Source organism: Eleutherodactylus coqui, chromosome 1, assembly GCF_035609145.1.
Source record: "Eleutherodactylus coqui strain aEleCoq1 chromosome 1, aEleCoq1.hap1, whole genome shotgun sequence".
NCBI lineage: Eukaryota > Metazoa > Chordata > Amphibia > Anura > Eleutherodactylidae > Eleutherodactylus > Eleutherodactylus coqui.
In genome coordinates, this window is record NC_089837.1 from 328,594,826 (window position 1) to 328,666,914 (window position 72,089).

Here is a 72,089-nt window from a genome sequence, read left to right on the forward strand (position 1 = left end):
TGATTATAAAGTTCCCCAAATTTGGAGGATACCTGTAACACAGAAGAAGAGGTTCCGGGAATATGGTTTTCAGACGGTCATCCTTGTGTAGGGAATGGTGGAGTTTCTTTGCAGTTTTCCTTAGTACCCCTAGCTGTGAATTGTAGGTCACTACTAGAGGCACATGATTGTTTCTTTCCTTCTCTCTGTATCGGAGTAGTTGATTCCTGGGTATCCTGCTGGCTCTGGTGATTTGGTCATCCATTGAGGTGGGATGGTAGCCCTAATATAAAAATGTCCTTTTAAGATGGTATAGATGTTCCTCTTTGTCTGTTGGGTTGGAGCAGATCCGGTTGTATCTGATGGTCTGGCTGAAGACAATGGACTTTTTGATGTGTTTAGGCAACCCCCCAACAGTAATTCAAGGACCATAAAACTCTCACTCCCTTATCAGTGTCTAGTTGAAAAAGTTTATGTTTCTGTCGCAGTATTCCTTGAAGTGCAAACCAATCACATCCATGTCTGCCTTGTAAAAAGTATGTGCGTCATAAGTGTGTATAAATAAGCATGCCTCTTTGGATCTATTTCATTTAAGTCTGAAGAAGAACCCTCGTTGGTTCGGAAGCTCACTATAACATCATGTCTTTTTTAGTCATTAAACGGTATCAAATCTGCAAGAATACGTGCTTTCTCTTGCTGGGAACAATCACATTTTGGTTGTAAAATGTCACTGCTCTGGCTAGTGTTTGGCTACAGCAGTTACATGTCCAGGTCAGCAACAACCAGGAAAGACAGAGTCTTTCTATTGATGACCAATAGGTCATTAATAGATGATCAATGGTGATCCAGCACTCAATATCCCTGATGATCAGCTGATTTCTGAGCCGCTGTTACTGCTGTCAGTGCAGGATGCAGAAAGCACTATCCATAGCGCAGCAGCCTGGGTTGGTGTTGCAGGCGCAGCTTCCGTTGAATTCAGTGGGAATTTTTATTGTATTTGTATTTATTGTATTATTACCTCATTGTCCAGTCTTGTGTGTGTATTCATATGTCTTTTTATTTTGTCCCCTTTTTATCCTTTGTAAGCATTACATCTTTTTGTATTAAAGCTTAAATCTTTAATAAGCTTAGGCTGGGTTCCCACGGGGTGGAATTTCCGTGTGGACTTTCTGCGCGGAAATTCCGCTATATTTGCAGCTCACGGTGCCCTTAGCATTAAGGGGATATATGCCGGTATTATTGTATCTTGACGCCACCGGAAGTACTGGTGAAGCCAAGATACAGGGTGGTTGATGCCCCCTGTTGATCATTGGCTGGCTGCCTGTCTCCCTGTCCTCGGGCTCACAGGTCCTGTAGGCGGCGGCCTCCCTGCAGCGCAGAACCTGATAGCCTCTGCTCCCTTGCAGCGGTCCCGCGATCACTGTCCCTGGCAGTGGCATTGTGGGTAGTAATCACATACCTGGAGAAAGTAATAAAATGCTAAATTTAGTGACCACAGGTAATGTCTTCAGATTGGAGATGTTTTCTTTCTTCACTTTCTCCATCTGGTTTTGACTGCCATAATGACTTCTTCCTGCCACATCTCATCTCCGCAAAATTTGCAACACAGAAATCTATGGCTCCATCATTTCCCAGTACATCCCCAGCATCCTCACAAATCTCCCATCCTGCTATTACTCCTAATTATTAATCTCACACAAGCTGCTACCCCAAATGCCTCTCTTCCAAACCACTGTTCATGCCCCCTATGTCTTAAAACCGGCTTTCCTTGCCTCCCTCTCTCACACAAACTGCTCCACATCGATCACAATAAATTCACATAAATTGTTCCTCATGGTTCTCCCCCCACCATTCACACGGAATGCCGCTCATGGTTATCCACTACCATCACATATACAGCTCATCATTGTTTTCTCCTCCATCTATATATATAAAGACGAAAGCCGTCACTAACTCGCCAAAAGTTGCCCAACTTCCCGATGTCGTAAAAACATGAAATTTGGCACGAGCATAGATTATCTCCAAAATAGGAAAAGTAATTGGGTCCCAACTAGAGATGAGTGAACGTACTCGTCCGAGCTTGATATTCGTGCGAATATTAGGGTGTTCGGGATGCTCGTTACTCGTAACGAGCACCACGCGGTGTTCTGGTTACTTTCAGTTTCCTCTCTGAGACGTTAGCGCGCTTTTCTGGCCAATTGAAAGACAGGGAAGGCATTACAACTTCCCCCTGTGACGTTCAAGCCCTATACCAACCCCCTGCTGTGAGTGGCTGGGGCGATCAGATGTCACCCGAGTATAAAAGTCGGCCCCTCCCGCGGCTCGCCACACATGCCTTGTGAGTTAGCTGAGGGAAAGTACTATCGTGCTGGTGCTGCTGTAGGGAGAGCGTTAGGAGTCAGTGTAGGCTTCAAGAACCCCAACGGTCCTTCTCAGGGCCACATCTACCTGTGTGCAGGCTGCTGCTAGCAGTGTTGTTTTTTTGTTTTTTTTTCTCAAAATCGGCAGTGCAGAGCATTGCACCCGGCATTAGGGACAGAAGTGGTGTATAGGCAGGGAGAGTGTTAGGAGTGAGTGTAGCCTTCAAGAACCTCAACGGTCCTTTCTAGGGCCAAAGTTAACCGTGTGCAGTACTGTGCTGGCTGCTGTTAGCAGTGTTGCATTTTTTTTTCTTTCTAAAAATCGTCTGTGCAGAGCATTGCACCCTCCATTGATACTACAGGGACAGAATTGTGTAGGCAGGGCCACAACACAGTTATTGTTCATTGAATATACGCAGTGGGTCCTTCCCTTTGCTAAAAAGGACAAAAAATTATATTTGGCCAGCCTGTGTCAGTCCTAAGGTCTCCGTGTACGTGTGTGCTGCGTGGACAACGTACAAAAATCAGACGCAACCAGCTACGGTTTACTGCAGGCTTGCGCCATTGTCTTTCCTGACTGGCAAATACCTGCTCTGCTAGAGTTAATAACTCTGCTACACTAAAGTTGTGTGTCACTTTTTCAGGGCCACACTACAGTTCTAAAAGTTATTGTTCATTGAATATACGCAGTGGGTCCTTCCCTTTGCTAAAAAGGACAAAAAATTATATTTGGCCAGCCTGTGTCAGTCCTAAGGTCTCCGTGTACGTGTGTGCTGCGTGGAGAACGTACAAAAATCAGACGCAACCAGCTATGGTTTACTGCAGGTTTTCGCCATTGTCTTTCCTGACTGGCAAATACCTGCTCTGCTAGAGTTAATAACTCTGCTACACTATAGTTGTGTGACACTTTTTGAGGGCCACACCACAGATATTAAACTTCTTGTTCATTGAATATACGCAGTGGGGTCTTCCCTTTGCTAAAAAGGACAAAAAATTATATTTGGCCAGCCTGTGTCAGTCCTAAGGTCTCCGTGTACGTGTGTGCTGCGTGGACAACGTACAAAAATCAGACGCAACCAGCTACGGTTGAGTGCAGCCTTGCGCCATTGTCTTTCCTGACTGGCAAATACCTGCTCTGCTAGAGTTAATAACTCTGCTACACTATAGTTGTGTGACACTTTTTGAGGGCCACACCACAGATATTAAACTTCTTGTTCATTGAATATACGCAGTGGGGTCTTCCCTTTGCTAAAAAGGACAAAAAATTATATTTGGCCAGCCTGTGTCAGTCCTAAGGTCTCCGTGTACGTGTGTGCTGCGTGGACAACGTACAAAAATCAGACGCAACCAGCTACGGTTTACTGCAGGCTTGCGCCATTGTCTTTCCTGACTGGCAAATACCTGCTCTGCTAGAGTTAATAACTCTGCTACACTATAGTTGTGTGACACTTTTTGAGGGCCACACCACAGATATTAAACTTCTTGTTCATTGAATATACGCAGTGGGGTCTTCCCTTTGCAAAAAAGGAAAAGAAATTATATTTGGCCTGCCTGTGCCAGTCCTAAGGTCTCCGTGTACGTGTGTGCTGCGTGGACAACGTACAAAAATCAGACGCAACCAGCTACGGTTGAGTGCAGCCTTGCGCCATTGTCTTTCCTGACTGGCAAATACCTGCTCTGCTAGAGTTAATAACTCTGCTACACTATAGTTGTGTGACACTTTTTGAGGGCCACACCACAGATATTAAACTTCTTGTTCATTGAATATACGCAGTGGGGTCTTCCCTTTGCTAAAAAGGACAAAAAATTATATTTGGCCTGCAGGCTTGCGCCAATTTATTTCCTGCCTGGGAAATCAAATCACTGGTAATACAGCATGCTGAGGGGTAGGGGTAAGCCTAGAGGACGTGGACGTGGCCGAGGACGCGTAGGCCCAAGTGAGGGTGTGGGTACAGGCCGAGCTCCTGATCCAGGTGTGTCGCAGCCGCCTGCTGCGCGATTAGGAGAGAGGCACGTTTCTGGCGTCCCCACATTCATCGCCCAATTAATGGGTCCACGCGGGAGACCTTTATTAGAAAATGAGCAGTGTGAGCAGGTCCTGTCCTGGATGGCAGAAAGTGCTTCGAGCAACCTATCGTCCAGCCACAGTTCTGCGCCGTCCACTGCTGCAAATCTGAATCCTCTGGCTGCTGCTCCTCCTTCCTCCCAGCCTCCTCACTCCACTACAATGACACCTGCTCAGGAGCGGGAACACTCCCAGGAACTGTTCTCGGGCCCCTGCTTAGATTGGGCAGGAGTGGTTCCTCTCCCACCAGAGGAGTTTATCGTCACTGATGCCCAACCATTCGAAAGTTCCCGGGGTCCGGGGGAAGAGGCTGGGGACTTCCGCCAACGGTCTCAAGAACTTTCTGTGGGTGAGGAGGACGATGACGATGAGACACAGTTGTCTTGCAGTGAGGTAGTAGTAAGGGCAGTAAGTCCAAGGGAGCAGCGCACAGAGGATTCGGAGGAAGAGCAGCAGGACGATGAGGTGACTGACCCCACCTGGTGTGCAACGCCTACTCAGGACAGGTCTTCAGAGGGGGAGGCAAGGGCATCAGCAGGGCAGGTTGCAAGAGGCAGTGCGGTGGCCAGGGGTAGAGGCAGGGCCAGACCGAATAATCCACCAAGTGTTTCCCAAAGCACACCCTCGCGCCATGCCACCCTGCAGAGGCCGAGGTGCTCTAAGGTCTGGCAGTTTTTCACAGAGACGCCTGACGACCGACGAACAGTGGTGTGCAACCTTTGTCGCGCCAAGATCAGCCGGGGAGCCACCACCAACAGCCTCACCACCACCAGCATGCGCAGACATATGATGGCCAAGCACCCCACAAGGTGGGACGAAGGCCGTTCACCGCCTCCGGTTTGCACCGCTGCCTCTCCCCCTGTGCCCCAACCTGCCACTGAGATCCAACCTCCCTCTCAGGACACAGGCACAACCGTCTCATGGCCTGCACCCACACCCTCACCTCCGCTGTCCTCGGCCCCATCCAGCAATGTCTCGCACCGCACAGTCCAGCCGTCGCTAGCGCAAGTGTTGGAGCGCAAGCGCAAGTACGCCACCACGCACCCGCACGCTCAATCGTTAACCGTCCACATAGCCAAATTTATCAGCCTTGAGATGCTGCCGTATAGGGTTGTGGAAACGGGGTCCTTCAAAGCTATGATGGCGGCGGCCCCGCGCTACTCAGTTCCCAGTCGCCACTACTTTTCCCGATGTGCCATCCCAGCCCTGCACGACCACGTCTCCCGCAACATTGTACGCGCCCTCACCAATGCGGTTAGTGGCAAGGTCCACTTAACTACGGACACGTGGACAAGCACAGGCGGGCAGGGCCACTATATCTCCCTGACGGCACATTGGGTGAATTTAGTGGAGGCTGGGACAGAGTCAGAGCCTGGGACCGCTCACGTCCTACCCACCCCCAGAATTGCGGGCCACAGCTCGGTGGTGGTATCTGCGGCGGTGTATGCTTCTTCCACTAAAGCACCCTCCTCCTCCTCCTCAACCTCTGTCTCGCAATCTAGATGTGTCAGCAGCAGCAGGACGTCGCCAGCAGTCGGTGTCGCGCGGCGTGGCAGCACAGCTGTGGGCAAGCGTCAGCAGGCCGTGCTGAAACTACTCAGCTTAGGAGATAGGAGGCACACGGCCCACGAATTGCTGCAGGGTCTGACAGAGCAGACGGACCGCTGGCTTGCGCCGCTGAGCCTCCAACCGGGCATGGTCGTGTGTGACAACGGCCGTAACCTGGTGGCGGCTCTGCAGCTCGGCAGCCTCACGCACGTGCCATGCCTGGCCCACGTCTTTAATTTGGTGGTTCAGCGCTTTCTGAAAAGCTACCCACGCTTGTCAGACCTGCTCGTAAAGGTGCGCCGGCTCTGCGCACATTTCCGCAAGTCCCACACGGACGCTGCCACCCTGCGCACCCTGCAACATCGCTTTAATCTGCCAGTGCACCGACTGCTGTGCGACGTGCCCACACGGTGGAACTCTACGCTCCACATGTTGGCTAGGCTCTATGAGCAGCGTAGAGCTATAGTGGAATACCAACTCCAACATGGGCGGCGCAGTGGGAGTCAGCCTCCTCAATTCTTTTCAGAAGAGTGGCCCTGGTTGGCAGACATCTGCCAGGTCCTTCGAAACTTTGATCAGTCTACCCAGGTGGTGAGCGGCGATGCTGCAATCATTAGCGTCACCATTCCTCTGCTATGCATCTTGAGAAGTTCCCTGCAAACCATAAAGGCAGCCGCTTTGCGCTCGGAAACAGAGCCGGGGGAAGACAGTATGTCGCTGGATAGTCAGAGCACCCTCCTGTCTATATCTCAGCGCGTTCAGGAGGAGGAGGAGGAGGATGAGGAGGATGAGGAGGAGGGGGAAGAGACAGCTTGGCCCACTGCTGACGGTACCCATGCTGCTTGCCTGTCATCATTTCAGCGTGTATGGCCTGAGGAGGAGGAGGAGGAGGAGGATCCTGAAAGTGATCTTCCTAGTGTGGACAGCCATGTGTTGCGTACAGGTACCCTGGCACACATGGCTGACTTCATGTTAGGATGCCTTTCTCGTGACCCTCGCATTCAACGCATTCTGGCCACTACGGATTACTGGGTGTACACACTGCTCGACCCACGCTATAAGGAGAACCTTCCCAGTCTCATTCCCGAAGAGGAAAGGGGTTCGAGAGTGTTGCTATACCACAGGACCCTGGTGGACAAGCTGATGGTAAAATTCCCATCCGACAGCGCTAGTGGCAGAAGGCACAGTTCCGAGGGCCAGGTAGCAGGGGAGGTGCGTAGATCGAGCAGCATGTACAGCCCAGACAGTGCAACAGTCTTTAAGGGCCTGGCCAGCTTTCTGGCTCCCCAGCAAGACTGTGTCACCGCTCCCCAGTCAAGGCTGAGTCGGCGGGAGCACTGTAAAAGGATGGTGAGGGAGTACGTAGCCGATCGCACGACCATCCTCGGTGACGCCTCTGCCCCCTACAACTACTGGGTGTCGAAGCTGGACAAGTGGCCTGAACTAGCGCTGTATGCCCTGGAGGTGCTTGCTTGTCCTGCGGCTAGCGTCTTGTCGGAGAGGGTGTTTAGTGCGGCTGGGGGAATCATCACAGATAAGCGTACCCGCCTGTCAACCGACAGTGCCGACAGGCTAACACTCATCAAGATGAACAAAGCCTGGATTTCCCCAGACTTCTCTTCTCCACCAGCGGACAGCAGCGATACGTAAGCAATACGTATTATGCACCCGCGGATGGAAGCTACGTTCTCTCTCACCATCCAAAACGGGGACATTTCTGCTTCATCAATCTGTGTCTAATATTCCTCCTCCTGCTCCTCCTCCTGAAACCTCAGGTAATCACGCTGAACGGGCAATTTTTCTTAGGGCCACAAGGCTCACTCATCTAATTTTTCGAAACAATTTTTATATGTTTCAATGCTCTTAAAAGCGTTGAAACTTTAACTTGAACCAATTTTTCGTTAAACTGGGCTGCCTCCAGGCCTAGTTACCACTTAAGCCACATTAACCAAAGCGATTAATGGGTTTCACCTGCCATCTTGGTTGGGCATGGCCAATTTTTACTGAGGTACATTAGTACTGTTGGTACACCAATTTTTTGGGGCCCTCACCTACAGTGTAATCATAGCAATTTGTATGTTCTTCACCTGCACTCATGGTACAGAAGTGTGTGTGGGGTTGGCCTACACTTTAGCTACATAAATGTAACTTGGGCCTTGGCTATACTGCAGCTACTGAAATGGAACGAAGACTGCGCTCCCACTATACTGCTGCTTCGGAATTGTTACTGGGGCCTGTCTTGAGTGCTACTATTGCTGACATGGAACGAAGACTGCGCTCCCGCTATAATGCTGCTAGTGATATGTTAGTGGGGCCTGTCTTGAGTGCTACTATTGCTGACATGGAACGAAGACTGCGCTCCCGCTATAATGCTGCTAGTGATATGTTAGTGGGGCCTGTCTTGAGTGCTACTATTGCTGACATGGAACGAAGACTGCGCTCCCGCTATAATGCTGCTAGTGATATGTTAGTGGGGCCTGTCCTAATGCTACGGCTGAAATGTTACGAATTCTGGGCTCTGCCTATACCGCTGCTAATGGTATGTCTCTGGGGTGTGGAAACAGAGGCTTCCCAAAGACATGATGGCGGCGAGGCCATTTCCCACCAACGCGGTTACTGTAAAGGTGCATATAACCACGGACACGTGTAGAGGACACGTAGTGCCTCAAAAACATCCCCCTCCTCCTCCAACAGGGAAAACAAACATTCTTGGCAAATGCCTTTGCATTGGTTTGTCTGGTGGCAGTCCAAGAATTTCACCTTTACCGACACTACAAGAGAGACCCCCCACCATCCCCCCGCCACGGCCCACTTAATCCTGGCCACATTCTGAAAACCAACAAAATAAAACCGCGCTACTAGGTCCGCAGTCACCACCACATTACCACCAACGCGGTTACTGTTAAGGTGCATATAACCACGGACACGTGTAGAGGACACGTAGTGCCTCAAAAACATCCCCCTCCTCCTCCAACAGGGAAAACAAACATTCTTGGCAAATGCCTTTGCATTGGTTCGTCTGGTGGCAGTCCAAGAATTTCACCTTTACCGACACTACAAGAGAGACCCCCCACCATCCCCCCGCCACGGCCCACTTAATCCTGGCCACATTCCGAAAACCAACAAAATAAAACCGCGCTACTAGGTCCGCAGTCACCACCACATTACCACCAACGCGGTTACTGTTAAGGTACATATTACCAGTCTGACTGGGGCATGCAGAGACACCTTGACAGAATGAAAAGTGTGTGACACATAGGTTCCCCATTGCTATGCCCACGTGTGCAGCTCCTGATGACGGTGGCACAGGATTCTATTTCTCATTGCTTCTGTACAGCATTGTGGGCTATCGCCCCGCCACTTTTAAAGAGGGTCGCTGCCTAGCCGTGCCAACCTCTGCAGTGTGTGCCTGCGGTTCCTCCTCATGGCAGACGCACTTCTAAATAGACATGAGGGTGGTGAGGCATTAGGGCAGCTGAAGGCTGTGCAGGGACACTTTGGTGTGCGCTGTGGGGGGGGGAGGGGGGGGCGGTTGGGCAGCATGTAACCCAGGAGAAGTGGCAGTGGAGTGTCATGCAGGCAGTGATTGTGCTTTGTTGGAGGTAGTGTGGTGCTTAGCTAAGGTATGCCATGCTAATGAGGGCTTTTCAGAAGTAAAAGTTTTTGGGAGGGGGGGGGGCCCCACTCTTGCCGCTATTGTGGCTTAATAGTGGGACCTGTGAACTTGAGATGCAGCCCAACATGTAGCCCCTCGCCTGCCCTATCCGTTGCTGTGTCGTTCCCATCACTTTCTTGAATTGCCCAGATTTTCACACAAGGAAACCTTAGCGAGCATCAGCGAAATACAAAAATGCTCGGGTCGCCCATTGACTTCAATGGGGTTCGTTACTCGAAACGAACCCTCGAGCATCGCGAAAAGTTCGTCCCGAATAACGAGCACCCGAGCATTTTGGTGCTCGCTCATCTCTAGTCCCAACTCAACTTCAATTCTAGCGCAAAAGAATTGGTATCGAAATTTTACGTACATAATCTAAATCTCTCACTTCCCAATGTCGTAGAAACTTAAAATTTGGCACGAGCATTGAATATGTCATAAATAGGAAAAGTTAATAGGCCCCAACTCGATTATTCAATCTATGCGCAAAAGAATTAGCGTCCAAATTTTACGTACGGAATCTAATTCTCTCACTTCCCGGTGTCATAGAAACTCGAAATTTGGCAGGTGCATTGATTATGTCATAAATAGGAAAAGCTAATGGGTCCCAACTCGATTATTCAATTCTATGCACAAAAGAATTAGCGTCCAAATTTTACGTACGGAAAGTAATTCTCTCACTTTCCGGTGTCATAGAAACGTGAAATTTGGCAGGAGCATTGATTATGTTATAAATAGGAAAAGCTAATGGGTCCCAACTCGATTATTCAATTCTATGCGCAAAAGAATTAGCGTCCAAATTTTACGTACGGAATGTAATTTTCTCACTTTCCGGTGTCATAGAAACATGAAATTTGACACGAGCATTAATTATGTCATAAATAGGAAAAGCGAATAAGTCCCAACTCAATTGTTCAATTCTATGCGCAAAAGAATTAGCGTCCAAATTTTACGTACGGAATGTAATTTTCTCACTTCCCAATGTCATAGAAACGTGAAATTTGGCAGGAGCATTGATTATGTCATATATAGGAAAAGCTAATGGGTCCCAACTCAATTATTCAATTCTATGCGCAAAAGAATTAGCATCCAAATTTTACGTACGGAATGTAATTTTCTCACTTTCCGGTGTCATAGAAACGTGAAATTTGGCATGAGCATTGATTATGTCATAAATAAGAAAAGCTAATGGGTCCCAACTCGATTATTCAATTCTATGCGCAAAAGAATTAGCGTCCAAATTTTACGTTCGGAATGTAATTTTCTCACTTTCCGGTGTCATAGAAACGTGAAATTTGGCACGAGCATTGATTATGTCATAAATAGGAAAAGCTAATGGGTCTCAACTTGATTATTCAATTTTATGTGCAAAAGAATTAGCGTCCAATTTTACGTACGGAATGTTTATTTTCTCACTTTCCGGTGTCATAGAAACGTGAAATTTGGCACGAGCATTGATTGTTATAAATAGGAAAAGCTAATGGGTCCCAACTCCATTATTCAATTTTATGCGCAAAAGAATTAGCGTCCAAATTTTACGTACGGAATGTAATTTTCTCACTTTCCGGTGTCATAGAAACGTGAAATTTGGCACGAGCATTAATTGTTATAAATAGGAAAAGCTAATGGGTCCCAACTCCATTATTCAATTCTATGCGCAAAAGAATTAGCATCCAAATTTTACGTACGGAATGTAATTTTCTCACTTTCCGGTGTCATAGAAACGTGAAATTTCGCACGAGCATTGATTATGCCATAAATAGGAAAAACTAATGGGTCCCAACTCGATTATTCAATTCTATGCGCAAAAGAATTAGCGTCCAAATTTTACATACGGAATGTAATTTTCTCACTTTCCGGTGTCATAGAAACGGGAAATTTGGCACAAGCATTGATATTGTCATAAATAGGAAAAGCTAATGGGTCTCAACTCGATTATTCAATTTTATGTGCAAAAGAATTAGCGTGCAATTTTACGTACGGAATGTTTATTTTCTCACTTTCCGGTGTCGTAGAAACGTGAAATTTGGCACGAGCATTGATTGTTATAAATAGGAAAAGTTAATAGGCCCCAACTCGATTATTCAATTCTATGCGCAAAAGAATTAGCGTCCAAATTTTACGTACGGAATGTAATTTTCTCACTTTCCGGTGTCATAGAAACGTGAAATTTGGCACGAGCATTGATTATGTCATAAATAGGAAAAGCTAATGGGTCCCAAGTCGATTATTCAATTCTATGCGCAAAAGAATTAGCGTCCAAATTTTATGTACAGAATCTAATTCTCTCACTTCCCGATGCAACAAATAATTACAGAAATTTTTACCGCACAAATGTGAAATTTGCCATGACTATTCTTTGCGTACTAAATATTGGAAATTTAAAGGGTTGCAACTTGATTATTTAATCCTATGCATAAAAGTAAGTGACCCCCTTTGTAATGTAACTAATAACACACATCTGTACTGCACAAACTTGAAATTTGGCATGACTATTCCTATGTTATGTAACTAATAACATATCTGTACCCCGCAATGTATGAGACAGTTATCTTCTCAGAAAAACAAAACGCATTTAGAAATATGAGTATATACTGACAGGAATAAAACTCACTGTTGTATGTATTGCAAGGCTGTAAAGTACAAAAGGAAGTGGACATTGACTGCTGGGATGGAGTATGCCTTTAAGTATTACAAGGGGCTGCAACCTTCAGTCTGTGTAAAAAATTTGAATAAAAAGGGGTGTTACCTTTCAGGGTAAAAACGAGGAGAGTGTGTGAGGTGCCACATTCTGTGGGGTGACATTCTATGTAGTGGCATTTTTACATACAATCTGAGGAAAATCTGTCTCCTATCTGCCTATACACTGAGAGGAATCTGATCTGTGTATAATAAGCAGCGTGTGAGAGGTTGACATTCTATGTGGTGGCATTTTTACATACAGTCTGAGGAAAATCTCTCTCTTTTCTGCCTATACACTGAGAAAAATCTAACTGACATGTGTGTAATAAACAGCGTGTGAGGTGTGGACATTTTGTGGAGGGAAATTTTTACATACAGTCTAAGATAAATCTCTCTTCTATCTGCCTATACACTGAAAGGAATCTAACTGGCCTGTATGTAATGAAAAAATCTCTCTTCTATCTGCCTATGTGCTGAAAATCAGCAAGAAATACAATTTATGAGAGAGGGTTTTTTTTCAAAAATATATAAAGCCTAGGAAAGTTCTTTTTGGCACACACACTACCTTTAGGCCTTTAACTTTAGGTAATAGGCAGGCATTTTTGAGAAATTCATTGCCCATCCGTGATAATAATTTAGTATAAAATTGTGAATCTTGAAAAAATTTAATTTATTTCCCATTAAACTATTAAATCTATCTTATCTGAGTTTTTTTTTTTAAACAAAATGTCTATTGATTTCATTATTGTTGATGGACGCACTACCCCACACAAAGTGGTAAATATTCCTCCGGATGGTTCATGTCTTTTCCACTCTTTATCTTATTTACTTTATGGAAATCTGACTAGAAGCAACTACATCCGCTGTCTTATTGTCAACCATGTACCGTGCTGTTGGCACAGGTTAAAAGTCTGGACGGATGATGGGAGAGGTAGTAATTATTTAACAGAAGAAGATTACAGGGAGGAAATGTTAAAACCTACTACCTATGGTTGTGCTTGCGAGTTGGTGGCAGGAGAAATATTTCCTTTTTATTTTGAAATTTATTACAATAAAAACAAACTGTGTCATGCTTTTGGTCAAGAAGGGAGGCCTGTCAAAAGACTTCGATTCAGCTGTGATGATTTTAGCAATGGTCACTTTGACGTTTATGAAGAAGTTGTAGCCTTACCTGAAACTGTCAAAGAACACACACTAAGTGTGGCAACACCTGCTAAGACACAAAAATATGAGGTAAACAGTTCAGATGAAGACAGGTCCTTTAAACCAAAATGTCGAAGGTACAAAGGGAAATTTTCAGATGCTGCCAGGAAAAAACAGCAACGCGCTGCTGCATCAAAATTTGCAAAAACTCACCCAGAAGTCCATCGCAAATCTGTAGCAAAGTACACTGAAAAAAATCCACAAGCTCATAGAGACGCAGCAGCTAAATACACCCAACAACACCCTGATGTACACGTGAAGGCAGTTGCTAAATACACCTAACAACACCCTGATGTAAACGTGAAGGCAGTTGCTAAATACACCTAACAACACCCTGATGTAAACGTGAAGGCAGTTGCTAAATACACCCAACAACACCCTGATGTAAACAGGAAGGCAGTTTCTAAATACACCCAACAACACCCTGATGTACAAGTGAAGGCAGTTGCTAAATACACGCAACAGCACCCTGATGTACACGTGAGGGCAAATGCTAAATACACCCAACAGCACCCTGATGTACACGTGAAGGCAGTTGCTAAATACACCCAACAGCACCGTGATGTGCACGTGAAGGCAGTTGCAAAATACACCCAACAACACCCTGATGTAAACAGGAAGGCAGTTGCTAAATACACCCAACAACACCCTGATCTACACAGGAAGGCAGTTGCAAAATACACCCAACAACACCCTGATGTAAATAGGAAGGCAGTAACTAAATATAGTCAACAACACCCTGAGGTAAATAGAGCCTGTGTTAAAAAGTACACTAGGTCAAACCCTAAATTTCATCAAGATGCTGCAGCAAAATATGTCCAGACTCATTCACATGTTAATCGAGACGCTGTTTCCAGATATGATCCACACAATGAAAAACGACTTCAGCATAAAAAGCAAGTTTGGAGTAAAAAGGAAAATTCTGGATTTACATATGATCCTGATATTTTATATGAAAGTGATCGATCTGTCACTATAGGAAGTATGGAAACTGTTTGTGTTTTCTGTGAAGCTCTAAAGTGGAAAGATGAAACTCCTGGAATGTGCTGTTGTAGTGGTAAAGTTCAACTTCCTCCATTTAGAGACCTACCCATACTTCTTAATTCCCTTTTCATAGGGGAACATCCTGAAAGTGAACACTTTTTAAATTCAATCCGAAAATACAACAGTGCTTTCCAAATGACTTCTTTTGGAGCTAAGCAGGTTGTGGAAGGAAATTTCATGCCTACCTTCAAAGTTCAAGGACAGGTTGACCACTTAATAGGTAGTTTATTGCCATCTCATGAACATCAGCATAAGTTTTTACAAATTTATTTTGTCGGTGATGAAGAAGAACAAATTAATATAAGATGTAAAAATGCATCTGTTGTCAATCCTAATTTGATTCAACAGCTTCAAAGAATGCTTCATGACTGCAACCCGTACATTAAAGACTTTAAATCTGCAGTGGAAAGTCTACCCAGTGATGACAAGGATCAGTTTCAAATAGTCATTCATGCTGAAAGAAATCCTGTAAATGCTCATAAGGGCTGTTTTAACAAACCTACAGTCAATGAAGTTGCAGTCGTCATAGTAGGCCAAACATTTGAAAAAAGGGATATTGTGTTACAAGCTACAGACAGCAAACTTCATAGAATCAGCGAAATTCATCGATCATATGGTGCTTTACAGTACCCAATTATGTTTTTCTATGGAGAAGATGGCTATTCCATATCTCTGCCTCAGGTACATCCTACCACGAAACAGCTGTGAGGGGTTAATTCTAGATTTTCTCCTGTCTCAAATAAAATAGAGAAAAATAAGCTTTAATTTCACTGTCTGAAATTATTATCTTTCTGTATTTCTTTCTGTTCTTGTTATCTATCCTCCCTTTTCTCTCATACGAGTTCTTATCTATCCTCCCTTTTTCTTCCCTTCTGGGAAAGTATCCTTGAATACTTTTTACTTTTATAAACTGATCATAATATGTTGATGTACTGTCCTGGGAAACCAGGTGTCTTTGAAAGAAGTATTATTAATTGTTCATCCAGATGTCCAGCGACCTCGGACATGCGCAGTGATTAAATCTTACGCAAGCAATTTTTTTCTATAACTTCTGTAACTCTGCTGAATAAACCACTTCTTCTTTGGCTAACCGCATACCCGTGTGGTCATCCATCTGAGTCGTCAATGAGTACTCATATCTAAGACTAATTCAGAAGCAGACAGCATCAGCTGAACGGTCTGATCAAAGACCCCCCTAACACAGCCACTTAACAAAACAATCTCAGCTTTCAATTTTTATGCGTATCATCTAATGATAAGACAGAATAAACAAAATCACATATTCCACTGTAGATCTTTGCTTAGCCAGTTTTTGGTGGACATGTATGCAAAAATAGAAACAGAGAGGTTAAATTTCATCCGAAATAACCAGAAAACATTGAGAGCAGAAAGTTACATTCACCTCAAAGACGTCATTGATAAAAATGATGCATACATCAGACAGTTGGGCCAGGCTGTTATCTTGCCATCGTCATTCACAGGAGGACCCACGGTACATGCACAAACGTACCCAGGATGCGATGACCCATGTGCATCACTATGGCAGTCCAGACTTATTCATTACCTTTACGTGTAACCCAAAATGGACAGAAATTACAGAAGCTCTACTGCCCAGGCAGAAACCTCAGCATCGTCATGACATTACAAGTCGAGTTTTCCATCTTAAAGTTAAAAAGATCATGAGTTTGTTAACCAAAGGGAGTCTTTTTGGAAAGCCCAGATGTTACATGTATTCTGTCAAATGGCAGAAACGTGGTCTCCTTCACATTCATATTTTGTTATGGCTTGAAAATGCAATCACACAAGACCGGATTGACAATATAATTTGTGCAGAGATACCGAATCCAAAAGAAGATCCTATTCTGTACAACATTGTTAAACGTAATATGATACATGGGCCATGTGGAAACCTTAACACACATTCCCAGTGCATAAAGGATGGCAAGTGCTCCAAGAGGAACCCCAAGCCATTTCTCAGTGAGACCCAGACTGGTATCTGAAGTACAGAAGAAGATCGCCAAGTGAGGGTGGGTTTACAGTAACTATTGAGAAGGCTCAAGGGACTTGGGTACTTGATAACAGCTGAGTAGTTCCTTTGAATCCTGTTCTTCTCCGCAGCTATAATGCACACATCAATGTTGAGTACTGCAATTCTGTCAAATCCATTAAATATATTTGCAAGTATGTGAATAAAGGTAGTGATCAGGCCACATTTGCAGTGGAGAATGAATGTGATGAAATAAACATATACCAGACAGGTTGCTATATTAGCAGTTCTGAAGCCATTTGGCGTATTTTTTCTTTTCAAATCCATGAAAGATTCCCTTCAGTAATGCACCTTGCGGTTCATCTGGAAAATGGGCAAAGAGTCTATTTTACTGCAGATAATGCAATAGATAAAATTAACACCCCTTCAACAACTACTCTTATAGGATTTTTTGAACTGTGTAAGGTTGATGGCTTTGCAAGAACCCTCCTATACCACGAAGTTCCTTCATTCTATTTATGGAAGAAAGATAGATTTGTTCAAAGAAAACAAGGAACATATGTTATCGGATATCCAGGAGTGAAAAAAGACACAGTTCTTGGTAGAGTTTATACAGTGCATCCAAATAACTCTGAATGTTACCATTTGCGACTGCTACTGCATGAGGTTCGGGGCCCCACATCTTTCAGTCATCTAAAAACTGTTGACGGTGTGCTTCATCTAACATTCCAGTCAGCATGTAAGTCACTTCGGTTTACTTGAGGATGACAGTCATTGGAACAAAACATTGGAAGAAGCAGCTTTGTCTGATTCAGCAGTTAGGTTGAGAGAATTGTTTGCCATCATGGTGGTCTTTTGTCAGGTGTCTGAGCCATTGCTGTTGTGGGAGACTCACAAAGACAATTTCTCTGAGGATATCTTGCGGCAAGTGCAGAGACATAATCAAGAAATAAACATACAAAATAAAGAGCATATTTATAACAAGACCTTGATTTTGCTGGAAGACATCATTCTGTCTTTGGGAGGTCGAACATTACAAGAGTATAGCTTACCAGAATCAATACGAACTGATGACATTTTGGAAAACCGAGAATATCTGAAGCAAATTAATTACGATGTTGCAATACTGAAAGACACAGTGACAAAACATGAAGCATGCCTTACTGATGACCAAAAGATTGTCTACCATAAAGTACTACAAAGTGTTGAGTCTAATTCAAACAAAGTCTTCTTTTTGGATGCATCAGGAGGAACTGGAAAAACCTATTTGATAAATTTGTTGTTGGCCAAAGTAAGGAGCACAAAAAACATTGCAATTGCTGTAGCATCCTCAGGCATTGCTGCTACACTACTACAGGGAGGAAAAACATCACACGCCACCTTCAAGCTGCCATTAAATTTAAATCGAGTTGAAGCTCCAGTCTGCAGTATTTCGAAGCAGAGTGACCTTGCACGAGTACTCCAAGACTGTAAACTTATAGTGTGGGATGAATGTACAATGTCGCATAAAGCCGGAATAGAGGCAGTTGACCGCACTCTTCGTGATCTCCGTGACAGCAACAAACTTATGGGAGGAGTCACAGTGTTGTTCTCAGGAGACTTCAGGCAAACTTTACCTGTCATGCCCCGAGGTACTCGTGCTGATGAGGTCAATGCTTGCCTCAAGAGTTCCTTTCTTTGGACAAAAGTAGAAAAATTATCTCTTTCTACAAATATGAGGGTTCATCTGAGGGGTGACATCAATGCCGGCGAATTTGCTCATCTTCTGTTAAAAATAGGCAATGGAGATCTTAACTACATCCATAGCATCCTTAAGATCCCACCAAACCTGTGTACTACTGTCAACTCTGTAGACAGTCTTATAGCAGAAATATATCCTGACATTAAACACCTCAGACAGAAACCTGCCTCTTGGCTACGGGAAATAGCATTGTTAACGCCTACAAATGCTTCTGCCTCTGAGTTAAATCATTGTTTGTTGGAACGTCTTGGTGGAAGTGAGACTGTTTACAAGTCGATTGACTCAGTTCTGAACAGTAATGATGCTGTCAACTATCCTGTTGAGTTTCTTAATACACTGGAGCCGCCAGGAATGCCAGCTCACCGCCTTACTCTCAAGGTTGGAGCACCCATAATGTTGTTACGGAATTTGAACCCTCCAAAACTGTGTAATGGAACAAAGCTGCAAATAAAGACATTGCGGCCGAATGTTATTGAGGCGACTGTGTTCACAGGCTGTGGTGAAGGTAAAACAGTGTTTATTCCACGGATACCTATAATCCCTTCAGACTACATTTTTGAATTTAAGCGGCTTCAATTTCCTATTAAAGTATGTTTCGCCATGACTATTAACAAGTCACAGGGGCAGTCACTGACAAAGGCAGGTATAGATGTGAGACAGGGCTGTTTCTCTCATGGACAGTTCTATGTGGTGTGTTCCCAAGTCGGCCAGCCAAGTAATCTGTTCATACTGGCTCCTGGTGGTGAAACTGCCAACATAGTATACAAAGAGGCCCTCACCACTTAATACCATTATTTGTTTTCTATTTGTAAAATTTATGAAAAATCAGAAGTTTTAAATGTTTCTTTTAAGCAAAGTTTTAACCTTACCTATGTTGAGAGTTAGATTCCTAAGTTTAGTATTTTACATTCATATTTGTTATTTACAACAAAAACTACCTTTTTAGTTTTAATGAGGAATTATTATTTCCTTTTAAAATTCAATTGTTTTCTTATTTGTTTTTCACAAATCTTTTTAATTTTATTTTTTATTTTATATAAAAGAAACGTCGCATGGTTACCTCCACGTGGTGTTTCCTGGGTAACGCAAAGAACCATGCAAAATGGTGAACATAATTTTTTCCTCGGTACCTCTAAAGTAACGACGACTTCATAAGATTTTCCGTGTGAGCACCAGATAAACACCAGTACCAAATTAACTTGGGCGAAGCCGGGTATATCAGCTAGTAAGAAATATGTATAATTGTAATATATAACTGTATTTAATAAACCCAAAACACCCATAGCACAGGCCCTCGCATCTCCCAGCCTCCCCCTCACTTATCTCAGTAATGACGAGCCCCTAGCGGCGACAGCGCCCCCCACAGCGGCCCCCAGCAGCGACAGCGCACCCCACAGCGGCCCCCCAGCAGCGACAGCGTACCCCACAGCGGCCCCCCAGCAGCGACAGCGCACCCCACAGTGGCCCCCCGCAGCGATAACGCACCCCACAGCGGCCCCCCGCAGCGATAAACGCCACCCACAGCGGCCCCCAGCATTACTTGCCCCCCACAGAGGCCCCCAGCATTATCTTCCCCCCCCACAGCGGTCCCCCAGCAGTGACTATCCCCCACAGCAGCCCCCCAGCGGTGACCGCCCCCTCACAGAGGCCCCCCAGCGGTGAATGCCCCCCACAGGTGACTGCCCCCCCACAGCGGCCCCCCAACAGCGACAGCGCCACTGACAGCGGCCCCCAGCATTACTTGTCCCCCACAGAGGCCCCCAGCATTATCTGCCCCCCACAGCTGCCCCCCAGCGGTGACTGCTCCCCACAGCAGTCCCCCAGTGGTGACTGCCCCCTCACAGAGGCCCCCCAGCGGTGAATGCCCCCCACAGGTGACTGCCCCCCACAGCGGACCCCCAGCGATGACAGCCCCTTCACAGCGGACCCCCAGCGGTGAATGCACCCCACAGGTGACTGCCCCCCCCCACAGCGGACCCCCAGCGGTGACTGCCCCCTCACAGCGGACCCCTAGCGGTGACTGCCCCCTCACAGCGGACCCCAGCGGTGACTGCACCCTCACAGTGGACCCCCAGCGATGACTGCCCCCTCACAGCGGACCCCCAGCGGTGACTGCCCCCTCACAGCGGACTCCCCCCCGACCGATGTACTTACCCTGTGGATGCTTGGATGCTCCGCTCCTCCCGTGCTCGGCACCCTCCAGCAGCGATGATCTCCCGCGCACACTGTGACATCAGTGTGTTGCAGGACGCTTTTTCCCCCGGACGCTCCTGCGGAACCAACAGGTATGACACGTCGGGGGATGGGGGGAGGAGGATCCTGGTGCACACTGACATCACAGTGTGCACCGGGATCAGCGCTGGTTAGTAGTGCTGGTTAATGAATGCCGGCAGGGGAGTCACGGCCCCTGCCGGTATTCATTAACGGGGTGACCGCCAGCGTGTCAGCGACTATGGCTACGCGTGTCAGTGCTGACACGCGTGTCATAGGTTCGCCATCATGGGTCTAGTGTCTTTACCTCTTCAATACTTTATACTACTTGCTCAGATTGGTAGCTATGTATAAACACAAATCCCTCTCATCCACAAGTCTCTTAGTAAGCCCATGTTTTATCACTAGTAAAACCTGATTATAATTTTGAACAAAAAAATACCATATTTACTCGAGTATAAACCGAGTTTTATGCTGAAAAAGTCCCCCTCGGCTTATACTCGAGTGAGGTAAAAAAAAACAAAAAAAACACAATACTCTCCTCCCAGCCGGCGTCTGTGTCCCCGGCGCGATGGCCCCCCTTCCCCTGGCAGTTCGGCAAGCCACTTGAGAATTCTCCCCTCTGTCATCTCCCTGCTCAGCTTTGAATTCCCCCGCCGTCATTGCTGTGTAGGTAAGCGCTGTGATTGGATCGAACGCCAGCCAATCACAGGAGGTGCTCGATCATTCACAGCCATTTAGTGAATGACATCACTGAATGGCTGTGATTGGATCGAACGCCAGCCGGTGCTCGTTAATCAATCACAGCACTTACTTACACAGCACGGTGGGTGAATTCAAAGCCGAGCAAGGATATGACAGCGGGGAGAATTCTTCCATACTGATCTGTACAATCCAGAGTATGACATTAGATTCAGTCTTAGAAGAATTGAGACGTTGCGGGTTTATAGAATATTGTATATGAAACTTTACAATAATGAAAAGAGGAAATTTTGAGATCTAAAAAACATGGTGCAGTCAGTAAATTGAGAGCTCTGTTGTCACTGGATTGAATGAATTAGAAATGCTGCATCACAACAGAAGAAAAAGAAATCTAGGAGTGGATCTGTGTGACCTAGTGATACAGTACTTTCCAGAAGCTGCTAGCCACTTCCAGCAGTGACAGCTGCTCTGGATCATCTCCCACTATATCAGCTTCATTCCTCCGGCTGTCACACTGGTCACCTCCTTAAATGGCAGGGCAGGTGGCATCGCCCACTCTAACAGGGGGGGCTTCTACTACTTTTAAAAACTTAAAACCTTTCAATGTGCCTTGTCTTAGAAATGAATATAACTAGGAATGATGTCTTACTTGTTTATCTATAGTCTTATATTATAGCTTTTTTGTATCTTATTTCTAGCACTTAAAAATAATTATTTATCTGGTGAACCTCCCTGTGCCAGTCTGATGTGCTGACATTCCAAAGAACTGGACCATTTCATTCACATCTATATATAACACAGAGGGCATAAGTTGGCTCAAGATTACAGAAGAAAGCAGAAGTCAAGAAAAGTCAAAGATTTCCTATGCCAGCAAAGGTATGTTTATATATTCTGTGTATATTCTATATATTCCAGTTACTATGCAAGGCTTATTATTGTTTGAAGTGATTCTATATTCATCCATCTAATTTATAATGCAAGGAAAATCTGCACTTATTTCCACATTCGTCTTCACAGATCTCGCTGTTGAGTTGCCTATTTGCTAATGTCATTATCTTCACTGAGATTGCTAGAAAATATCAAACAAATATTTGGTAGAACGATATCATATTAGCTGGATGGTGGACTTTCTTGTGACCTACATTCACATCTGAATATTCCTTTTTTCCTATTTAAACAAAGCTGAATGATAAAGAAGGGATGTCTAGAATATTTTGTTGGCACATTTGTATAGTATTGTCTGTGTGTGTATGTGTATATATATATATATGTATATATATATATTTCTGTAATTAGTTTACATTGTATAGTGCAGAGGATTTTCAAAAGGTCTCCATGACTTCTAAGCTACTGTTACAATAAGTATATGCACGGCTATCAGCCTTTAGTAATGAAGACAGTTGTGTGTCTCAGGCTATAACTCAGACAGGTGGTCAGGACACATGGTCCAACATGAGCAGTTCAGTTGCCGTATATGGTGGAGCTGATTGTGTTGTAGAGACAAATGTATGGTGTGAAGTACATTTAGCAGACCCCCTAGACAACTGCACACCCCTCTTCATTTATATATAGTAAGACTGCTTGTTGTACTATTGAGTCTTTGTTTAGGCTGGCAGTATATATTGTGGGACATGGTTCATCTGCACAGATGTTTAGTGTTTAGAAAAGACTGATTAGGGTATATATTCACACACTAAAATCTGAAAGTATAGAGAATAGTGTGGTCCTAAATGGGCACTGTGTAAACAAGGTATAGTGAATAAAGAGCTTAATTTAACAAGACTATCTGATGGAGCCCCTGTATCAAATCCTTGTAATTTGATCCATTTCTATCACAGTAAAAGGTAGAATATGGCCAGTTTAAAGGGGTTTTTACTGAGAAATACTATTGATGACCCATCCTTAGGATAGGTCATCAATAGTAGATTGGCTGGGGTCCGTCGCTCGGGACCCCAATTGATCAGTTGAGCAGGCGTCTGCTGTCAGAGCCACAAATACACAGAGGTCGGAGCTGAAGCAGCGGAAGTCTCAACGCCGACCTCTGTGTAGTGGCCGGCGCTTGTAACTGCAGGCACAGCTCGCTTTGATTTCAATAACTCACAAGGTTAGTGCTGCTATCAATATTACATGTTTGTTATGTTTATGTTTTCTGTCTACAGATGGAAGACCCAATACAGCTTAAAGAGGATGGAAACAAATATTTCAAAGCAAATGATTATGACCAGGCTATTGACTGTTATGGCAAAGCTATTAAGCTTATAACAGATAAAAAAATGTTGGCAATTCTATACCGCAATCGAGCAGCTTGTCACCTGAAGAAGGTAAATGTCTAAACAAGAAATGTTTTCATTTATTGGTAAGGTTCCTTCACACATTTATTTTTGCAGTGTTTTTTAGCCTTGAAAAAATGCTGTGAATTTCATGCATTTTTCGGGTTTCACTGTTTTATACAAACATTGGCAAATAAGGAAGATAAAACAATACCCCTACAGCACCACCTATTGGATGACAGTATTCCTGCAAGTCAATGTCTGACCCTGTGTACAGGTCTTTGAAGCAATCACTGGGAATTGAAAACCAAGCCAGAATCCATACACATACAGCTGTTTCGGGGTGTTTGCCCCGCATCAGTGTTCAGTAGGATCCTGGCTTGGCTAGTGAGAACATAAGATTTAGGTTGAAAGGGGTATCATCACTCCTTGAGGAGAGCACCAAGAAAGTAAGTAAGGAGACTTATAAGTCCATTCATGCTCCTCTAGGAATTATATACAAATAAGACAGATGGAACAATACCTCTGTTTGACCTACAGTTAGTCCCTTGTAAGTGGACCTTAAGAAAAATTAATCTTCAAAAATAGGAAGTGTGCTGAAAGTTTTCATGAGGTTTGGGATATGTTGAAATTCTTCTAGTATGATTTTTACACAAAAAGCTTTTGAATTCCTAACAAAAAAAACCCCACCTATCATACTACAATATACACAGCTTAGGAGGTGCAGACAGACAGTCATAGCAGCACATACCTGTACTCACTAGTGAAAATCTTATTATATTTTTGGGCAGTACCAATAAGGCTCTATTCACATCTGCATTGGAAGCTCTGCTAAAACTCTTCAGCGCAACTTCTTTAAAAAATAACTGGAGCTGTTTTTGATGCTAAAATGACTGAATCCAATGGATTCCACTGAAGTCAATGGGGTCTATCAGGCACTGTTCCTATCTGTCATGTTACAGATCTGTCCCCAGCTTGCACTTCATTTTTCTGTACTTGTAATGGAAATGCCTGATGCAGATGTTAACAGAACCTTATTCGAAAAATTTCAAATTGAAATCTAGGATGTAGCACACTACTATGTTAATAACTCTGGTGCATTAAAGTATGTACATTTATTAGAAAATGTTGTTTTTTTATATTTTCATAGGAGAACTATGTCCAAGCAGCCACAGATGCCTCTAAAGGTATGTAGACCCTCTGCATGACTTGTTTAGCTCTTCCTGGTGGACTCCCCTTGGTAGGTCTATATACTGTTGTGATGAGGTATAGTATAGTATGGCTGTCATTTGTGCGGTTGGGTTGGATTTATTTCATTTATCTTATATAGATGCAGTAAAACATCAACAATGTTGAAGGTACATAATTGCCATTTAATGAGAACGTTTGATATTTTACATAAATGTGACACACTGATACAAAATGTGCCAGTGTTATATTTATCATCCATAAAAAAGCAGTACCTTGAAAATACAGTATGTCCGTACACAGCCAGTCTACCTTATACCAATACCTAATGAGAGTTCTAATTTCTTTGTTATTTAAATTATTTACATGAGTAAGCTTTAACTACAGATATAGCAATCATTAACATGACTGGTAACTCGATTTACAGCATTGTAGTACATTGTAGTTAAGTTAGCGTAACACGATAAATGTCTGGTTGGTATTTGGTACATCCATACCTGAAAGATAAGTTGAAATACGTGTTTTATCAAAAACTGAAGATGAAATATTAGAGAAGCGACAGGCAACTTCCTAATTATCATTTCAATATCTATATCGTGCTATGTGTACTTGGCAACCTAGTCACTATATCAGTGTATTAGGATACATTATTTTTCACTGTGGTACACCCTAATCCTTCCACTATCACTGCTTATCACCTGCTTATCACCTGAAAAATGTTACCAAGTCAATTGAAAAACAAATGTTTTGTTCTCATTTCAGCCATTGATGTGGATGGATCAGACATAAAAGCTCTGTTCAGGCGCTGTCAAGCCCTGGAAAAACTGGGAAAATTGGACCAAGCATTCAAGGATGTTCAAAGATGTGCAACACTTGAGCCAAAGAATCAAACATTCCAAGAGACTTTGCACAGACTAGGTGCTGATATCCATCAAAAGGTAAGTCTAAAGGCCCTTTTACACGCTACGATTATTGCTTAAACAATCGCACGACTGAACGAATTGCGAGCAAACTGCGGACATTTATGAATAAAATTACCCACACCTACTAATCTGTATTTTCCTCCCTTTGATTATGTAGACTCAACAGCAGCTGGGCATGTGTTTGTGTGAGAAATTATCTAGCCAGCAGAATCAATTTTATTTCTCCGGCATTGTCCTCTCCTGGCATGAGTAAACACTGTGCACATTGTATAAGCAAGGCAAACAAAACCATGGTCACTGAAAAAACTGAAGGAACTGCATTTAAATAGAACAAATTCTCAGCGGCTTAACTATGGTTTTTATGCCGACTGAAAACCAGCGGTGAAAGACAATGGAACGAATAGTGCACGACTGCCCACGTTTACATGTAACGATTATTGCTTCCTTTCGGCCATTTGAATGAATTTTGAGCGACAATCGTTGTGTGCAAAAGTGCCTTAACTGATAACTACTGATAAGCTACAATGTAGGGGGTCAAATGCTCTTGGAGCCAAGGCCTAAAATCGTTTAAAACTTTGTTAGGCAGTGCCAGCCAAGTGAACTTTATGCATCTCTTGCATTGATTGAATGCCCCAAAAGAGGGCAACAAAGGAGTGAAATGATAATGTGGTTGTTGTAAAACTACCAGTGGTTATACTATAAGTGCCAGTCAAACGAGGATTGTTGAAAGGCTGTTTAGACTTTATCACAAAGGACATCAGATCATCAACTCTCTTGTTGTACACGGAGGACACTAGGGCATATATATCAGTCCAGAGACTCCGGCTCCATAGAGCAAACTGCATTACAAGAAAAAAAGCAATTGGGTAAATTTCAGTATTAGCCCTCCGTCTCCTTTTTCTGACACCTTTAACATTTCCAATCAGGATTTCACATTGTATTGCTCTTGAACAATTTACAAAAGTTTACAAATGTGTTCTGTTTAGAAAACTAGTGTAAACTGCATCGGGTACAACCAGTATATTTCATTGGCTATGCTGCATTTTTCTGCACTGGCTTGAGAAATATAGCAAAATCCACAAAGTAACTACTGAAAAGACAAAGGTAATTTATTGGAAAAATGTCAACCCTCAACACAGGTATATGTGTACTCAACAAATGTAAGACTATCCCATTCATCTGACTGGGATGCAGAAATCCATGTGTAGGCAAACAATTGCCTACACATGGCGATTAGATATGCCATTGGTGATTAAATCTGCTGATCACGCAGGCCAAGAAAGTGTGGAAACCTAGCAGAAGCATTCCTGAGAAACACTTGCTGTGTTTGGGTGAGCATTATATTGTTGAAAAATGTCTGTTGGTAGCCCTACCATGAGAGGCAAAACATGTGGCTGCAGGATTTACGGCACATATCGCTGATCTGTTAGTGGCCCTCGATTACTACTAGGGGTGACTGACTCTTGTATGCAATGGCTTCTTAGATCATCACACCAGCATTTGGCTCAGTGTGTCGTTCCAGAGCAAAAGCAGGATTGAAGCACTCACCATGAGGCCTCCATACTCAAGCAGCTCCCAATCGAATTGTCACTAGAGACAATACAGTTCTAGTCCACAGCAGCCCAGGTTTCTCGTTCACAACTCCGCTGCAAATGATGGTGACACCTGCCTTGTAATGGGCACCGTGACACCAAATTTCCTTCTTCTAAACACCTAGAAATAATCCAGGCAGAGACAGGGTTGTGTAATGAAGGTGCCTTCTGTGTCTGGTTATTGGACAACAATTGGATCTGCTTGTGCTTGTTGGCCAATCCAACAATCCTCTCTACTGTTGTTCTGTCTAGAAATCCTGGAGCCTGTTCGAAGTGTAAGCATGCCCTTACGTAACCATTGCTCCCACCGCATGCTAACTGCTTGGTAAAAATGGCCAACATGGACAGCAATTTTTTGAAACGACCATTCTGCTTCTTTCTTTCCAATGATGTGCCCCCTCCCAAAGTCTGTTAATTGGACAAAATGTCTTTGAGTGCATCATAGAAGTCAATGATCTTTCTATGAGAAGTAAACTACATAAATGTAGCCTCTGACAGCCTTTTTATAGAACAATGGGGGAAGCACTTTTATACCCCCCCCCCTCCCATGTCTAATCAGACTACAACTGTAATCCTTTACATATCTGCCTGAGACATAACTGCATGCTGAGTTTTACAGCAATCCAACATTTCTATCTGGGTGCATTTTTTTTTGTCAGCTAGTGTGTATCCCAAAAAACGTATGCACACTCCAATAGTAGTTATCTAAGCCCTTTTTTAAAGACTGAATTAAATTATGACGGCATATGTAGTGTTAAGTTGTCTCTAAGGATGTCAGTAGTCGCAGGATTGCTAAAGCCACCATGTGTCCATCAGCAAGGTCAAATAAATTGACTTTTGAGCAATGGAAGACCATTTTGAAGTGGTATTGGACATTTGAGAATGTGTGTGAAATACAACAACAATGGCAACCTGAGTTTGGAACAAAACCACCAACATGCCTAACAATCACATGCATTCGTGATAAGTTTGAAACCTATGGCACTGTGTGTGATGTGCACAAGCAAATATCTGGGAGGTATCGCAGATACATGTCCTGCTTCCTTGGTTATTGTGTTGGCACCGTTTACATGCACACAATAGCCCGTCAAATAATGTGCACCTGAGACAGGAGTTAGAAGATCAAGCATGTAACACATTCTTAGGGCTTCTACCCACTAACGTTTTTTTTAACGCTGCGATATCCCTGCATTTTTTTCAATGGGACTTTCTAATGTTAAAATTGCAAGTTTGTGCTTTTGCGATTTTTGTGCGATGCGATTTTAACATTAGAAAGTCCCATTAAAAAATGCAGCGATATCGCAGCGTTAAAAAAAACGCTACTGGGTAAAAGCCCTTAAGGCTATGTTCACATTTGCATTCGTGGATTCCATTTTTCAGCTTCAATATGGAAGCAGGAAGGAGAATCCCCAGGCCAAATGGACCTGTTTTGTGATGGAACTGAATGGCGCAGAAGGACCCCATTGATTCGAATAGAGTCTGTTGGGCTTCCGTTTAGTCATCCAGCATTTTATCGAACCAAAAAGTCCATTATGCAGGATCAGATAACGTGCCACATAAAGTTATCACAATTAATGTAGACTTTGCTACATCTGTACTCTATGTACCTACAGCACCCAACTAAGCATTGCATGGCAGCACACAATGTGGACAGGGAGACACTGTACATCCTGCTTTACATAACCCTGCCATGTGCCCAAGGCTACACTGTGTCATCTTATTTTGTGCTAATCTTGTATACTCCAAACAAACAAATGTGCAGTCTGTTTATTTGATATGCATCATATTTTTTGTTTGCCACAGCTCCATGTTCAATTTTCCACTGACTCTCGGGTGCAAAAGATGTTTGAAATCCTGTTGGACCCAAATACTGAAAAAGAGAAGAGGGAAAAGGTGAAACACAGAACCCATTTTCTTTCTCTAATTTAACGTTTTTAATTTATACAGGTATTGGTCTCTGGCGTAGAACTCAAATATGGCACCCGTAGAGGTGCATAGGCCTTCCTCTACCTCCGATTCAATGCACAGGGATACAGAGGTCTTTTCTTCAGATTCCATAAAAGTCACAGAAAAAAATACTGGCATGCTTCATCAGATGCCATGTGTATGGAGATGATATTCCCAGCTGCATTACTTTTAGGGTAACAAAGTTTTGTATATGCTGTAGCTAACTTAGGCTAGGTTCACATAGCGTTATTGCAACCCTGAGGTTCTGACTAAATCCCCCCAAAAAGTATTCAGACGGAACTCTGAATGGAACCACACACTTTTCTTATTGAAACGGAGATCAGAGTTGCAAACTGTGATCTCCATTTGATAAGGTTTCTCTTCCCATCCATCTATTTTGAAGGGCAGAATAGTATGGTCAACTACGCTATTCTATCCTTCAACATAAATAGAAATAAATTCAAAAAAGGAAGATGGAACAATGCCTCTGCAGCGCCACCTATTGGATGGTAGCATTCCTTCAAATCAATGTCAGACCATTTATACAGGTTTTTATGATAATGATTGGGAATAGAAAGCCAAGCCAGAAAACAGCTGTTTTGGGGTGTTTGCCCCTCATCCGTGTACAGTAGGTTTCTGGCTTGGCTGGTGGGAGACCTGCAATATGGCTTAGGTGGGGTGTCGCGTTTCCTTAAGGAGAGCACCCAAAACGTATGTGGAAAAACCTAGGGGGTGAGTGGTTCAGGGTGGGGGAGACATCGTCTCTTACCAAGAAGAGTACCTAGAAGGGGTGTAAAAAGACATCTAAGAGGTGAGTGAGGAGATATGCATGCTCCTCTGGGTAATGTATGCAAATAAGGAAGATGAAACAATACCTCTGCAGCCCCACCTATTGGATGTCAGCATTCCTTCAAATCAATGTCAGACCCTTTATACAGGTCTTTATAACAATGATTTGGAATAGGAAATGGAAATCTGGTTAAAGTTTCACTAATTAAAGTCTACAGTTCTGTTGGAGGTTCCATCTGAATACTGTTTTTAGGGATTCAGACAGAATCCGGAAAGAAAAACTATGGATAGTGGCAATAAGGCTATATGACTTTAGCCTTAGCATGGTACTGAGTTGCGCAGGTTCCCCCTCATAGCCTCTTACAGAAGTAAAAATCCATACTGTCACCTTAAAATATCTTTCTGCACAAAATCTGAAGTGGTCTGTTAGTGTAACTTTTGCAGTAACATGATGTCAGTTATGCTTTGCGACAAACAGGGAGGAATGAAAGCTTTCTTGACTCTGCTGCTTGATGAAAAACTACAGTGGATCCTAAACCGTACTAGTCATTTCCGCAGGAAAAAACACCATATGATACAGTATCTGTCTGTATTGTAGCAGATAGAGTATTGCCCTGATGATAAAATACATAGAGGTGTCTGTATTCTATCATGTGGTGTATTGTACTGAGGAAGACACTTGTACGGTCCTGTGGCATTTCAATGGTTTAGCACCTAAAAAAGTCATTTAAGCAACAATCTATAAAGCAAGCTGAACAGTACTCCAAATATGAGAATGTCCACTTCCTCTATAAGAATAATCCTGATTACCCAACCATATAGATCATCAAATACGTTGAAGGCAGCTTTCAGATTACGGTATCGAATAAAGTCTTGCAACGTTTCGGCTGAACATAGCTTTGTTTTCATTCTTGAAGTTGCCTTCTACTTCCTTTTACGTAACAATCCACTATTCACTGGAGTTCTTCATCAAGAAGCACGGTCAAGAAAGCCTTCATTTTCACTGTTCCTCCTATAAGCAAAACCCAGCATCAATCCCAGTGAAGGCAGACAGCAGCAGATAGTTAGTCTTCGCACATACCCCATAAGGTGAGCAGACCCACAGAAGGAATGCACCCCTGGCAATCTCCACTTGTTTATATCCACAGGAGTTGCATCATGACATTTTTTGTTCTTAAACAAAACAGTACTGTTGAATCACTTCTCAGTTATCTGGCATTAAGATGAAACAGAGTTTTTCTAGTTTAAGGCCATGAGCTGATGAGGGCATTTAAATGGATGGTGATCAACAAAATTAAGTTTTTTTAATGGTCTTTGTACAGACTGATTATGGCTGTATTAGAGATGGATGATTGTTAGTATGATTATTCATCTTATTATTATTATTAGCACCATATTCCCCATTCACACTAGTAGATATGCTATCAATAGCAGTATTTTTTTTTCTGCAGCATAAAACCGACAATCATAAGTGTCTTCCTTCTTAAGATGCAATTATACAACCAGTGCCTAACTTTTTTTTAAACATGTACCTCTTTTTTAAATTCAGGCTGCCAACAATCTTATGGTTCTTGGCAGAGAGGAAGCCGGTGCTGAACGAATTTTCCAAAACAATGGTGTAAATCTTCTCCTGGAATTAGTGGCAACTAAAGACCCAGAGCTGATTCTCTCTGCAGTGAGAACGTTTTCTGGAATGTGCACTGGACATAAAGCTCGTGTAAGTCTTCTCAATTTATTTTAGGATAGGTGTCCATACATGGTAGAACACAACTGGTTGAACCTGCCAACTGAGCCACAGTGGCAGATGTTGGGGGGGGGGGGGGGGGGAATAATCTGGCATGTTGGATTTCAACTTGTTTGATCCTTTATTTTCATGGATCTTGCAGTGACTTATTCCCCTCTTCCATTTGATAACGCATGCATGCTTGGGGGAAGTCTGATAGAATAGCCATTATTTGGCCCACAGCAATTGGAAGTGTATGGGCACCTATAGATGTAGGGACACCAAGTTCAATTTTAAAGAAACCATTTGTGAAGATGCTAGCTATATGCATCTTTTGCATTTATTAAGTATATCAAAAAAATTACCAAAGGCCTTCCTTGAAGGTAAGTCACTGGTAAACTAGGAGCAATCAACAAAAACTGGCAGTGGTTATTTGGCAGCAAGTGCCGGCCAAACTAGACTTGCTGAAATGTATTTAAGCCTTATTCACACAGGCTAGTTTGGTGTAGCTCTTACAGGTACTGCATGTTATGGTATGTTCTACTAATGTGTAAAAAAACCTTTTACTCTAAACAGGCTGCTTGTATTCTTCATCTTGTGGATTTAGAACGTATATGCCGCATTATGGCTATGGATAATGAAGAAATTGCTCTAGCAACATGCAGCTTTGTGCAGAGTATTGTAGACTCACTTACTAAAGAGGATCGGAAAGAATATGGCAAGGAGGAGGCTCTAGTATTAGGTAAGAATTCATTATGTGACAAGCGTGTACGTATGCAAATATCGTAATTTATGCCTCAGAATATAATGAAAATCACAGACTTTATATTGCCCATACTTCGAGCAACATGAAGCTAATGACAAGTTCCCTTTAATGATCTCAAATAGTTACATAGTTAAATAGCTGATAAGGTTGAAAGACTCAGGTCCATTAAGTGTAGCCAATATTCCTAATCTAGAAGAAAGCAAAAATACAACATGAGACAGAAGCTAACTGCTCCATTTTAGGCGGAAAATTACTACCAACTCCAAATATGGCAATCAGAATAAATTTCTGGATCAATGCCTCATACCCAGAAATCTGTTGGCCATAATGGGGTATTATTAATTTGAAGAAGGGCATTATTTAGGCTCCTCTTGAACTTGTTTAATGAATCAACCTCATGTGGCAGAGATTACCATAGTATCACTGCTCTGACTGTAAAGAATCCCTGTCTATGATGGCAGTGAAATTTTTTTTAATAAAGTATAAAGGATGCCTCTTGGTTAAGGTTCCTGACTAGCTTTAAAAAGATCATTAGAAACATTTTCACACTATCCATATTCAGATATATTCAGAATTTAGATTGAAGAGTTTTTTGTACAATGTCTTTTTATTGAAATACAAGGGGTATAAAAAGGCAAATTATCACTTTATAACAGTAAGCAGAGCGAAATACACAGGTCTCCATTACACTAATAGGATGTAGTGCAATAGAGACATGAGAGGGGAAGAAAAAGACATGAAGATCAACCAACATTTGTGAGACATATTGGCAGGAGGGTAAGGGCTCTTTTACACAGGCTGATCATCATTCAAATTCTGGCTGGATCAAGAGAATCTGAATGATAATTGTTTAGTGTGAGTATCGGCAGAGACTGAACGATGAATCAGAATTTGCTCATTGCTCAGTTTCTGCAGGGATAAAAACTACAATCAGCCTGTATAAACAGGCCATCGTTTTTCTATGAATGATAGCCTGTTTAGTTTGAAAGGAGGTGGCTGGCTGAAATGATCTCCAGCCCACTCCGTCTCCAAAAAAGTGAATTATAGCTGGGAGGACTATCACTGTGTAGACTGGCATCAGAGTATTATATCGTGACTGCATTGTTTAGAGGTAACATTGAGGTGAACCACTGTATCTAAACAAACCACATTATACTGTAGAAGTGCTGTCTCTAATATATATATATATATATATATATATATATATATAGTGTTTTGTTTTTTTTTTTTAAACTGGGAAGACCCAACTCTATGTTTTTCTATGGGTTCCCATGATTTCTATGCACGCCCCTGCAAGTCGGCCCAATAGTTACCACTGTGGTAACTCACTAGTATCTATAACCCAGTCTATGTTTCAAGTGTACTCTACAGCTGTAAATATATGGACTGTTGGTTGTCCATTTTATTGCTTGTCTGTTGTACTCTGCTATCTAAAGGCCCGTTTACACACAACGATTATTGCTCAAAGTTTGTTCAAACCAACAAAAATGAGCGATAATCATTACATGTAAATGCTGCCATCATGCACTTTTTGTCTGAACAATGATTTTAAGGTGAACTTAAAATCCATCATTCAGCTGCAGAGAGATAAAGTATCTCTCAATAGACCGCATGCTGTTATCTCCATGGAATCAGGATACTACATTGTAACCTGCTGGCAGCCCCGACGAAAACAATGCAGCTGTGTGCACAGCTGGGCGTGTGATTAGTCACATGCTGGGCTTTGCAAACAGCTCCTAGAAACCCTTCTACATGCAAAGAAGATGATAAAGTGTTAATGGCAGTTAGTGGACATTAACGCTTTATGCAAAATGATTGTTAAAACTTTCAATCATTGCAAGATTATCTTTGCATGTAAATGGGCCTTAAAGGCTGGTTTAGACGCAACAATTCTTGCTCAAAACTCGCTCAAAGCCATCTTTTGAGCAAGAATCGTTGGGTCTAACTGCACTGACATCAAGCAGTTTTCGTTAACCAGTCGCTGATCGTTGTCTTTCAGCATGCTGAAAGAGAACGATCAGTCTTATCAGGAGTTCACAGCGGGATACAGCTGATACTATTGTTTCAGCTGTATCCCGCTCCGTCAACACAGCCGGGGTATGAAGAACACAGCGGTCCAGCTGTCTTCTTCATACTCCGCACGGAGCGCACAGCTGTATACCATCTGAGCGTTCCGTGAACAGCCAGGTTATGAAGAACACAGCGGTCCAGTTGTGTTCTGCATACCCTGCTCCAAGAAGAGAACAACTGGATGCAAAAGACAAGCTGCCCCACTTGTCTTCTGCATACCCTGCTCAGAGTGCAAGGTGATTGCTCAAAACTGTCAATCAAACTGCCATTTGAGCGATCACCTTGCCCTGAATGCACACAACGATTATTGCTCAAAAGGCGCTCAAAAGATATCTTTTGAGCAATAATCGTTGAGTCTAAACCAGGCATTACTCTTGTGAAAAAAATCCAGTAAGTCAAAAACATGATTAGACTACATATGGTAATGCAATGCTTGAGGTATAGTCTTGTAACAGTAAACATTCTTCGTAATCCATTTTTTAAATAGATACTAAGAAAGATCTCCAGATGATCACCACACATTTGTTGGACATGCTTGTAAAAAAGAATGTTTCTGGACATGGCAGAGATCAAGCTCTAAACCTGCTTAATAAAAACATCCCCCGATATGACTTGAAGATTAAGGATAACTCCAAAACTCTCTTTGTGGTTGACACAGGTAAAGTTATTTTCTGAGTAGACCTTAACAAATGGATATATTTTTAAAGTCTTTCTATAAGACTTAATAGCTGCTAATATCTCTTAGGTTCCTTGGACACCACATGGTGCTGAATAATATCACTAGCCCTTTCCTCCCAGGTTCGATTCTTGTAGACTCTTCTTACCTCCCATTCCTGGTAGCAGCTAGGCTAGTGTAACCATTGACTGGTGTGATTTAACAGCTAGTTTTTAGCAGTATCTGTGCAGAGGGGAAATATTGCATAGGCTAAAGGTGCCTTTACATGGCACAACTGTTGGGCGCATAAGTGCCCGACAGTCTTCCCAACAACTATCATTCTGTGCTTTCACACAGAAGCGATAGTCATTCAGTAAATGGAGGTGGAGCGCATTGGAGAGCTCTTCTGGCCGCTCGTCTACATTCACAGGCAGTTGTTGATAGAGTGAATGTCTCCTATTTACACTGAGCGAGAAGTGGTTTATTAGCCTCCTTGTTTCAGTGAGCTGAAGCAAAGCGACTAGCGACTACTGAGCGATTTCTCATGGTAGGACTACTGCAGAAAATCGCAGTTTTAAACAATTATTTGGGCCTCATGAAAAGGTACCTGAACACTTGCTATGAGAAAGACAGATGGGGATATCTGGAGCAGGAGCTTCTCCTCTCCATATGACCAGAAGTTTGCACACCCCTGATATATTACCAATGGAAAGAGAATTTTACAAGTTGGAAATGTTAGGATTTCTTTTACACAAATCTTGACTCACGATGTATGTCCTGTTGTAAGCAGTTATTATATATAATTTTAGAGAATTCAATAACGCCACATTTACTCTGAATTTGTTACTGATTCAGTTACTGCTTTAACCTCCTTTTGATAATTCTATATGTAAAAGGTAATGGGAAAATATATAACTCTGAATTCTAACACAGTTATGGCGCTCAGAATATGGCGACAGAAAGTTACATTTTTAAAGGGATTTTAATTTTCTAAAAGCAGTAAAATATAAAAATGTGGTATTGCTTTAATTGTATTGCTCCATAGAATAATGTTAACGTGTCATTTTTACTGCATGATGAATGCTGTAAGACCAAACCCCTGCCCAAAAAATTGGTGCAAGTGTTCTGTCTTGTTGTTCACCCCACTTAAAAATTAACTTCAAAACTTTAAATGTTTTCTCTATATAGTGGATTAAATGGTAAAATTAAAAATTACAACTCATCATTCAAAAAAAAAAAAAAAAAGCTCTCATGTCGCTATGTCACTGGAAAAATAAAATTAAGTATTAAGTCAAGGATGAAAAGAATTGAAAACAAAAACCTGAAAGTTGTCTGGTTACAGGGAACACATTTTTCAGTTTTTTTCCTATAGGATCAGGGCTTCCACAGTAGTTGCAAATAAGCAGATCCTACAGATAGCACCTCTTATTTGTAATACCACCCCGTCTATGGAGCTACGTTTTGCCACCTGAGGCCAGAGGCTCAATTAGCCTCATAGTAGATACATCCCCAAAGTGCAAACCCATGCCTGAGAGTTTCACTATTCTCTTAATAAGCTCTCTAAGGTGAAGCATAACGAGTTTTATTACAGCTCCCCAAAATCATACATTGATGGGTGAATTAGTAGCCTCTCTTCATTACCCCAACTCCAGCAATCCAAGCCCTTTTTCCAAATTTTATACCCTAATAGCCATATGATGTATGGATGTTGTAAAGTGTTTCAGGGTCCACTGAAAATATTGTCAAGAAAATTCTTACATTTCATTTCTTTCCGTCAGGTTTAAAGAAGATTCTGAAGGTCTTAAGTCAAATTCCGGAATTGCCAAATTGCCTTCCATTGACAGTCAATACCAGGTTAAATGCTTCAGTCCTTCTAAATAAACTCTATGATGACCTACGCTGTGATCCGGAGCGAGATAACTTCAGACAGATCTGTGAGGAGTTTATAATGTAAGTTACCTTTACTTTATACCTTTTTAATGAGTTGATGAGTTGAATAAAGTTTAATTCATTATATTTCATATACTGTACTATATATTTCTTGCATTATTGAATATTTGTGTTTTATTTTAACGCAGTGGACAGTTTGACCCCAAAAATATGGAAAAGAACCTGCATGCCATACAGACTGTGTCAGGGATCTTGCAAGGGCCCTTTGATTTGGGAAACAAACTCCTGGGAATGCAGGGGGTTATGGAAATGATGGTAGCACTGACTGGGTCAGAAAATGAAATTGACCAACTGGTTGCAGTGGAAGCTCTTATTCATGCCTCTACAAAACTCAGTCGTGCCACATTCATTATAACAAATGGAGTGTCTTTGCTGAAAGAGATCTATAAGAAAACAAAGAATGAGAAGATAAAGATCCGTGCCTTGGTGGTGAGTATGAACTATACAGCCAGTTATAAGACACCCTATAAATGGTAACTATGGAATATAATCCAACAGAACTCTGCTCAATCATTTATATAAGAAATTAGGTGCTTATTGAGATTAAGAAGCCAAAAATGATCCACACTATCTTTGGTATCTGTATCACACTTTTCACTTCAACAGCCATGTGGGATACAACACTGTCATTTTATATACTCAGTCTCTTATTATTCTCAGACACTTGTAAATAGACTCTTTATAGGCCAGATTCACACATCTGTGTGCTGTCCAAGTGTTGGAAACAGTGGCTATTGCATGCCCCATTCTCGTTCTCTCATATGGACAAAAATAGGACATGCTGCGATAAAAATAAAATGTATGTCTGAAAAGCCCCATTGAAATCAAAGGGCCCGTGTGCTGTCTGTGTGAATAAGCCCTAAGGGGGAAATTCACAAGAACTTTTACAGCTCTCTGGAGTAAAAAAAAGTCATACATTTTCGTGCAAGTCCTACTAGCACAAAAATTTGCGACTTTTGCCTCTTTTTGTACCGTGCTTGCCCCTTTACTAAAAAAGGAGGTGGGGTTATAAAAAGGGTTGTGACCTCACAAAGTCACCAGGTTTGCTATAATTTATGCCAGAAACTATAATTAGTACGTCTAAATGGGCCTTAAGTAATTTCCCCCTAACACTCTGTTACTCAGTCTCTTAAAAGTTACTTATCTAGCCTTGCAGATTCCATGGACACTCAACTTGTCTCCAACTGTTTCACTCTGATGGTCTCTATGAGGCTAGTCTCTCTCTCAGACAAAGCAAATCAACGGGTCCATGACTTTAGCAACTGCAGCTACAACAGTCCAACTCTCCGTGCGCTCTCTTCTGGACCGTAGGGTCTAGGAATTTCTTTAGCTCACACTGTCAAGTTGCATCCAGCCTTCTTTCTCAGTAGGTATCCAGGGCTTTTTGGGATAATCCTCCACTTGTGCACCGCAGCCTACTTCTTCTATCTCCACAGGCACCACCTTGGATTATCAAATGTACCTTTTAATTAGTCTATGAGACACACTCATTCCACTCAGCACCACAAACATTCGGGACCAAATCATACAATGTCCACGTAGGTCACACTTCCCCATCTTCATGGTTACAAACAATTGGGCAGTAATGATCAGTCACATGTCTGTAATAAGCGTTGGTGAGTACAACAGTGAACTGTGTCACATATTATTGCACAGATCAGTAGCATATTACACATTTGCAATATAACAGAATCTCATGCAATAACAACATAGCATTTCTTATTCTAAACCTTCATATTTTAGCATTAATCAGTTATCATTTCAACATTATTTATAATAAACCTATGCATTATTCATTATCACTACCACTTTTGCATAACAAACAGTATCTCTATCTTTTCACATACTGAACATAACATTAACATATCCTTCCTACAAATGCATCATCATTTACATTACTTTTTTCAGGAAACATTGGCTTTTAAAATACATTACTAGCTAAACTCTAGCATTTACATGACCTCTCTGACTAGTCTGTATTATACTATGTCATTACCACAAATACACTCTACATATCATTACATTTGACTTTTTACTTGGGGTTAATTTTTCACAACCCCCTTCCATCTTATTTTTAGGGCATCTAACTTACAAGATGCTGGTATATCAGTCTTGCCATTAGTGTATAAAGTTGGACCACCTCTTGTATAACGGAGGAGACTGGATCCTTCTCAGCTAATGGTCACTTCTGTCTGTACCTTTGAAATATATCTAGCTCTGTTTTTCAAAAGTAACCATGTATTGTGAGTTACTTGCAGAACTTTAGATTACAGGTTCTCTATATATTTCAATGTGCATCATGAAAATATACCTGATCAAATATATATGATCATGTGAATGCAATACCAATAAATGTTTTATTCTGCTTCTGAGATTTTATGACTAACTAGAGTAATTACTGAATTTCAGGGTCTTTGCAAACTGGGATCAGCTGGAGGTACAGACTATGGTTTAAGACAGTTTGCAGAAGGATCTACTGATAAACTTGCCAAACAATGCAGGAAGTACGTATGTCTGGAATTTACATGATAATTCATCTGAAAATAGTATTAATGTGGGGATATCCCAGGACTTTATAAACCTCATTGGGAGCTGTGCTGTATTACCAACCCGGGTCACTAAGCTATTGGTCAATGCTTTCTGCTTCTTCTGCTGACCATAGTAGAAGCGGCACTGAAATTTTGCAGATCGTTAGGGATCTGAGTGGTGGGTCCCCAACGATCACCTATTGACGACCTATTGTTCATCCATAGAAAAGCTTTACAAAGTCCCAGAATACTTCTTTATATACGAGATAGTTCTGAAAGATGCATAAAAGGCTTATTATTTCAATACATTACTCCTGTATATACTGTGCATCATAATAATACTAGATATGATAAATTTTGACTTTTTTCTGTTTGGATGGTCATTTAATCTATGTTCTTCAATATAGGTGGTTGTGTAATCCAAGCCTTGATTTACAGACTAGGAAGTGGGCAGTGGAAGGGCTGGCATATTTAACATTAGATGCTGATGTAAAAGATGACTTTGTTGAAGACGAACAAGCTCTGAAAGCCATGTTTGAGCTGTCTAAGGTATGTAAGGCCATATGTACATTTACTTGTCTTATCTTACAGCTATATATGGAAGTATTAACAGTACCATTTGAATTATGCACAGACAAGTGATAAGACGATTCTCTACTCTGTGGCTGCAACTCTGGTCAACTGCACAAACAGCTACGATGTGAAAGAAGTCATTCCAGAGCTTGTCCAGCTGGCTAAGTTCTCCAAGCAGCATGTTCCAGAAGAACACCCAAAGGCAAGTAGTGAGTTACTGTCATTCTGGTGGGTGGCAAGAGTATTTGAATTGTGCATGATTCAGGGACAATAAACATCAATAAGATGCTTTAATGAAAGACACTATTTTAACAGTATGAATTTAGAAGTTGGTGGAGTATTTAACTGTTTATATTTATTTTTGTTCAAGGACAAGAAAGACTTTGTGACGAAACGCGTGAAGAGACTGCTAAAGGCTGATGTTATCTCAGCTTTATCCTGCATGGTGAAAACAGATAATGCCATACTTACAGACCAAACCAAGGAACAATTAGCTAGGTAATACTTCACAACTACAGTGCAATACTCATAGACTGTTCAGGTGTATTCAAGTGTTACCACACGATATATTAAAGGAGCAGTCTGCTTTGTGTTTAAATCCCTGTGTTAAGGCCCATCTACACGCAAAGATAATCTTTCAAATGAATGAAGATCACTTTATTTGCATAAAGTGTTAATGGACATTAACACTTTATCATCTGCATTTGCATGTAAAAGGGCCTCCAGGAGCTGGAGCTATGCACACAGCTGCATTGTTCTGCTCGCAGCTGATGGCAGATTATAATGTTATCTGCCGCCTTCAGTGGAGATAACAGCATGTGGTCTACTAAGAGACAAATTTGTTTGCTTTACCTCTCAGTACCTGAACGATTGATTTTAAGTTCACCTTAAAATCATCGTTCAAATGAAAAGTGCACGATGCCCTTGTTTACATGTAACGATTATAACTAATTTTCGGTTGTTTGAACGAATTTTGAGTGATAAACGTTACGTGTAAATGGGCCTTTATGAATAACTCTTACAGAAATAGTAGTCAGGGTATCAGTGTTGCCCAGAGTTTTCTTTTAACCCACTTCATTATATTAACAATGGAGATAGCTCAGATAAAGTTGTCCATATTAACATACAGGGCCATGTCTTTGAAGGGATGATAGGGGATGGAGGGGATGCTGCTTTGAAGGTGTTCAGAATTCTGATAATCACTGTAGCAGTGCAGCTACTGGAGTGGTGTATTTTATATCAGTAGAGGACCTAGTTACAGACTTTTCAGGCAGTCTATGGGTCTCCGTGTTGTGAAGTTGGCCAATTATACTACAATTCACAGTGCTCTTAAAGAGAAGAGTGAGCCTCAGTCCTGGCTCTAATCTGAAAAGGAGAGGTAATTCTAGCTTCAAGGACCCAGAAAATCCAGAAAAGCTGATAACAAACCCACATGCTGTTTTTGAGGTGTCAGGTGGTAGTCCTGCACCCAGGGGCGTACCTAAAGGCTCAGGGGCCCGGGTGCAAAAGTTCAGCTCGGGGCCCCCCCACCCCGGGCCTCCACCCCACATGCCCCCGTACCCATACCTAGATCGTGCTGCATACATGATCTGCCCCTTGGCGTAATCTTTCCAAACATGACACATTTCCTGCACTACATGAAGATTTGTTTGTAGCCCCGCAGGCCACCCTCACACACACCGCTTTTTACCGCTATTAGCACAGCGCCCCGAGTGCCGTACTAACCGCGGTACAACACTCCCTTAGATTTCGATGAGGTTACTCAAATTTGCGCTCGAACACGGTGTTTCTAACGCTGTGATTTTCGAGAGCTGTCTGTTCTGTTCCTGCATTTTCGTGGTTTTTAACACACCTCATCACCCATCACAATGATGGGGTGCATTGAAGAGTGCTGTCAGACGCTGTAACCTGTGTTCAAAAACGCTGCTCGAAATTACGGTAAAAATGCCACGATTTTGAGCTGCGTTTTCTGAACACGTGTGCGAGCGGCCTCAGGGGGGGGGTCGTGTTTATGTTGCACTTTAGAACCACAATTAAGACACATAAAAACCTGCATGCAGTATTTAAAGACCGCGTACGGTATTAGGGTGACTGCCCACTACAGGTTTTTTTCACGACGAAATTTGCAGCGTTTCTTTTTTCTGCAGGGGTCTATGGGACTTGTAATGTTAAAATCACGATCGCGCAAAATCGCAAGTTATTTTAGCATTACAAGTCCCATAGACCCCTGCAGAAAAAAAACCGCTGCAAATTTCGCCGTGAAACAAAAATGTAGTGGGCGGTCACCAGCATGCAGTTTTGATGCGGTTTTTAATTGCGTGTAAAGGGTGCAAATAAATACAGTAAATCCAGGGAGAAGGAGAGGGAGAGAGAGATACACACACACACACACACAGATATACACACACACACACAGACACAGATATACACACACACACACACAGACACAGATATACACACACACACACAGATATACACACACACACACACACACACAGATATACACACACACACACAGATATACACACACACACACAGATATACACACACACACACACAGATATACACACACACACACAGATATACACACACACACAGATATACACACACACACACACAGATATACACACACACACACACACAGATACACACACACACACACAGATATACACACACACACACACACATACACACACACACACACACATATACACACACACACAGATACACACACACACACAGATATACACACACACAGATATACACACACACACAGATATACACACACACACAGATATACACAGATATACACACACACACACATATACACACACACAGATATACACAGATATATACACACACACACACACACATACACACACACACACAGATATACACACACACACAGATATACACACACACACACAGATATACACACACACAGATATACACACACACACAGATATACACACACACACATACACACACACACACACACAGATATACACACACACACACAGATATACACACACACACACAGATATACACGCACACACACAGATATACACGCACACACACACAGATATACACGCACACACAGATATACACACACACACACAGATATACACGCACACACACACACACAGATATACACACACACACACAGATATACACACACACACACAGATATACACACACACACACACAGATATACACACACACACACAGATATACACACACACACAGATATACACACACACACACACAGATATACACACACACACACAGATACACACACACACACACAGATACACACACACACACACAGATATACACACACACACACACACACACATACACACATATACACACACACACAGATACACACACACACACACAGATATACACACACACAGATATACACACACAGATATACACACACACACACAGATATACACAGATATACACACACACACACATATACACACACAGATATACACAGATATACACACACACACACACACACACAGATATACACACACACACACAGATATACACACACACACAGATATACACACACACACAGATATACACACACACACATACACACACACACACACAGATATACACACACACACACAGATATACACACACACACACACAGATATACACACACACACACAGATATACACGCACACACAGATATACACACACACACAGATATACACACACACACACACAGATATACACGCACACACAGATATATACACGCACACACAGATATACACACACACACACAGATATACACGCACACACACACAGATATACACGCACACACACACAGATATACACGCACACACATACAGATATACACGCACACACATACAGATATACACGCACACACATACAGATATACACGCACACACATACAGATATACACGCACACACATACACACACACACAGATATATACACACACACACACACAGATATACACACACACACACAGATATACACACACAGATATACACACACACACACAGATACACACTTACCCCAGGGCTCGGTCCACTTCTCCTCCATGTGACAGCAGCAGCAGGAGAGGTAAACTCAGAAGCTTCCCCGTTCATCAGGAAGCAGGGGGGGGGGGGCAGCACATGATCCCTGTACCCTCCCGTCTTATGTAACTTCCTCCCCTGCCGTCTCATGTGACCTCCTCCCTCCTCCCCTGCCGGCCCATGTAAGTACCTCCCTGCTTTTCCTCTCAGGCTGGCTGTTCTGACTGCCGCATCATGCGGGGGAAAGAACGGTCAGCCATTAATGCACTGAATGTGCATGGGGGTATGTCGGAGGGCGGCTCCGGGGCCCCCTGAGCTCATGGGCCGGGTCGCCATGGCGACCCCAGCACCCCCTGACGCTACGCCTATGCCTGCACCTCCATCAACTAGGAAGGTGAATATTAGAAAGTGGCCAGACAGGCCTAGCATTTTGTTTATGCTTTGTATTGGTGTGGAATGTCTTTGTTGCAAAGATTGAATTTTAAGAGCTAGCATGACCTGTAATTCGAAGTATATTTTGTATGTGCCACCCAACTTACTGAGGAAGATGGCAGTCCCAGTTAAATAATGGTTAATTTATCAGCATACCAGTTCCAAGTACTGGAAACTTTTCTTCTTTCATAAGAAATAGTCCAACTTAATGTAGTGACCTGTTTCTACACCAGATCTCAATTTGCCTGAAAATCTGTAGGATGGAACATCCTAAACACAAGAGAAATCCATAATCAGCCAACTCATACAACTGAATGAAGGATTTTAATTATTGTCATTACATTGTATAGATTTAAAATCAGTTGAACCCTTGATAAATCATAGCTCCAAGCAACCTTCAGGCTTGACTGAAGTTCAAGCGGGAGAAAATTTAGGCTTCACATGAGTTGAGCTCAACCTACTGCTACGCTGTGGAAATTTCCTGTAAACTGCTGTATAATTTCAGAATTTTTCCCTAAAGTCCAAGCATCCTAGATCTGGTATGCTGTTCTTCGACCTCTTTAACATGAAGATCTGGTTTACCTAAAGGGAAGCAGTGACTTTTTTTCCCGTACAGCACTGAGGTCCTGGGTTTGAATTAGACTACAGGTAACATGTATGACGTTTGTATGTATTTCCTATGTTTGCCTAGGTTTTTTCTGGGTACTCGTGATTGTGAGCCCCAATGGAGACAGGGACCGATGTGAGCAATGACAATCTCTGCTATCATTGAGGAATAGGTTTTGAGCTATATAAAGTAATAAAAAATCTCTTCACCTACAACGAACATTTTGTACATGTTTCTTACTGAATATGCAATTCGGGGAGATGGAATTCCCAGTCATTGTTACAAGACTTGTATAAAGAGTCTGGCTTTGGCTTGAATTAATGCTGCCTTCCAATAGGGGGCACTGTGGAGGTATTATTCCATCTCCCTTATTTGCATATTACCCAGAGGAGCATGAATGGCCTTTTGAGTCTCCTCACCCACCATCTAGGTGCTCTCCCTAAGGAGAAAAGATAGAGTTTCTTACTGAATACAAACAGTAAGCTTTGCAATTAATGGTTTTAAGCCAAATGCTCTGACTATTGAAAAACCATACGTGTGGATGCAAAATTCGTTTAAAAGTAAATGCTTTTTACTTACAATAATACAATAATTTGGGAATGTTTGTGTTTTAGGGTTTTCCTAGCATTGTGTGAAGATGCAAAGGACAGAGGAACGATTGTTGCACAAGGGGGAGGCAAGGTAAATGTTTTTATCTATAAAGTACATTGTGTAGTATAGCACTATATCTGTGCTGTTTTGGATCTGCTGTATGTTTATATTTTGCTTGGATAGGCCATGATTCCTCTAGCCCTGGAAGGTACAGAAGTGGGAAAAACGAAGGCGGCTTATGGTCTGGCTAAGATAGCAGCTGTATCAAACCCCGACATTGCATTCCCTGGAGAGCGGGTAGGTGATAAAGAACATAATTCCACTATCTTTATCCAGTTTGAAAGGTGATGTGTCATCAGAAAATGACCTATTATATAAACCACATTTTTGTGATGCACATATTTTAAAAACATTTTTGGTTTTTTTAAAAATATTTTTAGTCAAAGTAATATTTTTTAAGACATCCTAAAATCCTGAATTTTTCCCCCTGACCACAGAGCCTAATACTAGTCTGTCACGTCCTGATCTGTATCAATTATCCCCTTTAATATCACAGGTACGATTACACTGAAAGGTAAAACACATATATGTAGATAACACCTGGGCCACAGAAACAAAGGCTCCTATACAAAGTCAATGGCTCCCCTTCTGTCCATTGTCTAATGGCTTGTGAAGCTGCTGTAAATCATATCTCTAAATGTTCTTAAATGTAGCCCAGTAAGGATGTCCTCTGCAGTGTTTCAGAATAAGCACACTTAGAAGTTTGACTCGGAGCTGAGCTTTGAGTCACAGAGGTGGGCCACATCAGCCTCTTCCTGCCCACAGCTTGCAGAATGACAGATTTTTCCCTATACAAAAGCAGGGAGAGAGCCGTCATTCTGCATGCTATGGGCAGGGAGATGCTGGTGCGGCCCGGCTCCGTGACTCAAAGCTCAGCTCCAAGTCAAACTTTCAAGTGTGCTTATTCTGTGCATGAACCTGATGACAGAATTCTTTTACATTTTGTAACAAACCTTCAGCTGTAATAGGTGTTGAGTCTGGCACAGGTCATCAGTCACTGAATGTCACTCATTCACTACCAGATATCTTGACACAGAATATTGTTGTGTGAATAACATGATATATATTTTAGATACATCAGAATAAAGTTGTTAATAAAAAGATGTAAACCTGTGGTGGTATTACTTCAGGTATATGAAGTGGTGCGTCCTCTGGTCAGTCTCCTGAACACAGAGAAAGATGGTATGCAGAACTTTGAAGCACTCCATGGCCTGACCAATCTCTCGGGTAGAAGTGACAAATTAAGGTTTGTATTCTCAGTAGTAGATAACATATCATGATAACTGCACGTTATTAACATTTTTGCCTCGACTGGCCATACTACTTATTTACAAACACAATGCCTCCAACTAAGTAAGGGCAAGTTCACATCTCGTTATCGGCTCCATACAGAGGTGCCTTCGAACTTTACTGTTTAAAATCCCCAAAACAGCATCCCATAACAAGACTTGAATGGAACCTATCTTTTGCCACTAATGAAATATGTACATGCCCTAATATTGCCATATATGCCTCATAGTTACTGTATATATTTTTGTAGCTGATTTTCAAGGTCAAAGTAGATATATAGCAGATGTCTTATACAAGTATATGATTTTCTCATTGCCAATTTTTTATTACACAGACAAAAAATTATTAAGGAGAAAGCTCTCCCCGACATTGAGAATTACATGTTTGAGAATCATGAACAGATTCGACAAGCTGCTACAGAATTAATGTGTAACCTGGTGGTAAATAAAGAGGTAAGCGAATGTGATCCAGGCAGTACAGATAGTACTATAGTCATGAACTAAGGCTAATGAGTATAAGAAAAGGTCTTAAACTAACCTGTAGGTTCCTACACAATTCCTGATTTCCAGCAAATATTTACTGTGTTATGGGGTACAAGTTACAACAGGGTTCAGAAGTGCCCTAGCCAACTGATTGTATAGGGTCCAGATACAGTTACAAGAAAAAGTATGTTAATCCTTTGGAATAACCTTAATTTCTGGATCGATTACTAGTAAAACATTGCCTGATTGTTATCACAGCCACAATTTGTCTAATCGTGGCTAGATATACACTCAGGTCTTTAGCAATACTTTTGTAGCCCCATCCAGCTTCATGCATCTCTATAACACATCTTCTGAAAGTTGTTTACATCGAGGCATGGTTCACACTGTGCCTTTGTTTAATGGGCAAAGCCCCTGTGAAACCCATACTCCCGGTCTCATCCTGTTAATTGAAACACATTTTACAAATTTTTAATATATTTATTAATAACCTGGTAGAAGGATTGCAAAATATCAATATTTGCAGATGACACAAAACTATATAAAGACATTAACACAAGAGAAGACAAAATGCGGTTGCTAATGGAACTGGACAAGTTGGGGGCTTGGGCAGAAAAGTGGCAAATGAGGTCTAACACTGATAAATGTAAAGTTCTGCACATGGACAGGGGAAATACATGTTACCATTACACGCTAAATTGAAAAAAACTGGGGAAGGCTGACATGTAAAAGGACTTGGGGATTTTAGTTAACTGTAAATTTAACTGGAGTAACCAGTGTCAGGCAGCTGCTGCCAAAGCAAATAAGATCATAGGGTGGATCAAACGAGTCTAGGGGGCACATGATGAGAACATTGCTCTTCCTCTTTATAAATCACTGGTCAGACCAAACATGGAATATTGTGTACAGTTTGAGGCACCGGTACTCAAGAAAGATATATCAGATCTTGAGCAGTTACAAAAGGCAGGCAACTACAATATTTAGTGGAATGGGTGGACCACAATACCCACAAAGGTGATCAAAATTGGGGTTATTTAGTTTAGAAGAAACACGGCTAAGAAACGACCTAATAACTATGTATAAATATGTCAGTGAATAAGTCTTCTTTCACATGAGCGTATATCGGCAGCCGTTTTCACGGTCATGCGATATGCACTACCATCTGTAGTTTAAAGCTCCTGAACGGGCGCACAAATCTAACGTTTGTGCACCCGTTCACACGGCATGGGCCCCAGCGCATATATGCCGAGGCTACCATGCCGTCGCCCCTTTCCCCTCTCTCCCCTTCGTAGGTTCACCTCTGCTCTCCTCCCCACTCACTCTCTGCAATGGGGGGGGAGGGAGCGGAGCGTGGGTGGAGCCGGCCGGGCGCTTTTACGTCACGAGAACATAGCCATGTGATCTGATGCATTGGAATCCAATCCACGAGCTCACAGCGTATATTAGCTAGCCATGAAATCGGCCGGCCGATATATGCTAGTGGGAAAGAAGCCTAATACAGAGATCTCTTCAATGATCTGTTTATACCAAGGACTGTGACTGTAACAAGGGGGCGCCCTCTACATCTAGAGGAAAGAAGGTTTCTACACTGAAAATAGAAGGGGGTTCTTTACTGTAAGAGCAGGGAGACTATGGAACCCTCTGCCTAAGGATGCAGTGATGGCAAATTCAATAAAAGAGTTCAAGATAGGCCTGGACGTCTTTCTTCAGTGCTACAATATTATATTTTATAATCATTAATAACTTCAATGGTTGTTGATCCAGGGATTATTCCGATTGCCAGATTGGAGTCAGGAAGGAATTTTTTCCCCTAAATGAGGAAATTGTCTTCCACCTCACTGTGATTTTTATTGCCTTCTTCTGGATCAACATTGGGATGTAATAGGTTAAAGTGGATGGGCATATATCTTTTTTCAGTCTTACTATGTTAAATTACTGTAGCTTTTAGAGACATAATTAACATAGAGGTTCACTTATTTTTCTCTCTGCACTGTGGATATTTAAATGTGCTCAATAAGAGACATAAACGGTACAACTGTTTGTGTGTTATTAATTTAGTTAGATCATGTTGTCTGTAATTGGGACTTAGCAATCAGACCCCAATTTTATTAGTTATCAATGCAGAAATATGGGTTCATTTACTTTTGCTTTCAATTTTATTTCAAGTGCTGCCATGAATAGGATTATTCTGTTTCTATAGTTGGCTAATCTAGACAAGGTTCATTTTTAACCTATAAACACAATCAGTAATTCAAAATACTTTTATATTCTACACCTCACAGTTTTGGAGATAATGTTTTACTAAATGCACCGCTAATATCTGAAAAGTTTTTCACTCTGAATTTTTAGAATTTCTTTATTAGCTAAAAACTTCAAGTTATAAATTGTACAATGACAAATTATCTGGAAGATATTTAAATGAATCTGCTTTACTTTATTGTAATAGGTTCAGGAGAGGTTCGTGGCCGAAGGAAATGATCGTTTGAAATTGGTGATATTGCTTTGTGGAGAGGAGGATGAGGAAAAGCTACAAAGGGCAGCAGCTGGCGCACTGGCAGTTCTGACTGGTGCCCAGAAGCAGCTGTGCCATAAAATGACTGAAGTAGTAAGTACATCAGTAAAATACTTCTATTATTGTTTACTAGTATTATTAGTATAAAAGATTTTTTCTTTATATGACTTTTTGAACTCCACAACAAAACAGGTCTTTTGAGTTCACCCGTGTCTCAACATTTCATGCATGTATCATAGTCACAAACTATATTGGACAGGTTAAATGTTCTAATGGGTATTCAGACGTCTATTTATTTGTCCACAGACAACACAATGGCTGGAGATCCTGCAGAGACTTTGTCTGAATGAGGACTTGCAGGTTCAGCATCGAGGAGTTGTGATTGCCTATAACCTCATCTGCGCTGATAAAGAGCTAGCAAAGAAACTAGTAGAATCAGAGATGTTGGAGATCTTAACAGTCATTGGAAAACAGGAGAACAATCCCAGCAAACAACATATCATAGATGTGGCCAGAGAAGCACTCGTTAAATGTTTAGATCATGGGCTTATCAAACCTATGGCATGAATATAGGAAATCACACGTATGAAAGGTGCATTCTTTGTCCTACATACGACGTGTGTTAAAAATAATGTAAAGTAGATGTGTGTTACTAAATTGAGGCGCTACTCATTACTTATATTCTTGCTGAAAAGTTACTTTTTTTCATAGATTTTGAAAAACAAAACTGATGATAATAGTTTTCCTATAAGGCTGTGTCCTACCACTGTTTGCTTGTACTGTCATGGGAGCAGCAAATGGAATGCCAGATTAGTCCCATGATGGAAATGAAAGACACCAGAAGGACACTATTGACTATTTGGTCTCTGTCCTGCCCTCCAGCATTTTGTGATTGTTGCAGAATTTCGGATATGTGGCATGTTCAATCTGTTATACATTTCTTCCCTATTTATCACAATACAATAACCACAGTGCAAGTATAAACATATGGAACTGAAGCCTAAATGCTAACAAAACCTGAAATAGAGGTGCGACTTCCGTTAACAAGAATCTTCCACTTACCTCAAGTCCTACGCAAGGGGTTTTAGGTGGCTAGATTTGGGCTGCTCTTCTTTGGTGTCCTTACACAGGCCAACTTTACACCAACATTACTGATATGGTAGAAATCACAAAAAATAATTTGCAAACTAAATAAGAACTCTGCAACTTTAATGAGTCAAATGGATTGGTGCAATTATTTTGTTAATGGGAAAAAAAAATCACTGATGATTATTGTCTGCAGACCCATGAACAGCTAAAGAAGAAGAAAAAAAGTTGAAGCCTCTTACATCTATTAAATTGTAGTAAATTGACATATTTGCAAGGCGGTTAATAAATTATTCATATGGCTGGCTTGTTAAGTATATAGTATTTCATCTGTCACTGATTGCGGGACTGTTTATCTATGTATGTTTGGTTATTCTGCTTATATATTGCTGTTGGTTTGGATTAATTGGTGTTGGTAGTTCAGCATACTTTTTTAAAATTAATTTTATTAAATTATATTTTGTTTTTATAGAATGTATTCTTATTTATTTTGAGTGATTTCCAACATTCCAGAAAGAAAGCCAAAGAAAGTAGTATCATGTAGGCAAAAGACAAATAAGCAGCCTTACCAGGTTATAATAATATTGGAAACAACACAGGAAACCCTGGGAATAAAAGGGACAGGTTAAAAGAGAAAAAATGTCAGGGTTTATAATCACCCTATGGAGAAATTGTAGATAGGTCAGTGATGGCATCAGTATCTTAACAATCCATCTGCAGTAGTAGTAAGGCTGCATATATAGAGCACTCTTCATTTAAAGGGATGGGAGTACATTATTTAGCACTTAATTTTATGCCGATGAATCCCTTGTAGGACACCTAAGGTTCTTAACAGGGCTTAAAAATGTACAGTAAATTCTTCCCAACTTAGGCTGATGTTGGTATTTTGTGTCTATCCAGACACTGGGTTTTCACTATATATTAATAATTATCAAGATTTAATTGTACACTGTATAGATAGTATTTAGCTGTACAGACATGTTAATTGTATTCTATTATGTACTACGGAAATGAGGCATAGGTTATATACCGCATATTCGACTTTATGTGTCCAAACACCTATGTACGGTCTAGTTATGAGCATATGCCCAACACAATCTTCTGGTCTGGAAAGAAATAACAAATATCAGGCAGTATGTAAACATCTAAACACTGACTTTCGAAATTGAATTTCCTTTTACAATTTTAAGGTTACTACTTCAAATCTAAAAGTTAGCAAAATTGTCCAAAGGTTACTGAATGATAAAGTCAAATTAAAATATGCTACGACAAGGAGTATGTTATGAGGCTGTGTAGAATAGTGTTGCACTGGGGTTCCTAGGGCCCATCAGTAAAATTCCTTCTGGGGGCCTATTGTTCAGGTACAGTACATGCAAATGTAATCTGATTCACGTCCCTGTCTCCACAGACATATACGGAAAATGTGCTGGGTGGAAATTGCTGGGCTCCTGTTCACCTAATAGGTAATGATTCCAGAGGTGACATTTATGGCATATCCTACAATAACCACAGCATGGCCAAAAAGTGCACTGACACACAGTTTATTGCAAAACCATGAGCCCCATGAACAGGCAATTTGGAAGCTGATCCGGCGTGCAGTAAAACTGCTTGTCAGCGTGTTTTTTGCGTGAGCACACCCTTTACGAGGTTCCTTGTGAAATGAAATCTGTGGACATAGTACGCACACAGCATCTTGGATGGCCTAGTATCTGTATAGACTGCAGCTAATCTCCTGGCCAGGACCACTTGGAAATTTACCTGTTCCTCTGTGGGCCAGTCCAAGCCTGCTGCAGAAAGTAAGCTAGGTACAACCTGTTGTAGCCTAGCTAGTAACTAGAGTACCCATTAAGTAGTTAATGTAACAAAATGTAATAAGTATTATATTCAGGTCAGTGGCTAGCACATTCATTCAAGCATGCAGGTTTATGCTGGAGTTGGTGAAATATTGGTTGGCCAACATGTAAGAGAGGTTCCCTAAAACAACACAGACATTGCAGTTGAAAAGAAAGTTTCATTAACAAGTGGTGCAACCTTTCAGAGCAGTCCTTAACTTGGGGTTAAGGATCTTGATTTCTGCAGGAGTTCCCACCAAGTCAGATTTTGTCAAAGTGGCTGTTGGCTCACATCCTGTTCGACCCTGCCACTAAAACTTTCTGAGAGGCTACCCTCTGACACAGCCTGCCTTGTCCATGCACGGGGTAGTACTAGTCACTTAGTGGAGAGAGTGACTAGAAAAATGGCTGGGGTGAGGTGTGACATTTTTGCGCAATAAAACACAAAATCACTGAGTTGGGAGACCCGGGACAGCAGACTGGAAGTCTGTTTTTCGATTTGTTTTTCTTGCACTGCCCTTAAAACCTAACCTTTATTAATCTAAATATAAAACATATGGGCTATATAATAACAGATAAACAAGCAATTAGTGTCCCTAGGTGCAATAGCCAGGATACATGCAGTACCCTTCTATAATAGCCCACTAGTGAGAGGACCAAAGATAAGTGCACTGGACCAAAATATAATAAATCCCAGCACAGTACACTGAACGGAAGGTGATTTAGCCTCTCTTAGGATGCATAGTGCACCCAATCCTCAATGTCATCAGAAGATGTGGAGAGAGAAGAAGTTGATGATCCTCAAGATAGACCCACTATTCAAAGGACAAGAGGTGGGTACGCTGGACCAGAGTAAAGATATCTCCTGGTCCAATATACTTCTAGAAAAAGGTGTGACTGTGCTCCTAATAAGAATGCCTTGTGCATCCAGTAAAATAATATACGAGGGGCAGAGTGAAAGTCAGTATCCACCTACACACTCGTCCTATTTCTGACTTTCATCCAAGAATCTAGTTGAGTCACCACAGTAAAGGAGTTCCCTACACTAGAGATGGAGAGTGGTACTTTAACCCCTTAATGACACGGCCTATTTTGGCGTTGAGGACCAAACGATTTTTGGTATATTTTCATCTCCATTTTTCAGCAGCCATAACTTATTTATTTTTCTGTCGATGCAGCCGTATAAGGGCTTGTTTTTTGCATGGCGAACTGTAGTTTTTATTGGTACCATTTTTGGGTACATAGACTACATTGTAAAACTTTTATTATTATTTTTATGATCGTAGGGAGAGAAAATGCATCAATTCTGCCATAGATTTGGGGGTTTTTTTTAGAGCGTTAATTATGCAGCATAAATGACACACTGCATTTTTTTTCTGTGGGTCGATACAGTTACAACGATACCAAAATTCTTATATTTTTTTAGGTTTTTCCACTTTTCCACATTAAAAGCCCTTTTTTTGGAAATAATTTTTTTTTTCTAAACTCACTGCATTCAGAGTCCTGTAACTTTTTTATTTTTCCATGGACAACACTCTGTGAGGGCTTATTTTTGCAAAACGTGCTGTAGTTTTTATTGGTACCATTTGGGGGTACATACGTGGTTTTTTTTATCACTTTTATTGCGTTTTTTTGGTATGCAAAATGCTAAAAATTAGCATTTTGCCTCTTTTTTTCGCCTTTTTTTAAACGCTTTTTGCCGTGCAGGATAAAGTGCATGTTCAATGTATTGTACGTGTCGTTACGAACACGTCAATACCAAATATGTGGGATTTTTTTAATGCGAATATAAGAAAAAGCATTTTTTAACTTTTTTTTTTTTTTTACATTTTTATTTTTTGATCTTTATTTTTCTCTTTTTTTTACAACATCTATGTCTCTCTGAAGAACTTTCACCACAGCACTGCAGATCGCTGCGATAAGGCATGGCAGGACTTCTCTCCTGCCATACCTTATCGCTTATTACAGCGATCTTAGGCTATGGCAATAAAGGATGCCGGTATCCGGCGTTCTGTTGCCATAGCAACCAGCCGGGCTCTTGCAATGTTATCGCGAGAGCCAGCTGGTTGTGACAGAGGGAACCCTTACGGGGGTTAACGGCGGGTGGCAACTCTGATGCCCCCCACCGTCGCAGCGGGACGCCGGCTATCACTGACAGCCGGATCCCGCTGCGGGATAGCGCGAGATCTACTATGATCTCGCGCTATCCCTATGACGCAAGGGTAGGTCATTTTGCGGGAAGTACCCTTACGTCATGGGGCGGGAAGGGGTTAATGCTTAAGGTCCAACTCGAAGAAATTACTTTATTGTAAATTTTGATGATCAACGGTTCAATGTGTTTCTGTCACACACGACTTCATCAGAAAACATGTTCTCTAGAGAAATACTAATAATAAACTACCACTACATTAGACCAAATGATAAACCCTTAGATGTATCAGAATCTATTCTCTGAGGGCACAATCACCCCGGAGCACTAAGGGCCAGAGCCCAATCCTCCCAAGCCCTCGCTTGGAGGTGGGAGGATGTGGCTGCACAGAGCAGCCGTCAGCTGCCCAGAGCAGCCGTCAGCTGCCCTGACAGCAAAGCTGCAAGCTGCAGTACTCTGTGCTGTGGCATTGTTCTGTTACCCCACAAGATATTTAGCGAAAGGGTGCTTTTGACACAGTGCACTGAGCAAGCTATGAGGGCCTACCTTCCTTACATATTTCCAACATGTTCGGTACCATAATGGAGGTAACGCGTGTTTGAATATGTTGAGGTTATCTGCAGATCTGCGGGAGTATGTGAATTCTTTGTAGCAGTCTCCCTAGTTGTAGTCCCTGCAGCTTTGTTCTCTTAGTGACATTGGTTCTGGCGCATTATGGAGCTACGCTTCTCAAACACCGGCTGTCTTCTTTCTTTTGCAACTGTCCCTCCCTAACAGGCAAATTCTCCAGGGCACATCTGACATGGCTCCCCAAGCCAACTCCTTACCCCTTTGGCAGCCCTTCTGATTTTTCTTTTGGGGGTTAAATCTCCCACTTTATCGTCTCACTCCTTACCCACGTTGCCAATCTCGGCCCATGCCCGTCAGCATTAGGTTTCCTCATCAGTATCTCTGGTTCTGATTTTGGTACTTCATTTATGTTTTTTTATCCTCCATCCTCACAGACATTGAATTTGGAGCATGGGAATCTTTGGGCATAAGGAAAATTACTTAGTTACATGAATATACTGTGGGGGGTCAAACAGACCATTCAGCTAATGCTGTCTGCTTCCGAATTAGTTTTAGATGTGAGTATTCAGACGACGCAAATAGACAGCCACATGCACCATGGGATTGTCATAAGCGAAGTGAAGTTTATTCAGAGTTACAGAAGTTATAGAAGAAGTTTGCTGACGTAATGATTTAATTACTGCGCATGCCCGGAGTCGCTGGACACCTGGATATTCTTAAATGAACAATACATCTTTCAAAGACGTCTCCTACATAAACAATATATCAACGCTCGGGGACAGTTGTATCAAACCAGAATATGTCTTTGGAACAAGATTCTCGGAACATGAACAGAATCACATGTGAAAGGACAGATAAGACAAGTTTCAGGGTCACATAGCGCGAACAGGACAGATAAGGAGTAAGTTTGGAAAAAGAAATTAAATGTATTTTTCTTAATAATTCTAAGACGAGGGAAAATCTAGAATTAACCCCTCACATTCCCCCATTTTGGACATGGAGTCAAGACAAGTACGACTCCTAGTCCATAAACACGTAATTCATATAGGCGCAGAGAAAACTTTTTCAGTACATTTAGAAATACATGAAATTATAACCTTAATTGCTATATAAATGCATGATAAAATCATCACAACTTGTAATATACTTTGTAGGATCCCCATAAACCAACCTCCTAAACCAAAGAACCAATTGGCAGGGTTCAAAGAACTAAATATGCTACCCCACCAGCTATCCCTGGTTTCTGAGTTTCCATTTGTCCATACAAGCAGTTCTTTCGATGGAACAGGAACAGCCAGGAAAGGAAAACTAGTGGCGGTTACTGGTGCGTGTGTACAAGTCCAACAGTCCTTCACCTATGAGGTGTTTAGTCCATCTACCAGTATTTGGTGGTGTCTAACAAAGTGGTTCTGGGCATTGTCATTTTGCACCCTCTCACAAGGGCGAAGTACGGAGTGAGGAGTCCAAAGAGTCCATCAATAAACGAAATGTCCTTCATTTTTCTTCTCCCATGGCTTGAGGGCCGCTGCCTTTGCTGTGTGGTCTGTGATGGCGTTGCCTCTTGTTTCTCTGTTGTAGGAATTGGTGTGAGCTTTCCAGTTTGTCAGGTAGAAGTAAGTAGGGCCTCTGTGAGACTCTGCACCGCTGCACCATTCTTAATTGGCTGTCCTACTGAGATAACAAGCTGTCTGGCCTTCCACGTTAGGCCGTAATCATGAGCTATGCCGAATGCATACCGGGAGTCAGTGTAAATGTTTGCCGTCTTGCCTTTTGCCACTTTTTACGCCTCAGTGAGGGCCTATAATTCCGCTTCCTGTCCTGAGACATGCGGAGGCATTCTGCTTTTAGGACATCTTGTTGTGTGACCACTGTAAAACCTGTTACAAACCTTCCCTCGTTATTTAGGTATCTAGATCCATCCACAAACAGCTCAAACTGGGGGTTCTGCAGGGGCTTGTCTGTGACACGCGCAAACCCAGCCGTTTCCTGGGCCATGAGGGCCGCACAGTCATGCTGGTTTCCGATGTCAAATGCCTCCTGTTCGTCAGTCAGGGAGTTGTAAAACAACTGATCCCCTGTACTTACTCCCCCATTTTGAATCTACGTCACCTAATGGAAGTAAGGTGGCTAGATTCAAGGTGGTGCACCTTTTGGCTTGAGATGTTCGAGGAGGAATGCACTGCTAGATCTATTGTATCTGTCTGGTAAGAGACAGATGTCTGCGGCTTACCTGAGTCAGGATACCATGTATGTCATGTGGGGTGTAGATCACCATGGTGTGATCTAGGACAACGTTAGAACTTTTGTCCAGTAGTGCCTGGACTGCTAGAACCGCTCGGACGCATGATAGAGACCCTCTAGCCACCGCGTCAAGATGGGCACTGTAGTATGCTACAGGTCGTTTTTTTTTTGTCATAATGCATTTGTGTCAGTACAGCGGTGGCGTATCCCGCCCTCTCAGTGACGTACATTAGGAAAGGTTTGTCATAGTCTGGCAGCCCCAGTGCAGGTGCACTGGTTATCTGTACTTTCAGCTGATGGAAGGCTGACTCAGCCTGCGGGGTCAGGGCAAATGGCCGTGAACCCAAACAGTCATACAGAGGCTGCATGGTCATGGAGGCAGAGCGTATCCACGGCCGACAGTAAGAAACCAGTCCCAAAAAGGTACGCAACTGAGCATGGGAGGTGGGAAGTTGCATGTCACTTACCATCTCCGTGCGCTCTGGCGTCAGGTGTTTGGTACCTGGACCAAGGCAGTGGCCTAGGAACGCTACGTGAGATTTGCAGAACTGAAGTTTGTCTTTGCTGGCTTTACAGCCATTCTACTCTGATGGAAGAAACACAAAAGGCTTAGTGATGCATCGAGGCAGCTTGTCGGGTCAGAAGCACATAAAAAGTAAGTCATCAACATATTACAAGAGGGCGGTGCCTTCGGGAATTGGCCAGGCCTCTAATATCAGTTTCATGAATCTGGTGAACTGGTTTTGGGCTATTCTGTGCCCCTTATGGCAGCACTGTCCAACAGTACTGCTTTCCTCTGAAAATAAATGCAAACAATTACTGACAGTCTGGCTGGCCCTTTAAACTCTTTCTGTTAATGGGGAACAAAAGGGGTATTGGCTGGGAAGACACATTCCTTAAGGGCTTTAAGTTAACATAAAGAAAAGACGGTGTCTGCCATTGCATCTTCCTGGGCATGTGCCAGGGGGTATTGATGGACAAAGGGGGCTAAGAGCTTGTTCCTCTGCGTGCATAAGAATGAGGACAGGGAGAGGTGTCGCTTGGTCTGCTGCCATCCAACAGAAGGTCGGCTGACTTTCAGACCCGGGGTGTATACGAGCCTCACCGGACGGGTGAAGTTTGATACAACATCCCAAGGGTCCCATCACGTCAGTTCCCAATATGCTTTCAGGACCTTCCAGCACAAGGAAGCGCGTGAGGCATCGCGACCCTTTGAACGTAACCTCTAGGGGTTCAGTTTCTGCCAACTGATTTGGCACTCCTGAAACCCCTTGCACCGATTACCGCTAAACAATCAGGCTGGTATTCTATTTCAAATAGATCATAACCTTGTTGCAAGAAGGAAAAAAAAAAAAAAAAATTAAAAATTTTTTAAAAATAGCTGACCTGCAATACCTAGATCACCTATATCTTCCCTCCCCCCCTTTGAACTAGGGTACATAATTGGAAGAGTAACCGGGTTCAAGGTAGTAGCAACAGTGAAAAGAATGACAAGAGCACATTGTAGCTGGATTTGACGGGCCAGAAATAAGTGCTTGGGTTGCACTTGCGTGTATATGCTCCGGGTGTCATGGGGGGTGAGGACCACTAGGGGGTAGTTCAATACTAACTCCGAAGATTTGTCAACCATTGCCTGTACTGCTGCCACCGCACAAACACATGAGGGAGCTCCTCGAGCCACTGGATACAGCTTCATGGAGTAGCATCCAGGTGGCCGTGGGTGTCCTCCGTGCCTTTGTGTCAATACTGTCGTCCTCTGGCCAGAAAATTCAGTACAGAAAAGAATAAAGGATAAAGTGTAAAAGGGTGAGAAATGAGCTTCAGGGGTGAGAGAGAGAAAAGAATGATTGAAAGACAGTCATAGAGTAGTTGCATAAGAGCGGAAACAGAGTGGACCCATGGCCGGCAGTATGAAAACAAGGCCCAGAAAGGTGCGGAGTTTGGCAGCAGGTGTAAGTAGAGGTATGGCCGTTTGCACATTTCTTCTAAAGAACATTCTCTCAGAGACAGTATAATTGTGGCTTGTTGGCAGACTTCCAAATTATCAGCACACAGCGCCTACATCACACATTTTACATTCATTACAGTCTGAACACGGGTCATTAACTCTCATCCGTTCATGCAGTCAAGTCTCATTCAAATGTTAGTAAGAGTTCACACAGGACGTAACGCGTATGATGCAACTGTCTTCATCTTGCAAACAAATGCATTCAATCACTCCCACCTCCCCCTGGAATCAGTCAAACTTTAACTGTTTGTCCAAAAAAGAAAAAAAGGAACACATTTTGCAATCATGCACAAGTCCAACCAATTACAGAACTGACATTTACATAAAAAGCAAAAATATACCTCAAAATCCCTATATATTTTCTATTTTTAAGACAATTAATTCACGTAATTCATTACAAGTTTCTTATTTTATTAACGTCTTTCTTTCTATGACCTTAAATTTTTATATATCTCTATGGAACAGAACAATAACTAAAATTTTTGGAAAACAGCCAGAACATCCAGACTTCAAACAACACCAATCATTAGCAACAACAAGAGGTATATTTCTCTGCACAGACTATCAAACCCGGACGGCAGAGGAATAGTTAAACACATAAAAAAAAGGACAAAGAAGACTAAAACGTCTAACAAAGATTAGATTACATAACATCAAGACATACAAGACAAACAATAATGGTTATTTGTCACATAATTGTCCACAGATTCTGCATGAACTTGCTTTATGTCCCAAAGGAACACAAACTATAAAAGAATTCCCTTTCTCTGATAACTGCCGTATCTACACGTGCCTCAATCCATTTATCTAACATACTTTATCCAACCGTTGCTTATCTCTGAATCTTTTCCAAACTTGTTGGTCTAAGATTCCCAAAATTCTAACCTGCTTTTCTCAACAACTTGCTAGATTCTCTCCCCACGGCTAACTTGCTTTCTCCCGTACTATTGCCAGAACTCATAGTTAAAGGTTCCTGTCGTTTTACCTGTCTGTTTATATATTTCATAGGCTTGCCTACAGATGTCCTTCCCTTCCCCCAATCTTATTATCTCAATGGGTGTCAGGAAAGTCTGAGACCCCATTCTAACTATGGACGTATTGTCCCTACTGCCGAGTCCGCAACTGGCAGAATACTTTGGACTTTTCAGTCCCTTTCGCTACGTCCGCAACGGGCAGGATATTTATTTAGGGCCCTCCTGCCAAGTATTGGCAGGATATTCTCTTCTGCATGTCCGCAACTGCAGAAATACTTTGGACTTTTCAGTCCCTTCCGCCACGTCCGCAACGGGCAGGATATTCGCAATCTATATTACGAATATATTACTACTATACTTACGGGGATAGAGGAAGGACTACGGCTTGCCTTGCTGGGCGGCTTTTAGTAATCTTATAACAAATTACAGCTAACATTATGAGTCTGGCAAAAAAAGCAATACTTTCTACAGCACACAGCAGACAGCATGGCAATATACACAAGGGTTCTTCCGTCTAGCACGGTTACTAAGAACACCATAAATAACAGGCAGAAGCATCCTATAAACATGCAGCGACTCACCTTCCCGTCGACACGTGACTGAAGTCAGGGGAATCCAGATCTAGAATGGTAAGTCAAGGGCTTACCTTACACCGGTGTTTTGTAGATCTGGGGTCCCGTGGCCTCTGGTCCGGCTGGTCGGCAGGCAGGGTCGTCAGGTATCGGCTGCAGGTAAGGAGTTAACTTCTGTCCCTCGTTGGAGCGCCAAGTATTGTGGGGGGTCAAACAGACCGTTCAGCTAATGCTGTCTGCTTCCGAATTAGTCTTAGATGTGAGTACTCAGACGACGCAAATAGACAGCCACATGCACCATGGGATTGTCATAAGCAAAGTGAAGTTTATTCAGAGATACAGAAGTTATAGAAGAAGTTTGCTGACGTAATGATTTAATTACTGCGCATGCCCGGAGTCGCTGGACACCTGGACATTCTTAAATGAACAATACATCTTTCAAAGACGTCTCCTACATAAACAATATATCAACGCTCGGGGACAGTTGTATCAAAGCAGAATATGTCTTTGGAACAAGATTCTCGGAACATGAACTGAATCACATGTGAAAGGACAGATAAGACAAGTTTCAGGGTCACATAGCGGGAACAGGACAGATAAGGAGTAAGTTTGGAAAAAGAAATTAAATGTATTTTTCTTATTAATTCTAAGACAAGGGAAAATCTAGAATTAACCCCTCACAATACCCTGTTTCCCTGAAAATAAGACATAGCATGATTTTCCGGAATTTTTGAGGATGCAAAATGATTTTTCAGGCTTTTTGAGGATGCTTGAAATATAAGCCCTACTCCAAAATTAAGCCCTGCTAGAAGTTAATTTAAAAAAAGTCTATTTAAATAGTGTCCAGGCAGCTATACATGTAAAAAAGTTAAACCTTTTTGAACAAAAATTAATATAAGACACTGTCTTATTTTCGGGGAAACACAGTAGTTCTATATTAGATTTTGTTCTGGATCAAAATTTGGGGTATTTTGTAGCCTCCTGATTGTAAACTCTGATTTATTCACACACAAAAAGAAAGAGTTCACACCGAGATCAGTTTAGTCTGAAGCCTCACGAGCTCTGCTGTTTATTATGCATGAAACTCCTTTTATCTAAACACATAATACCTGCCCTTTATGGGTGTATAAGGTATAACATACCTGGTATATACTCATTGCTTTAGGTTAGGCTTTATAAACCTCCTCCCTTTTCTCCTCCCAGCCTCTGTAGTGAGTGTGCAAACTGGTCTGTGTCTTCTTGCCATGTGGTCTGTGTGCAAACTTCTCCTTAATCTGACTCGCTGCTGGAGAAGGGGGAGGGGCAGGAAGAATGAAGTGTGTGTGTGCATGCCTGCGATGTGATTCACGCTGAATGTGGGGGGGTAATCTGATGCTGCAAAGACTACTTCCTCATCTTCTTGGACTACTGAACCCATTTTCAGCAGCCAATGCAGCACACATCTGACATCATGTTGCTGTCCAGCAGCAACCATGATGAAAGATGTTGTTACATGTCTCTGTAAGTCAAATCACTATAGTGAAATACATATAGTTGAACAACAAATAGACATTTTACACTGGTCGATGCTCATCGCCACCACAATTTCCCTACACTTTGTAAGTTGTTTCCAATACCTAGTAGTATGTCACATTACACCTGCGGGTGTGTGTGTGCTGTCACATTATACTAGGGGGGTGGTGCTGTGGGATGCAGTCACATTACACTAAGGAGGTGGGGGAGGCGGGGCGGGGGACGTTGAGCTGTCACATTACGCTAGCGGGGGGAGGAAGGGGAACGCTGTGGGGTGCAGTTTCATTACACTACCCGGGGGGGCTGTCACATTACACTAGGGAAGGGGGGGAGCGCTGTGGGGTGCAGTCACATTACACTAAGGGGGTGGGAGAGGCCCGGAGAGGGGGGGGGGGTTGAGCTGTCACATTACACTAGCGTGGAGGTGCTGTCACATTGCACCAGCAGGGGGGGTGCTGTCGCATTATACTGGGGGGGGGGGTTCTGTCAAATAGACTTTGCACCAGGGGTGGGGGTTTTGCCACATAAACCTGTCACTGTGGGGTGGGGGTTCTGTCACATAGACTTGTCACCGGGGGCACTGGCGTAACTATAGGGGGTGCAGGGGATGCGGTTGCACCCGGGCCCAGGAGCCTTAGGGGGCCCATAAGGCCTGTCTTCTCCATATAGGGAGCCTAGTACTATGAATTAAGCATTATAGTTGGGGGCCCTGTTACTGGTTTTGCACTAGGGCACAGAAGTTTCAAGTTACGCCCTTGGCCGGGGGTGCGGGTTCTGTCACATAGACTTGTCGCTGGGGGTGGGGGTTTTGTCACATAGACTTGTCGCCGGGTGGTGGGGGTTCTGTAACATAGACTTGTCGCCGGGGATTGGGGTTCTGTCACATAGACTTGTCACCAGGGGTGGGGGTTCTGTCACATAGACTTGTCACCAGGATTGGGGGTTCTGTCACATAGACTTGTCACTGAGAGTGGGGGTTCTGTCACATAGACTTTTCGCCGGGGGTGAGGGTGTTGTCACATAGCCTTGTAGCTGTGGGATGCTGTCACAGGTGGGTTCTGTCACATAGACTTGTCGCTGTGGTGTGCTGTCACATAGACTTGTCACCGAGGTGAGGGGGAAAGGTTTCTCACATAGACTTGTTGCTGTGGGGTGCTGCCACAGGGAGGTTTGTCACATAGACTTGGTGTCTCCTCTCAGTGTAATCCTGCCTGTGCAGGGAGAGGAGGAGGTGAGCTGTGACTATTGTGAATGGTTGATCCTGTGTTCACCTTCTCCTCTCCCTGTACAGGCCTGATTACACTGAGAGGAGACAACTATATAACACAGGATGCAACATTCAGTATAGTCACAACTCACCTCCTCACCTCCCTGCACAGGCCGAATTACACTGAGTGGAGACAACTCATAGATAACACAGGATACAACATTCAGTATAGACACAGCTCACCTGCTCCCCTCCCTGCACAGGCCAGATTACACAGAGGAAACAACTACGAGGGGCTGCTGCTAAGTCTTTGGCTTTGTGTTCTTTTTTTTCTTTCTAGGGTAACGAATGTTACATCACATGAAAGCCTTATGTGTCTAATATATGTTTTCAAAATTTTGTGTTTGTAGCTTATGGCAACGGTGATCTAGGCACGTGGGAAAACAAAATGGCAGAGTCTAAGGTGATATTCACAGCAAATGAGAGCAGAGGAGTGATAAAATTCTTGTTTCTGCAGGGAAAGTCTGCGAAGGATATTAATGGTAATATGTCGCAGACATTGGGGGATCAATGCCCTTCATATTCTACAGTTAAGAACTAGGTTGCCAAATTTAAAACGGGCAACTTCAGTACCAATGATGAGGAACGTCCTGGACGACCGAGAGAGGTTGTTGTTCCAGAGATCAGCGATGCTGTGCACAACCTCATACTGGAGAATCGGCCAATTTCAGCTGCAGGAATAGCAGACATCATGGGGATTTCTCCTGAACGTATTTGTGTCATTATCCATGAACATTTGAGCATGGAGAAGCTAACTGCAAAGTGGGTCCCCAAATGTTTGACAACAGATCAGAAAAGCATGCGAGTGAAAACTTCCCGGTCCATTTGTCAGTGTTTCCGAAGAGAAGAACTTCCTGGATCGACTGGTCACTATGGATGAGACCTGGATTTATTTGCATGACCCTGAAACCAAGGAGCAGTCAAAAGAGTGGTTCTCCTCGCCCAAAGAAGTGCAGGGTGCAAAAATCAGCCACGAAGCTGATGGCGTCTGTGTTCTGGGATAAGGAGGGCGTGCTGCTAGTGGACTTCCTTCAAAATGGTTCCACCACCAATTCAAGGTATTACATTGAACCTTTGGACCAATTAAAGGCAGTTCTGAAGGCCAAAAGGTGCGGCAAGCTGTCCAAAGGAATCTTGTTCCTGCAAGACAATGCCTCCGCTCACACTGCACAAGCGACCACGGCAAAACTGGTGGAGCTAGGCTTCCAGCTAGTTGACAACCCACCTTATTCCCCAGATTTAGCTCCCTCCAACTATCATCTGTTTCCAAACCTGAAGAAACACCTCAAGGGGACCAAATTTCACACTATTTCTGATGTCAGGGCTACTACGGAGGAGTAGTTTGAGGCACAACCACAATACTGCTTTTTGCAAGGCTTACAGAACTTGGAATACCGATATAAGAAGGGTGTTGACAGCAGTGGAGAGTTTGTGGAATAAATGTAAAGTTTCATCTTCCGATCACATTTCGTTCTGGGTAAAGCCAAAGACTTATCAGCAGCCCCTCCTATATAAATGAGGATTCAAACTTTAGTATAGTCACAGGTCACCTCCTCCCCTCCCTGCACAGGTCAGATTACACCGAGAAGAGAGAACTCTCATATGAGAGTTGTCTCCTCTCAGTGTAATCTGACCTGTGCAGGGAGGTGAGCTGTGACTATTGTGAATGGTGGCTGTTGTGTTATCTGGATATAGGTGTGTTAGGGGTTAATCCTATTTTTAAATAACCTAACATAAGAAAGATAAGGAAACAGTGTAATAAATGTGACATTAGTTATTTGGTTGTATAATGTTATGTATTATGGAAATGAAAAATATGTAAAACATTCTGGAAGTTGCTAATAGAATTTGGATATAGAATCATATGTCAAAAGGTATACTCAAGCGTTTAATTGAATAATGATTTTAAAATACTAAATGTATGATTTCATTCAGCTATCTTGACTACAAGTTTGAACCTTTGACCAGAATATACTGAATATACTGAGTAAGGTGGCTAAACCAGTTTTATGTGCAAACTGGAAACAATGCCCCCTCTTTTGATGTGCAAATTGTTGAACTTAACATGATGGACTTTTAAGATTACATTCTGGTCTGAGAAGAGGTGTAATTAAGTTTGTACTCAGACAGTGTGGAGTCAACCTTTATGATCTTATCTAACTAACTGATGTTCACTTCACACAGGAGTGTGCTGATACCTTTTGTTTAGAAGGCCTTGATTTACAGCCATATAGCAATCTGTTGGAATGAGGACTTGGTCAGCAATATTAGAATGTAAAGTAGTTTGAAACTTAGTATCAGGCAACATTGGATACGCCTTCTTTTCATCTTGTATAAAAACTGGCAATGTTCAACAATAAAGTAGAATTCATTCTGATTCACTAGACTGTGTGTGTGTAGTGGCTTATTATGGTTCTCTCCTATGAGTACTCATAACTTTCCTTTGAATTTGGACTCAGGCAACATCAGCACTGGTCTCCGTTGACAGACCCCCAACAGGTGTCTCCTCTCAGTGTAATCCTGCCTGTGCAGGAATGGGAGGAGGTGAGCTGTGAATATTGTGAATGGTGGCTGCTGTGTTATCTGTATATAGGTGTAATCTCTCAGTGTAATCTATATGTGTCTCCTCTCAGTGTAATCCTGTCTTTGCAAGGAGGAGAGGAGGTGAGCTGTAACTATTGTGAATGGTTAGGGTGCTGACAACCAGATGCTGACAGGGGTTGGGGTGCTGACAACTAGTAAGGCCAGGGGTCAGGGTGCTGACAACTGGTTGCCATCGGGAGGCTGTCTGTGGTACTTGTTACGGGGGAGGGAGAGTGTCTGTGTTACTTGTGGTGGAGGGGGGGGGGGCGCCTGTCGAGCTGGTAGTCTTGTTTCACAGTGGCGCGGCTGCAGGAGAGTTCTCTCTCCACTCTCCATTCAGTTTACACAGTACTGAATGGCTGCTTTTTACTCTCATAGTAGTATTTTATCCTGAACCATGAGTGTATAACAGACAGTCTCTCCTGGCCACGACCCTTTAAGTACAATGTACAGCAAGAGAACATGCTGTACTGTAGAGGGGGCAGGGAGAGACTGTAGATCAGCTCAATAGAGGCAGGCGTGTCATGGGCAGGGCTAGGACGGGAGCTGAGTGAGGCCAGGAAATCGTGCTTTTTCATGCCTCTTGCTGCCATTGGCAGCACACACACAGAGGGGGGAGAGCGCAGGGCATTGTGGGAAGGCAGCCCAATGGCGCTATCTTTGAAAGCTGCATTGAACATCAGATTAAAAAGCAAGAAACTGACATTGCAGCTGATCTGCCTGCTAGTTTGAGCCTCTGTATGCTGTGTGTTACCATGCTTACTGAAAGGGAAGCAGCATTTTTATAAAAATGTTTTACCCTGCTTGGCCGGACAACCCCTTTAACCCAACTATGTTGACAGAAAAATAAAAAAGTTATAGCTGTCAGATGGCGGCATCTGAAAATAATTTGAAAAAATAAATATCTTTGGAAAACAATAAAGCCCCCTGCCCACAGCCGAGGTGGAATATCGCTAGCGGGGGAGCATTGACAGGTTTGCGAGATGGGCCTATCTAATGGATAGGCTCACTGCGCAGAATCGCGGCAATGGCAGCATGCCGCGATTTAAATCCCACGAATGGAGAATCGCTATGATTCTCCACTCGTGGACGCCGGCACTGCTCTTTCCATAGTTATCCTATTAAAAGCTTTACAGTGTGTGATCCCCTAGAATAAAAGGTACATCATTTTTGTTGCAATGAGTATGCCGTCAAAACAAGACACGCCCAAAGATGAGGGAATTCAGTTTTTTTCCCTATTTCACAGTACTTAGAATTTTTAAAAAGTTTCTCAGTACATTATATGATACCATTTAAAAATACAACTCATGCTGCAAAAAACAAGCCCTTAGCCTTCTACATTGATGGTTAAACAAAAAAGAGCCACATCCATGGTATTTAACCCTTTCCAATCCAATTTGTATCCTGATTTTCCTAGGGGGCTTACTCTTTTTCTGCAGTTATACAAGGGCGCTATCTGCTGGCTAAAGCCAGTACTGCATGAGGTGACACATTGGATAGGCTCCAACAGCAGAGAGGCTGGCAATATATAGTAAGAGAACCCAGACGGACGTCTTTCAACATCGGCGCTGTACAAGCTTAAATCATAATGTCTTTTGACGTCAGTGGATTGGAAAGGGTTAAACCATTCAGGTTTAAAAGTATACAGGATCTGCTTCAGACCAAGCTTTGCAATGCTCTTCTTTAACCCCTTAGTGAGCAGCCTGTAGTATTTTTACATCCTAGCCAAGTGGGCTTTAATCCTTGAGGACATAAAAACATGAATCCTGTGGGAATTAAAGCCCAGTGGGCTGCGCATGTGACAGCTCCATGCTGTCTGTGCCCAGAGGTAGCCGACACCATGGAGCGGTCATCCCAGGCCGTAATGGATAGCGCCGATCACATTAAAGTGCAAAAAAGTTTAAAAAGTTAAAGATTCAGCTACCCTCATGGATCGGATCTATGGGGGCAGCTGATATTAGTTACCCTGGTCCTCCATGCTGTCCCATGGGGATCTGGTCCTATGGGACCAGCTGCCGACCTTCTGCGAATGTGCACCAGACGACATTCCATCAGCCGCATTCGCAGAAGGCTGAGAGCCGAAACAAATTTGAAATCTCCTGGCTCGCATCTCGTGAAGGTAGCCGAGAGGCAGGAGATGGCACCGGGGACCGCGGTGAGCAGTCCCGAGGCCCGTGATATCCATTAGATAACAGTGTCTACGTAAAAGTAAAAAAAAAAAAAAAAAAGTTAGTTTCACTTCCCCTCATGGATTGAAGCCATGGGGCTGGGGGTGAAAAATACTCACCCCCATCCTCCATGATGTCCAGCGGCGATGTACAACTGTTGCGGGTTTGTGCACATGCATCGATGTGGCGCGCATACGCAGAAGGCCGGAAAGCCCGTCAAATTTAGAATTCCCCTGCACCCGGCTGTCAAGGATAGCGGAGTACAGGAAGAGGTCACCGGGGATCGCTGTATGCGGTTCCCGGTCACATGATCACCATTATCCATCGGATAATGGTGATCATGAAAAGTTAAAAGGGGTTAAAAAAAAAAAAAGTTTAAAAATCAAAATTTCATCTCAGCTTACGGATCGTATCCGTGAGGGAAGATGAAAATACACACTCAAGGTCCACGGATTTGTCCCCCGAGGGGATCTTTATCCGCAGACCCTACCCCAGCGCATGCGCAAAAGTCAAGGATTACCCGGGAAATTTAAAATCTCTCTGCTCCTCCTTACCAAAGGAGAGCCTGGAGAGGTCACAGGGGGCAGTGGTATGCATTCTCCAGTCACATGATCACCATTATTCAAATGGATGATGGCGAGCATGTAACCGTTAAAAAAAGGTAGAAGTTTCATCTCCCCTCACCGATGCGGTCGGCAAGAAGGGATGAAACGTCTTACCGGAGGCCTCCCTATTTGAACCCCGATGTAATCATCCTGCATGGACCACTTTGGATTCTGCACATGCGCCCGCTGGCAGAATGCTGGACACTTGTGCAGGAGCCCAGGAAACCTAAAACCTCCTTGTTCCTGGCGACCAACGGTCGCCGAGAGCCTGGAGCAGTGACCGGTGGCCTCGTTGAGCGGTCCCCGGTCACGTGCTAAAAAGGTCTCGATCTACCATTAGGCCACTCTCACATGACTGGATAGAAATTGTGGATTCCATATGTGTTTGATCTGTGGCAATACGCAGATCAAATGCACTGGATTACACAATTTCACTGACATTAGCGGGTCGGAATCACGTAGTCACTTGCAGAAAACAGCGTGTTCTATTTTACTGCGGATATCCGTGACAGAGCCCATTGTGCTCCATGGTCGTGGATATACCCGCAGCCCATACAAAACTACATATTGTACGGGCTGCGGGTATCCGCGTCATTGCTAAGCAACGGCAGGTGAAATAAACAAGAAAAGGTGTACTGCGCATGACCGCCTGTGCGAGTACGCAGTACATGAGTCAGCCGTACGCAGGGTCATGGCCAGGCTCACAGCTGGGATCTGATGCCAGCCATCCTATATATAAATATTACAAATATGCCAACAAACCAGATAGGTTATTAACTGCAAGATTGTGGGACACACAAAGGCTGAACATGGTATTTAAGCTCATAATACCACTACTACCAATCCAGACAAGATTTATAATACGTTTGCCAATTTTTACGCATCTCTATACCAAAAACACAGGGGATATGGAAGAGGGGGGTGGGGGTGGGAAGCTTGGGGCATGATTTCATGGAGTCCCTCCCGATACCCACCATTTCCCATGAACAAAGGGAATCCTTGAACACCTTGAATCCAATGGATGACAGTGATCATGTAAAGTTAAAAAAAAAAGTGCAAAAAGTAAAAAAAAATAATAAAAAAAAAAGGGTAAAAAGTAAAAGTAAAAAAAAAAAAGGTTAAAAAAGTTTTAAAAAGTTAAAAAAGCTTGCATTTCATCTCCCCCCACGGATCATATCCGTGAGGGAGGATGAATTGACGTACCTAAGGCCCGCGGATTTATCCGCGGACCTTACCCCAGCTTCTGCGCACGCGCCCGTCGCCAATATGGCATGCGCAAAAGCCGTGGTAATTTAAAATCTCCCTGCTCCTGGCTACAAAACTTAGCCGAGAGCCTGGAGATTTCACGGAGAGCCGCGGTTAGCGGTTCCTGGTCACGTGTTCGCCGTTATCCAATGAATAATGGCGATCGCGTAAAAGTTAAAAAAAAGGTGAAGGTTCATCTCCCCTCACCGATGCGATCGGTGAGAGGAGATGAAACTTTTTACCGGAGGCCTCTGTATTTGCACCCCGACGCAATCTTCTTCTGTGAACTTTCCCGGACACATGCGCATATGACCGCCGGCAAAACACCGGACACATGCGCAGAAGTCGGGGAGCCCAGGAAATTTAAAATCTCCTTGCTCTCAGCGACCAACGGTCATTGAGAGCCTGGAGCGGTGGCCTCGTTGAGCTGTCCCCTGTCACGTGAAAAAAAGGTAGCGATCTCCCTTTGGCCGGTCTCACATGACCGGATAGGAATTACGGATTCCGCATGCGTCTGATCCGCGGTAATACGCAGATCAAGCGCATTGGATTACACAATTCCGCTCACATTAGCGGGTTGGAATTGCGTAATCCACTCACAGAAAAGAGAACGCAGCAGGTTCTATTTTACCGCGGATATCCGCAACATAGAGCCCATTGTGCTCCGTGGTCGCGGATATACCCGCAGCCCATATGCAACTACCTTGCATACGGGCTGCTGGTACCCACGTCATTGCTAAGCGACGGTGCGGGAAATACAAACAACAACAAAAAGTGTACTGCGAATGACCGCCTATGTGAATAGGCAGTTATGCGCAGTACATTACGCAACCGTACGCAGGGTCACAGCCAAGCTCACAGCTGGCATCCGCTGCGGGCCTCCGCAAGCGGATTGCACCTACGGCTGCGTTAGCCCAGCGTTATTCAGACCGCTACCTGTGATACGTATTTTACAAGAAGCCCTGGGAACGTTCACCTTCCTGCAGTTCCAGGAGCAGCTTGTTGAGAGTCTTCTGTGTAAGTCGCCGCACTTCATCAAGCTTACGGAGACTCACGAAACGCTACTTTTTACACCCCATACCCGCCACTGAGGTC

At 42.8% G+C, this 72,089-nt stretch overlaps 1 protein-coding gene and 1 pseudogene across 1 annotated transcript; both read left to right on the top strand.

Annotated features, from left to right (window-relative positions):
• Positions 1-16,056: 16,056 nt before the first annotated feature.
• On the top strand, positions 16,057-17,285 carry LOC136588395 (uncharacterized; annotated as a pseudogene).
• A 4,627-nt stretch (positions 17,286-21,912) lies between these two features.
• LOC136575971 (protein unc-45 homolog B) lies at positions 21,913-51,737 on the top strand. The gene is made up of 20 exons (XM_066575120.1): positions 21,913-22,053; positions 23,337-23,498; positions 24,598-24,634; positions 25,398-25,573; positions 28,954-29,043; positions 31,436-31,603; positions 32,186-32,351; positions 34,933-35,103; positions 36,879-37,050; positions 37,179-37,479; positions 39,460-39,554; positions 39,986-40,127; positions 40,213-40,353; positions 40,522-40,649; positions 45,862-45,928; positions 46,022-46,135; positions 47,029-47,144; positions 47,523-47,640; positions 50,117-50,275; positions 50,489-51,737. Exons 1-20 carry the CDS (start codon positions 22,042-22,044, stop codon positions 50,747-50,749), a joined length of 2,796 nt encoding a protein of 931 aa, XP_066431217.1. The 5' UTR covers positions 21,913-22,041; the 3' UTR covers positions 50,750-51,737.
• The last annotated feature ends 20,352 nt before the right edge of the window (positions 51,738-72,089 follow it).

What these genes read in the sequence shown, in the direction of transcription:
- LOC136575971 (XM_066575120.1), top strand. An exon ending in CTTGCCAAACAATGCAGGAA is followed by an intron (nt 39,555 to 39,985) that starts GTACGTATGTCT and finishes TCTTCAATATAG; the next exon opens with GTGGTTGTGTAATCCAAGCC. An exon ending in TTGCATTCCCTGGAGAGCGG is followed by an intron (nt 46,136 to 47,028) that starts GTAGGTGATAAA and finishes GTATTACTTCAG; the next exon opens with GTATATGAAGTGGTGCGTCC.